The sequence below is a fragment of the Podarcis muralis genome, chromosome 5, assembly GCF_964188315.1.
Source record: "Podarcis muralis chromosome 5, rPodMur119.hap1.1, whole genome shotgun sequence".
Lineage (NCBI taxonomy): Eukaryota > Metazoa > Chordata > Lepidosauria > Squamata > Lacertidae > Podarcis > Podarcis muralis.
The window spans coordinates 87,144,614-87,216,702 of record NC_135659.1 but is presented as its reverse complement, the minus strand read 5'-3'; the positions used below and the strand labels follow the sequence as shown (position 1 = coordinate 87,216,702).

At 45.8% G+C, this 72,089-nt stretch overlaps 1 protein-coding gene across 3 annotated transcripts; it reads right to left on the bottom strand.

Annotated features, from left to right (window-relative positions):
- Window positions 1-38,562: 38,562 nt before the first annotated feature.
- On the bottom strand, window positions 38,563-71,734 carry RBM38 (RNA binding motif protein 38). Of its 3 annotated transcripts, none has more exons than XM_028735279.2 (4): window positions 71,064-71,734; window positions 66,428-66,551; window positions 63,380-63,434; window positions 38,563-40,089 (listed from the first exon to the last, which is right to left on the bottom strand). In XM_028735279.2, the coding sequence occupies exons 1-4, from the start codon at window positions 71,229-71,231 to the stop codon at window positions 39,783-39,785; spliced, it is 654 nt and encodes a 217-aa protein (XP_028591112.2). In that variant the 5' UTR covers window positions 71,232-71,734; the 3' UTR covers window positions 38,563-39,782. The 3 variants fall into 3 exon arrangements, with proteins under 3 accessions (XP_028591112.2, XP_077785434.1, XP_077785433.1); XM_077929308.1 differs by lacking the exon at window positions 71,064-71,734 and adding an exon at window positions 66,912-66,999; XM_077929307.1 differs by lacking the exon at window positions 71,064-71,734 and adding an exon at window positions 66,678-66,884.
- Window positions 71,735-72,089: the final 355 nt, after the last annotated feature.

The window sequence follows — 72,089 nt, the reverse complement described above, 5'->3', positions numbered from 1 at the left end:
GCTGCCTCTCCAGTTGTTTTATTCCAGGACTTCTCCAAGTAAAAAAAAAAAAATCTCCTGTGGCTTCTCCTTCCCCTTAAAGACCCCTGAAAACCTTGCTTTTTCCAGAGTCCCTTTCTTTAACTCTTTGCTTTCCTGACCATGTAGTTACCCTGCTCCTGATGTTTTGGTGGCAAGGCTGGCATAGGTAATCATTGGCACCCGAGATTTGCAATAGGAGCACAAAACGCAACAGAATCAGCTTCTCTCTGTCTGCCTACAAGGAAATGTATGCCGTGCTATTTTTCTAGAAAAAGAGGTGCCAGACCTTACCATTCACACCTCCCTCGTTCTCTTATAATGGCAATGGCGCCCACCTGAGAGGTGCCGGAATTGAGTTCCAGTGACTTGTGGCTGAAAAAAAGTCCTGACTATATGGATGCTTCACTCCCCCTCCCTTTTGGGGGTTACAGACACATCGATTGGGTGCCGGGTTCCCCTACTTACTCCAGGGGTGGTGAACCTCTGCCCCCTCCAGATGTTGGTAAACTACAATTCCTATAGTCTTTGGCCATTGGCCATGCTGGTTGGGGTGGATGGAAGTTGTAGTTCAGTAACATCTGGAGGGACAAAGGTTCCCCACCCCTGTATTAAAACCAGTCTATGGGTAATAATCAAGTAAGTTTTACTTAGAGTAGGCCTGTTGACATTAATGGACCTAGCATAGTCAATGTTCATTCATTCCAGTAGGTTTTCTGTTAATACCACACTAAGTCCATAGTGTGGACTTGGGCGCCATGATCACTGCAGATGGTGACAGCAGTTCGTTCATTCATTCCAGTAGGTTTTCTGTTAATACCACACTAAGTCCATAGTGTGGTCTTGGGCGCCATGATCACTGCAGATGGTGACAGCAGTCACGAAATTAAAAGACGCTGCTCCTTGGGAGAAAGGTAATGGCAAACCTAGACAACATCTTAAAAAGCAGAGACATCACCTTGCCAACAAAGGTCCGTATAGTTAAAGCCATGGTTTTCCCAAGTAGTGATGTATGGAATTGAGAGCTGGACCATCAAGAAGGCTGATCGCTGAAGAATTGATGCTTTTGAATTATGGTGCTGGAGGAGACTCTTGAGAGTCCCATGGACTGCAAGAAGATCAAACGCATCCATTCTTAAGGAAATTAGCCCTGAGTGCTCACTGGAAGGACAGATCGTGAAGCTGAGGCTCCAGTACTTTGGCCACCTCATGAGAAGAGAAGACTACATGGAAAAGACCCTGATGTTGGGAAAGATTGAGGGCACAAGGAGAAGGGGACGACAGAGGACGAGATGGCTGGACAGTGTTCTCAAAGTTACAAATATGAGTCTGACCAAACTGCGGGAGGCAGTGGAAGACAGAAGTGCCTGGCGTGCTCTGGTCCATGGGGTCACAAAGAGTCAGACACGACTAAACGACTAAACAACAACAAACAACAAAACCATTATCTGATAATGGAGCACCATGAACTCTGTAGCTTTAATAGCAGTTTGATGTGTGGACATTTATCTCCATCCCGTAAATTCTTCCTCCATTTCTATAAATCATTCTGCTCTTAAAGACACAAGGCCAGACCAGTCTGGTTATTGTCTGGTCAGCTGGAAACTTTGTTTCATGGAGGAGATGGCCACAGTCCTGGCAGTCAGTGAAGAAAAGGTACTATGAACTGGTGCTGGTTGAATCATAGAAATGTAGAGTTGGAAGGGACCCTGAGGGTCATCTAGCCCAACCCCAACCCCTGCAATGCAGTATTAGCTTGCTCAACGTGGGGCTCAACTCAATGACCCTGAGATTACAAGTCTCATCGTCTTCCAACTGAACACATTTCCCGTAAGAAGGAGCTGCAATGACTTAGTCACAGGGCAGGTCACCAGGAGGTCAGTTCCAAGTTTGATCCCATGTCTTGCTCAATGAAAACCAGAACAAATTGGTACATTTGTTAAGGCCATGCTTCAGCTGATTCCTTTTTTCCCTCCTTTCAATCTTGGGAAGAAGCCACTTCTTTTCAAAAAGCGTTGCAGTGACCTTATTAAAAACTAATACCTTTGCTCCTCCATGAATGCCTAAAATAGGTTTTCAGCCTAACATTTGTTAGCAGAGATATTTGGGCTTTGCTCTGTAACTTGAGCGGTGATGTAATAGTTCGTGACACTGGATTAGTCACGATACGGGGAAGGAGCCACCTGCCAAAATTCTGGGCGGTGAAGTTGGGGTGCGGGTGCGGATCCAGTAAAAGTCCAGGCAGTTCTTTTACTCCAGTTTCAATTGGTTCATTGGGAGCTAGATGTTGAAGGCGTGATTCAGCACTGTTTCCGCAATGCTGCAATAGTCCTGCGGCACATATTCAAGGGCATGGGCCAGGTGTGAGGAACCTTTGGCCCTCCAGGTGCAGGGGAAACTGGTGTGCAAATGATGTGCATGTAGGGCCCATAAAGTGGGGAGGAGGCAGTGAAGCACCCATAATTTGGTATCTCCATATAAGTAGACAGAGATAAGGTGGTTCTCTTGTGTTTTCTGCTTTGAGTACGATCTGGTTGCAGATTACCTAAATCAGCCTTTGGGCCCCTTCAGATATCCTTTTTATTATGCACTGATGAAGAGTTGCGTTCCTGGTCAGGGCCGGCCCACTCATGAGGCAAGGTGGGCGACTGCCTCAGGTGGCAAAATCCACAGGGCAGAAGATCCAACCTCCAAGGAATACATAACCCACGGCTGCTGCTGGAGAGATGGCAACAGAACACTCCTTAGAGGCTGGATCTGCCACCTCTGTACTAGGTGTTACTAGTCTCCTTCCACCCTTGTTCCCAATACAGTGGTACCTCGGGTTACATACGCTTCAGGTTACATACACTTCAGGTTACAGACTCCGCTAACCCAGAAATAGTACCTCGGGTTAAGAACTTTGCTTCAGGATGAGAACAGAAATCATGCGGCGGTGGCACAGCAGCAGTGGGTGGCCCCATTAGCTAAAGTGCTACTTCAGGTTAAGAACAGTTTAAGGTTAAGAACAGACCTCTGGAATTAAGTACAAATTAGGTGTGTAACCAGAGGTACCACTGTATAGATCTTCGCTCACCCTTTCTTCCCTGGCAAGGGCAGAGGCACTATTTTGTGGTTCACCTCAGGTGCCAAAATGTCTTGGTCTGGCCATGTTCATGATTATATCAGGCCAGTTATAATACTAATACTAATACTAATACTAATACTAATACTAATACTAATACTAATACTAATACTAATACTAATACTAATACTACTAATACTACTAATAATAATATATTTATACCCTGGCCATCTGGCTGGATTTCCGCAGCTGCTCTGGGCAGCTTCCAACAAAATATTAAAAATACAATAAAGCATCAGACATTAAAAACTTCCCTAAACAGGGCTGAAATCCTGATTTCAATACTATTTGTGCTTGCATGGGTTTCCTGGAAGATACGCAGCTTCATTGCCAGTCAGTGCATGCCCTCTACCAGTATCCTGCAATCTGCTCCATCACAAAAGCTCTGTTTATTTTGTTGTCTCATTTTGGTTGCCCCTCCAGAAAGCAATAATCCAATTACATTGAGGAATTAACATAGAATCACTAAGAAAGTGAATGCAGTGTGGACGGTCCAGTATAAATCCACCACTAACACACTATTGTTCCAGATTCAGGTAGATAGCCGTGTTGGTCTGACACAGTCGAAATAAATACCGTATTTTTCGCTCTATAAGACGCACCAGACTATAAGATGAACCTAGTTTCTGGAGGAAGAAAACAAGGAAAAAAATATTCTGAATCCCAGAAGCCAGAACAGCAAGAGGGATTGCTGTGCAGCGAAAGCAGCAATCCCTCTTGCTGTTCTGGTTTCTGGGATAGCTGCGCAGCCTGCATTCACTCCATAAGACGCACACACATTTCCCCTTACTTTTTAGGAGGGAAAAAGTGAGTCTTATAGAGCAAGAAATACGGTAAAAAAAATGTCCAGTAGCACCTTGGAGACCAACTAAGTATGTTCTGGGTATAAGCTTTCGTGTGCATGCATACTTCTTCAGATACACTGAAAAAGACGTCACCAGACCCATATATATAGTGGGAGGGTGGGGTGGGATTTTTCTCAGTAGGGTAGTAGGAGATGGGTGATTGATTTACCATACCCATTGAGTCAATCACCCATCTCCTACTACCCTACTGAGGAAAAATCCAACCCAACCCACCCTCCCACTATATATAAGGGTCTGGTGGCTTCTGTTTCAGTGTATCTGAAGAAGTGTGCAGGCACATGAAAGCTTATACCCAGAACATACTTAGCTGGTCTCTACGGTGCTACTTAAGGGATATAAGGGATATAAGGGATGCAGGTGGCGATAAGGGATGCGGGTGGTGCTGTGGGTTAAACCACAGAGCCTAGGACTTACTGATCAGAAGGTCGGCGGTTCGAATCCCCACGACGGGGTGAGCTCCCGTTGCTCGGTCCCTGCTCCTGCCAACCTAGCAGTTCAAAAGCACGTCAAAAGTGCAAGTAGATAAATAGGTACCGCTCCAGCGGGAAGGTAAACGGCGTTTCTGTGCGCTGCTCTGGTTCGCCAGAAGCGGCTTAGTCATGCTGGCCACATGACCAGCATGACAAGCTGTACGCCGGCTCCCTCGGCCAATAAAGCAAGATGAGCGCCGCAACCCCAGAGTCGGTTACGACTGGACCTAATGGTCAGGGGTCCCTTTACCTTTAAGGTGCTACTGGACAATTTTTTTATTTATTTACACTATTGTTCCATCAGTGACATATTGCAGGATACAACTGCATCTCCCCAATAAAAAACACAACCCCAGTCTGGAGGGGTGCTCCCCAACCCAGCTCTGATGATCAGGGTTTATGGGTGTTATAGCCCCAAAACATCTGGAAGGCACCAGATTGAGGTAAGCTAACCCAGGGCCTTAGAAATTCTTGGCTTGCATTTTCCTCAACAGCTCTGTTTCGCTTGTGATTGTGCAACAACAGCCTCCTGAAACCCAGTATGCAAATAGCTCTCTTAACGTCTCCTCTGGTCCTGGTAACAAATGGCCGGGAGAAGCAAGCAACCGCCTGCCCACCTGGTCACAGGGAACAAAGCAGGCGAGGGGCAGGAAAATAAATAGCAACCAACCCTGTAGGCTTTGTGGTGGATTTGCCAAGGAACAAGCGGGCTGGGGAAGACAATGCAAATAGCACCTGCCGTGAACGCTGGGCGAACAAAGACAGCCAGGGATTGTTTGCACAGCTACCAACATCCAGGCAGGGCGGCCAGAAAAGGCGGGATGGCTGTAGACAGAGAGCACCAGGCCCTGCAGTTCTGCTGTCTGGTGCCAAGGCCAGGATTGGGGTCTAGGGGCACATTCATGCTCGCATCTGGCCTCCCGCCCCCCACCCCCGTCTACCATGGTAACATCAGCTGCAGCTCCCACATTAAAATGTGCCACATCCGTATCTCCTCCTGTTTTCCTCTCTGCTGTCTTTATTCTGAGGAGGAAATGCATGGTTATGCCTTGCTTACGCAATGGGGAACCTCAGGCTCTAGGGCAAAAAGCAGCCTTCCTATCTAGTGATTTTCACCAGGCCACACACATTCTTGAACTACAACTCCCACCAACCCTGATTCGCAACCCCTGTGAAGTTCCGCTAGGGAAACTTCTCCGGTAGAGCAGGTTTCGCTGCAACTTTCCCTTTCAGGTGGCCCCAATCCACCTCTCCAGGATCTATTACCAAGAGGTCCGGAAGGTGGCAACATGAGAAAGGGCCTTTTCTACAGTGGCTCCCCTGTTTGCGGAATGCTCTCCCCAGGGACGTTCGCTTGGCGCCTTCATTATACACCTGTAGGCACCAGGCAAAAACCTTCCTCTTTAACCAGGCCACTGGCTGATTGACATCCAATGCCCTTTTGAAATGTGTTTGGGAGGGATTATTGGGCTCTTCTTGCTTTTATTATGTATTTTGTGTTTTTGTATTGTGATTTTATGCTGTTTTATGTGCTTAATACAGTATTAGAACTCAAGCACACTTCTTCCTAATAAGCAAGACTGGAAACAAAATGGAGCACTCATGAGTTTGCATTGTAACTGTCAGAGACTGCCTCCAGGTCCCAGCTCACAGAAGACCAACGCTAGCCAGCAGAACTGTGCAAAAGTCTTTATTGAAGTTTAGTTCCCATTTTCAAGCCCTAGCGTGCGTCTCTACGTCTAGACCCTAGACCAGCGAAGCCTCGTCTGAGTCTCCGCCCCCTGTACACCAGTTTAAGACTCTAGCCTTACTCCACCTTCTTCGTTTCTCCTTCCGCCTCTGGGTCCTACTACCCCCCGGGGTGCCTTCCTTCCTGGACGCCTCGGATGCGGACCCCTCGGACTCCTCCCCCTCTCTTCGGCGGGCTTTGGGACCCGGCTCCCTCTCCGGGCTGCTCATTGCACCACCCTCTTGTACATTTGAACTTGGCGCGCGCGCGCTGCCCCTGACCTTCCTTTTGACCGTTTCCTCGCTCTCTGATGCAGGCGTGGCTAACCCTGACTCATGTCCTTCCGCTGACGGAAAGCTGCCTGCTGCCGATGCCTGGGACTCCTCCCCCCTACTGCTCTCCGGTGGGGAAGCTGGTCCCGATTTCCAGCTGCTGCTCTCTGAGTCCCCTCTGGCCCCTCCTTCCTGAGGTGTTCCCTCTGGCAACCCCCTAGCTCTGACCACGGGAGCCCCTTTCTGTGAATCCTCTGATTCGCTGGAGAGACTTAGAGACCTCGGACGGCTATCATCGCTGACCTCTCCCTCGGATTCCTCTCCCTCAGTCTCTAATTCCTCCCTTTCCTGTCCCTCTGTTCCTGAACCCCTGACAGTAACGTTTTTTTCTACAACAAAATTATACAATAAGGTACACTTTCTTTCTTTTTTGCTGTTCTGCTGTTACGTTGTGGAAAAATTAATATGTTAAAAGGTGTGAGAGGCTGAGCGCACGCCATACTTTTAAAGCTCATGAAAAGAATCCTGCAAATTGCAGTTTGTTAAGCGTGCTGGGAATTGTTTTTCTGTTGGGGGGGGGGTTAAACTACAGTTCCCAAGAATCTTTACACTGAATGAATGTGCCTTAAATGCACACTGCGTATACAGGCTGCGTTAGTGCCAGGCGCAAACCCCACCCCCCAATCCCAGCAGCCTCTATGTGGTGGTGACAACCAAAATCTTTGAACTGGACTTAAAACTGGGCATTTGGAAATACGCAACACTTTGCAAGAGCTGGCCCCATCCAAGTGCAGTTAAAACTGCTGCAGCTACTCGCCCTACACTAGAGGCAACCGTTTCCAGCTGGCCGCTGATAAATTGCTCAATTCCCATTAAAGAAATGTTGACTCTGCTTCTGGGTAAATATGCTGATTGTTTCTTGACTATAAATGTCAAACGAATAGCAAACATGAAAGGGGAGGAGGGGGGAAAACACTCAACTGAGGCGGGTTATTGTAGGGGAGGCAAGCTGAGGCATGCCCACAATAGAGAGGGCTGGTGCCCCATTTGTCTCCACAAACAGTGGAGAAATAAACGTGCCAGTTTCGTTGGGAAATGAACCAGCGGCGTAGATAACAAACACTTAAAAGCTCCCCCCAAACCCATGGTGACATTCAGGGTGATGGATGTCTGGCATGAGATCGGGAAACTGCCGGCTGATTTAACATTGGTCAGAATCGGTTCTTGTGCAGAAGGAGTTGTTTGTTGTACATTCCAACATCTGGAAATGCAGAAGGCGTAAGATACCATTGTAGGACAGGGATGAGGAGAACCTGTGGCCCTCCAGATGTTGCTGGCCAAAGGTCAGGGCAAACGGGAGTTGGAGAGCTCCAAGATGTCCATTTCCTGTTGCTGGCCCTGGCTGTGGTCCAAAACATCTGGAAAGGTTGAGGAAGGCTGCCTTGGAAAGCACAGACTACTCTGTCTTGGGGCAGAGGCAACATTAAAACCATAACTAAATCATTAACAAAATTGGTGTGTCTATAGATACATATGGTATTCCCACTCCTAGACAGCATCTTAAAAAGCAGAGACATCACCTTGCCAACAAAGGTCCGTATAGTTAAAGCTATGGATTTCCCAGTAGTGATGCATGGAAGTGAGAGCTGGACCATAAAGAAGGCTGATCGCCGAAGAATTGATGCTTTTGAATTATGGTGCTGGAGGAGACTCTTGAGAGTCCCATGGACTGCAAGAAGATCAAACCTATCCATTCTTAAGGAAATCAGCCCTGAGTGCTCACTGGAAGGACAGATCGTGAAGCTGAGGCTCCAGTACTTTGGCCACCTCATGAGAAGAGAAGACTACATGGAAAAGACCCTGATGTTGGGAAAGATTGAGGGCACAAGGAGAAGGGGACGACAGAGGACGAGATGGCTGGACAGTGTTCTCAAAGTTACAAATATGAGTCTGACCAAACTGCGGGAGGCAGTGGAAGACAGAAGTGCCTGGCGTGCTCTGGTCCATGGGGTCACAAAGAGTCAGACACGACTAAACGACTAAACAACAACAAACAACAAAACCATTATCTGATAATGGAGCACCATGAACTCTGTAGCTTTAATAGCAGTTTGATGTGTGGACATTTATCTCCATCCCGTAAATTCTTCCTCCATTTCTATAAATCATTCTGCTCTTAAAGACACAAGGCCAGACCAGTCTGGTTATTGTCTGGTCAGCTGGAAACTTTGTTTCATGGAGGAGATGGCCACAGTCCTGGCAGTCAGTGAAGGGGACGACAGAGGACGAGATGGTTGGACAGTGTTCTTGAAGCTACCAGCATGAGTTTGACCAAACTGCGGGAGGCAGTAGAAGACAGGAGTGCCTGGCGTGCTCTGGTCCATGGGGTCACGAAGAGTCGGACACGACTAAACAACTAAACAACATTCCCACTCCCCCATTTTTCCTCCATTTGCCTCTGCCTTTTCTCTTTCTGTTTTGCTGCTCCCTTCCACCTCTTGATCAGTTGGTTTTAGAAAACAGCCAGGGGGATTGTCCTTCACCAAAGGACATCCATCCAGCTGTTTGGCTCTGCATGCAAAACAGGGAGCTGCTGCTACTGCTGCTGCTGCTAAACAAGCTGGCAACAGTGCAGAAACTCACAAGGCACTGGCCATTATGGCTACACAAACTCCCTAGGGCCAAGCCGTCAAAGCAAGGATCTAAATATAGAGAGGGAAATATTTATTTCTTCCGTCAGTTGAAAAGAAGCGATGCCTGTTATGAAAAGCGGCTGGATCTTCTTCTCTGTTCGGTGGGGCAACGTCGTAAAATAATTGTCAGGAGACTTTGGTTCCTTCGGGAGTCGTCTCAGCCTCTGCTTGAGCTACAGACTGTTATGTGAGGCTGGTTTCTCTTCAGGGCTGCCTCTAAGTTTTCTGGGTCCCAGGAAGTCTTTTGGTCCTCTTACTGCCATTGTAGGGGCCTGTACTTTTTTAAAATTTCAAAATAAGGTTCTTTGTACAATATTAGAAACGCCCTGGACTCCAATGGCCAGTTTTTGAGGCTGGCATAAAATTAAAACCATAAAAGCCAAGTTATTGGAGTGAACAGATGTTCACTGAAATCTCCCAGTTTCTGGATTAAGCTCTTGCTGATGCTGGAAGAGAAGACACCCACCTTGCCTGAAGGAGCAAGTGTGTCTCTCCCCCCATCTTTTGGTACCAGAAAACCTGCCAGCTGCTGTCCAGAACCTTTCATCTCCCCTCCCCACACTCCCACAAGCAGCATTTACCGTATTTTTTGCTCTATAAGATTCACTTTTTCCCTCCTAAAAAGTAAGGGGAAATGCGTGTGCGTCTTATGGAGCGAATGCAGGCTGCGCAGCTATCCCAGAAGCCAGAACAGCAAGAGGGATTGCTGCTTTCACTGCGCAGCGATCCCTCTTGCTGTTCTGGCTTCTGAGATTCAGAATATTTTTTTTCTTGTTTTCCTCCTCCAAAAACTAGGTGCGTCTTGTGGTCTGGTGCGTCTTATAGAGCGAAAAATACGGTAATAGCTGAATGCACTCTGCTGTGTTAGGCCACATGCACAAACCATAAAAGCATCGTGCAATCCCAGGAGCCTCTGCACCGACCTTTGAGGCCTGCGGAGAACGGGAATTTGAGCAAGGAGTTTTCGGAGGGAGTGATTGTAGTGGAGTTTGGTGGGGTTTTGAAGTGGTTTTTCGAGGGTTTGCAGGAGTTTAGAGGGTGTTTGCAGGCTTTTCCAATGGTGTTCCCAATATACTCAATTTGACTTAAATGTGCAGTGCCTTGGAACATAACCCTCACGTAAACAGGGAGTTGCCTGTATTTGAAAGCAAAAATACTCTTCCTACAAGCTTGGCCCGATCCTGGAGGCTGCTGCTGGTGGCAAGTAACATGCAGTTTCAAAACTTCCTCTTCCCCTTTATGTAGCTTCAGAATCTGTACCAAAAATATATATTTAAAAAGAGCAGGGCTGGGAGGAAGGGAGAGACCCCAATATAAATTGTTTAAACTTTCTGAAAATGATCGTCTTTCTCCCTCTCTGGCAGGCGTCCATGTAACTAGGGACAGGCGGCGTTTCAAAATAGAACAATTAAACCAAGAATGCTTTGGAGGCTGAAGCGCTCTATTATTTTCCACAGCAAGAGCCCCAGAGAATGACCCCGGGGCTGTGACTGCACCACCCGTCCTGCAGGAGAATGTACAATACTAAGTATTCTTCACAAGCCAGTTTGGCCATGTAAGTGATGTGCTCACCAGTGCCTCCTCCTTGCTCATGGGCAGTGAGTGGACAAATCTGAAGACATTTGTAGATACTACAGAAATGGCAAGGAGAAGATGCTCCTCGGATGTCAGGGACTGACTGGGTGCTGAGGAGCGCTGGCTGGAGACTGGTGAGAAGGCACTAGGAGAAGGGTAGTTAGGCGACTGGCTTAGAAGAAGGGATCAGGTACCTGAGGGAGCCTGTCACAATCAGCCAGGAGACGAGAACCAGAGGCGGGAGAAGCTGCAAGATTAGAGAGTGAAGAGCAGGTGCAGGGAGGAGAAAGAGAGAGCTTAGGTTGGTGTAGAGTCAAGGACTTCCACATATCCTCCTCCTGCCCCGCTGTCTCCCCGGGAGGACTGAAGCAGGAGGAGCAGAGGTTACATGCAGGTGGAGTCTCCATCTGCTTATGTGTAGCTCAGCTAGGCAGTGGCGTAGCAAAGTGAGGTGGTACCCGGTGCGGAAAATTTCTTATCCCCCCCCCACATCACATTGAAATCTAGTTGGACTCCCAAGAGACTGCGATCTACTCACAGTATAAAAAGACTGCCTGTGATCTACCCATTAGGGTTGGTCAAAGTTGTTGAGCTTTTTTGGGATTCCAGGGTTTGGTCCAGAGTTCCTTCCACCCTCTGCTTCTTTGCTCACCTGCCTCCTCCATGTCCTCTCCCTGAATGCCTGCATGCCTCCTCCAGCACCCTGGGCGCACAGGGATGTCAAAACAAAGGAGGAAGGAAGGGGGGAATCCGTACCCCAGACAGATTACGGTAGGTGGGAGTGTCGGGCGGTGTGCCGAATGTCACCTTGCTCGGAGATGACACCTGGGGTGCACCGCCCCCACCTTCCTCTGCCCCTGTGGATAGGGGAGGTACATAAGCCGGGGTGGGGAGTGGGTCCTCTCTGTTGTGGCAACTGCCTCATTGGCTGCACACCTAGGAGCAGCTGAGAGACATGGGACTGATGAACATGCCTTTTCCTAACTTGTAAGTGCACAATCGCTGAAGAAATGATGCTTTTGAATTATGGTGCTGGAGGAGACTCTTGAGAGTCCCATGGACTGCAAAAAGATCAAACCTATCCATTCTTAAGGAAATCAGCCCTGAGTGCTCACTGGAAGGACAGATCCTGAAGCTGCGGCTCCAATACTTTGGCCACCTCATGAGAAGAGAAGACTCCCTGGAAAAACCCTGATGTTGGGAAAGATTGAGGACACGACTAAACGACTAAACAACAACAACAAGTACACAATGAAGAGTTTATTCCTCACTCTGTACATTCCTTGCCTGACAGCGCTGTGACCCCACATTCCACATAGACCTGGGCAGTATCTCAGGGGTACAGTGCCCGCTTTGCACGCAGAAAGGTCCCAAGGTTTAATCCCCAACAACCCCAGGAATATTCTCTCCCCAAAAACTCTGTAGAGCTGTTGTCAGACAGTGTAGAAAATACTGAGCTAGATGGATCAAGGGCCTGACTCTGTATAAGCGTCCTATGTTCCTAAACTAACCTGGTCAGCAAGTGGAATCTCACTTCGACATTGACAGTGGGCCCAGACCCTCCACTTTGGCAGAGGACTGCAAGCGGACTAGTTTAGAGGTCTCGGGGGAAATGGGAGCTTCCCAGCTCCTCAGTTCTGAGCCACCTGAGGCAGCTACTTCACTCTGCCCTGCGGGAGGGCCAGCCCTGCAATTCAGCATCAGGCGTGATGTTGAAGCAGAAACAGCTGCCACATGGAGTGGCTTGAAGTGCTCCCCAATCCACTTAGGGTTTATCTATGCAGTGCATATGCATATTGGCAATCTCCCAATTCTCTGAAGGCCAGAAGTTCTGTCTGGTGAGACATGGCTCAAGGTCACAGCACTCGGGCGCAATGAAAACATAGTTGCTCATCTGCGGCGCTTACTGGGGACAAGTCCTCTTGTAACAATTACAAAAAGAGAAAGCCATGAATATGCATAAATAGATAATGAAAACCGGGAGACATAAGACAAAGCTGGGCTGGAACAGCACAGCTCTTCACAACGCAAAAGTTGCCATCTACACAGAATGATGGAGGAATATACAAGAAATTGCACACGGTTTGCAGGAACGTATATTCAGCCAACAAGCAAAGCAGCCACCATCCAGGAGGAGCACAGAGAAATGTTAGTGGCTTTTGCCCCCTTGTTTTGGGGTGCTTTGGGTGCCCCCAAACACCTATGAAATCCTTCCCCACCCAATTCAGCCCAAAGTTCTCTTTGGGGAAATTTGGACCAGCGCTAAATTTGTGCACACCAACTGCTGTAAAGGGAAGGAACTAAAAACATGTCAGATATTAAAAAGGAAACTGATCACAGACCATTCTTAATAATAATAATAATAATAATAATAATAATAATAATAATAATAATAATTTATTATTTATACCCCGCCCATCTGGCTGAGTTTCATTGGCTATTACTATGCTGCTCAGCATGTAAGAAGGCATAAGGAGGACGATAAAAAATAAATGTGTTCTTGGGTTCTTCAGTGGCCCATCCCTGGCTGGCTGATCCCTGTGGCTGTGTTGTGAACTGGTTGGCCACTGTCAGAACAGGTTGCTGGACTAGATGGGCCGCTGGCCTGATCCTGCGCAGTTCTTCTTACAATCTTACGTTGTGAGACAACTAAGCAGCCTTGGTGATTTTTGAAAGAGGTCCGTCCATGTGCAGAGTGCATGCTGAGGTGGAAAATGTGAAGCTTCACCCTTTGGCTTGCTGTGTGGTAGGAAGCGCTTTCAGAGAAAAGGAGAGCAAGGGTAGAAAGAGGAAGAGGTTCCCGATGCCATAAATCTAAACTCGGAAGCAAAGCCAAAGGAATGAATAAAAGCTGTTTTCCTCCCTTTATCCACATTTGGCCATTTGACTCTAAAAACAAGATGCTTATCTGTCAAAGGGGAAGTAGAGGTTAGTGCATTAAAAAGAGGCTTAAATGGGAAGAAGCAAACCCTTGTGCGTCACGAGTTTTTCTGTAACCTGAAAATAATGACAGGTTTGTTATCCTCCCGTATTCATACAGGCAAACTTTGGCTTCCAAACCAGTTTCGGGTATAAGTGACTCCATGTAAATCAACCATAGAATCACAGAATCGTAGAGCTGGGAGAGACCCAAGGGTCATCTAGTCCAACCCCCTGCAATGCAGGAATCTCAACACATGGTGCCCCATCCAATTTGAAACCATAATGGACCCTGCTTAGCTTTGCAAACGCGCCTAGCAGTTTTATTGCTGAACCACTAAGAATTGCAGAGGAGGAATGACTGCTGGGAGGAGCACAGAGAGAAAGAATGCCATGGTACAACTGGACTGCTTCATCTGCTGCGCATGCAATAAAACATCTCTCTCTCTCTCTCTCTCTCTCTCTCTCTCTCTCTCTCTCTCTCTCTCGTATCAGCCTCTACAGCAGGGGTCAGCAACCTTTTTCAGCCATGGGGTGGTCCACCATCCCTCAGACTATGTGGTGGGCCAGACTATATTTTGAGGGGGGGAACTAAACGAATTCCTATGCCCCACAAATAACCCAGAGATGCATTTTAAATAAAAGGACACATTCTACTCATGTAAAAACATGCTGATTCCCGGACCGTACACGGGCCAGATTGGGTAGGCAAATGGGCCGCATCCGGCCCCCGGGCCTTAGGTTGCCTACCCCTGCTCTACTGCCACTTCAGGCGCTGCAACCTTCCAACAGTTTCACTTCACTCCTAAAGGCGCACTGCTTCCCGAGACAGACGAATGCCAGCCCAACTAAGAATGGCACTCAGAAAGTTGGCCTGGAAATATTTTAACATAAAGAAACAAGCATGGCTACCAAGGCACCAATGATGGTAGTGAAATCCCAGGAAAGTGCATGGTTGGCATAGTTGATATAATTGTTCCAACTGCATTGGGTTGGTCTAGATGACCCATTGGGTCCCTTCAAACTCCACAGGTCTGTGATTTTGTGGTGCAGTTCCAGGTGCCAACCAAAGCCACTGAGATGTCCAACGCAACCAAGTTCACCCTCCTCCTATTCGCTGCTTTTGGTGAAAGCTAGTCTGCCAGGGCACCTGAGGTTGGCTGCTTCTGAGGCCCAGAGCTGAGGCCCAGCTGAAATGGTTCCGGAAAACACATCAGCCTCCAGAAATAGCAGGGCTCGCTCAAGCACCTCATGCTCCATCAATTTTGCTCAGAGATGAAGAACCTGGTACGCTCATCTGCCATCAAATCAAAGCAAACAGCTCCATGCTGAGGAAAACCCTGCCACATACAGCAGGTGCAGACAATAGAGAAGCGCCATTTGCCAGGGCTTTGCCAGCACCGTTTCCAGACTGCCTTTCAGCTTCTCATTCCCTTTGCAGATAACAAATTTGTAACCTTGCCCAAGTCCATCTTTATCCTTTTCCCCCAGGCTCCTGCAACCCAGTCCTGGCTTACTATCAGCACAGGAAAGAGAAAAAACCAGGAGTTTGTCGCTGTTTCTTTTAATTTCTCGTTTTAGCCCCCTCACAAGTACAGTGGTACCTCGGGTTAAGAACTTAATTCGTTCCGGAGGTCCGTTCTTAACCTGAAACTGTTCTTAACCTGAGGTACCACTTTAGCTAATGGGATGTCCCGCTGCTGCCGTGCCGCTGGCGCACGATTTCTGTTCTCATCCTAAGGTAAAGTTCATAATACGAGGTACTATTTCTGGGTTAGCAGAGTCTGTAACCTGAAGTGTCTGTAACCCGAGGTACCACTGTATGCGCAATAACAGAAAGCATAAAGTTAGACTGACTTTTCTCTCCTTTTTTATCATCAAAAAGAAAATAAATGAGATGTCTTTTCTGAACAACTGGCTGCAGTGGGTTTGCAATGGGTGACAGAAACAGAAAGCTTTTCTGCAATATCACTGGCCTCCCAGTACTGATACTGATTGATGCCCACTCCAACCCGGTGCCATCCCTGGTCTGGACAAAACGGGGCAGTGGTGTGGTTTGTACAACACAATAAGCTAGAAAATGGCTTACCATGAGCACATAAATATTTTGGCCCCTGCGGAGGAGATTGCAATCGCTTTGCTTCATGTGGGTCTCTCCTCCTTTACCACATCTTGTAATCACAGGACAAAACTTAGTTGTTATGCCGACCAAAGAACCCAGTGCCCACAATCTCCTCCTTGGGAGCCAGCATATCCATTCTGTTGCAGCCAGGAATTTGCAAAAGACGTCAGAAAAAATGGCTATGTTTGGTAAATGGTAACTGTTAGAGAATATTGGAGTTTTATTGCATATCTATAAAATAGTGCTTTGGGAGTTTGCTAGTATGCAAACTTTCTTAATCTGGGCTGCATACCTAGGAATAAAGCCCATTGATTACAACTGATTTTTTAAAAAAGGAGTCAGACTTCTGAGTAAGCATGCAGAAACTTGCACTGTTTATTTCAGCTGATTATTCAGCTCAAAATTATTTAATAGGTGGGCAGCCCTGGAAACAAAGACCTTTTAAAAAAGAAAGTTGCCAGACTGCTCTTGAGGCAGAACAGTGTATATGGGCGTTAACTTCCGGCAGGCTCCTGAGTTATATCAAAATGTGCACACCTCTAGTGCTGGTTTTTTTTATCCTAGGGATTTTATCTGCTTCCCCAAAATACAGCTCAAAGCACCATGCATACCTGCAGAACAGGTTAGACCATTGATCATGGGTTGACACGCCACCATAAGGTATGTACAGCCAACATGGAGAGCCTCTCTGGACAACAACAGCTCATCACAGACTCAGGCCATTCTGCGGTTTCAGAATGCAGCTCCCATCAGAGATTGAGTGTGACAGGCAAGGACTAGGCTGTAACTATTTATCTATGTCCCCAGGGAAGCTCTCCTAGCCCCATCAATTTTTTTAGAATTGGGAACTTTGCAAGAAGAACTTCACTAGCTTTGATCTCTGCCATTGGATTACATTGGGGGTTCTTGCCTTTCTGCTGATTGCTTCTATATTTTTTGCTGCTGCTTTTTAAAATAAAAAAAAATCTTTGTTTATTTGTTTTACAGTGATGTTCTGACAGTTGCAATTTTGTTGTTTTGATTATTATGGACTGGATGCAGAGGAAGTGAGTTATACCGTATTTTTCGCTCTATAGGACGCACCAGACCATAGGACGCACCTTGTTTTAGAGGGGGAGAACAAGAAAAAAAAAAAATCTCCCCCTTTCTGCTCAGCGCCCCTTCAGCGAAGCAGCAGGAGAAACAGAGCCCCTTCCATTTCTCCTCCGCTTTGCTGAAGGGGCGCTGCACAGCTCTCCCTCCCTGCTGAAGCCAGGAGAGTCTTGCTTTCCTGGCTTCAGCAAAAGGAACCCGAAGCCTTCGCAGTGCAGCACGAGTTCCCGCTGCGCTCTGGAGGCTTCATGCGGCTATCTCTGAAGCCTGGAGAGCAAGAGGGATCGGTGCGCACCGACTCCTCTCGCTCTCCAGGCTTCAGTGAAAGCAACGCGAAGCCTCTGGAGCGTGGAGGGAGCGCTCCCTCTGTGCTTCGGATGCTTTGCGTTGCTATCGCTGAAGCCAAGGAGCCTGTATTCACTCCATAGGACGCACACACATTTCCCTTTAATTTTTGAAGGGGAAAAGGTGCATCCTATAGAGCGAAAAATACGGTAATTCCAGCGGGACTAAAAAGCACAAGTAAATTCCTTTGCATCCACCCCCACCACCCCCTGCAAAATTATTATTCTTAGTCACTGTGGTTCCCTTTGAACAAAAGCAGGATATGAGAATATCAAAATAAAGAAATAAAACAAATAAAATTATCAAGTTGGGAGGGACCATGCAGATCATCTAGTCCAACCCCTTGCAATGCGGGACTCTTTTGCCCAACATGAGGCTTGAACCCAAGACCCTGGATTTAGGCGCCTCATGCTTTACTGACTGCATAGCAGGGAAGAGAGTCATTTGACTGTCTGCACTCCAGTCTGAAGTGGTACAGTCCAGTAGTACAGTGGTACAATGTGTGATGGGCACTTTGTCCCTAGAGCCTCACCAGCAGTTTTGCAATTCATTTATTTATAAAAGCATTTATGTACCAAATCAGAGTGGCGTACAGCAACTCAAAGGACATTTAAGAGGAATACAGAGCAATCATGCAAATGACTGGCTGCTCAAGGGACGTTTTAGACAACTGCCGAGGCCTCTCGGGATTAAAAGAGTCTTCAAGAAAAGATTGAAATTCAGAAGCATGCATGCCTGCTGAATCTCAGCTGGAAGAGTGCTCCACAGAACAGGACTGGAAACAGTAAATGCCTGACTCCCAGTGGAGGCAGGTTGTGCTTCTGTAACATGGGGAATGCCATTTCCTAGGTCACTTCTGGACAATCTGTTCATTGAGCATTCATTCTGTTCAGTGCCTGATTTATGTATAAGCAAAACAAGCTATAACTTAGGGCCCCCAAAATTATGAGTCTTTGTAAATTGTGTTTCTAAGGGAACTTTTCTTATTGCCAAATGCCAATGTGTTTGCATTCTTAAGTTTGTTATGAATAAAAAATCATTCTAAGTTACAGCTTAATAATTATTTCACTATTAATATACTTCTTCTTAATTGTATTTCACTATTAATATACTTCTTAATTGTATTTCAGTTCAACAATTACGTTGATAAAATACATATTTTGTTATGTGCAAATGGCTTTAGATACCTATTAGATCCATAAATTACCATACAGCATATGTTCAACACAAAAAACAGCGACAATTTGTTGTTGACAAAGGATAGCTGGTCATATAAAGGGTCCCATTACCTTCAGCATCTTAGGGCCTCATCAAACCTAAATCTGACCCTGATTCTATTGCAGAGAGCCTAGCAAATGCTTCAAGCAAATGCATTTCTCAGTCACTTTCCTTATCACAAAGTGCCCCATCTTTTGTGGAAGCTTTAACTGTGGAACCTGAATTCACATGTATGTGACTGAACCCCACCCAAAAGCAGCGACAGTCTGGAAGCACCCCTAGCCTCTAAAACCGGCTGGCTGTGCACAGCTTAAGGGAAACCTAACAGACATGCCTTAAGCATGTCTACACAAAAGTAAATCCATTTGTGTTCAATAAGACTTAATTCTAGGGAAGTATTCTTAATGGTTTGGGGGCCTGGAAGATAGCCATGGGGCCAATTCCAAACCTGTGATCCTTTACCTGTGAGGTTAGACTCTAGAAAGGAAAACCTGCTGAACCAGCCGAGCCAATTCTTTTGTTAAGGTTTAGCTAGTCAGTAAAGTACCGTCGCTTACATGTCCAAAGAGGTTGCTCTGTTGCCATAGAGACGAATGGGTGGGCCTTCTCCAACATCATCTGGCTGGATGCCACTGTCATCCTAGGATGGCCAATGAGGGCTGTATGTGAGAGAGGCGGGGGGGAGTGGGGGAAAGTGTGTGCTTTGGCTGAAGCTGGAAGCTGGAAGCTGGAGACACAGAGACTTCCCTTGCTCTGTACTGGACCTCAAACTGTGGCTTTGGTGTTTCCACGGAGGGAAGATCTACTGTAGTGTTGATGCTCTGAGTCCCTCCATCCTATGCTCAGATTGTATAAAACCACATATCCTAAATACACCACAGTCTCCATTGACCTTCAATCCAAGGAAACAAACCCTGGGTAAGCACTGGAACCCCTGTAGTCTCTCACTGCTCAGGGACTGGGTAAGGTTACCAGACGTCCCCATTTCCCGGGGACAGTCCCCGGATGTACAAATCAGTCCCCATACAAAATCCATTGAAGTTGAAAAGTGTCCCCGGATTCATTGAAAAAAATCTGGTAACCTTAGGATTGGGGTGCTCACAACAGGAAGTATCCTGTAAACACTATGCCATAGAATGAAATCACATTAACCCCCTCACACACCTCCCTCCCTCTCTTTCCCCTCAACTACATGATGTCTATGACAATAGTGTCTCCTACTGAAGATAAACAAACTGTGAAATAGTCTCTATGAATTGAAAATGGAGGTGCTATATGTACTTTTCCTTGTTTATTTGCTTTGTAACACAAGGAATTTTTAAAATAAAAATTAATTTATTTTTTAAAAAAACAAACACAGTACAGTGGTGCCTCGCAAGACGAAATTAATTCGTTCCGTGAGTTTTGTCGTCTTGCGATTTTTTTCGTCTTGCGAAGCACGTGTCGGAAAAGTTTTGGAAAACCTTCAAAAATCACCAAAGTTTTTAAAAACCTCAAAAAAGGCTACCACACCGCGTGCTATGAGTTGCTCCTCGAAGTCAAGTCACAACTGTATTAACGGTGTTAAGAAAAAGGAAACAAACTTGCAAGACGTTTCCGTCTTGCGAAGCAAGCCCATAGGGAAAATCGTCTTGCGAAGCAGCTCAAAAAACAATAAACCCTTTTGTCTTGCGAGTTTTCCGTCTTGCGAGGCATTCGTCTTGCGAGGTACCACTGTATTTTTTTAAAAAACAAACACAGTAAGTGTATTATACATAATTGCAGCCTGTATAGCTTTGGGTAGTGATCTCTGTGCTATTTACAGCTGAGTGCAAACGGAAACATTCAAGTACAGCTTTCAGTACAGAAAGATAGGGACTTTGGGAAATTCCATATCCCCTTGCATTGAATATTCTTTTAAACACCCCCACCCACCCCACTTTGCTTGGAGTCATGCCACCTTGGGCCACCATTGTCTATCATGGATATCAAGTGATCAATACTTCCAAGGCTGATGTACAGTTATTGCAGTGGAGCATGGTGTCCTTTTTATTACATTGGCCTTGCAGCTTAGTCACCTGAGACAAGAAACGCTGTTTCGCAAGAAGCGAAAGGAATAAAAATAGCAGGGCTCAGGAAAGGGCTGCCTGTGATAAAATGCTATCTCTAAATAAAGGTGGTGGTGGGGACATTGTAGGAAGTGATAGGACTTAAGTTGCTCTTCTTCACCCCGGGACCATTTTAAAATACCATGTATCTTACAACTTTTCTCTTGGTTGTCCTTGCAGCAACAACAACAACACAGTTAATGGAGAGTAAGTGATTGACTGCAAAAGCTCAGGGCAAATGAAACAACCTGGGCATAACTCACGGGAAAGCAAAGACTACACAACCCTCTTTGAGCAGAAGGAATGGCTCCCATTCTCAAAGTTGCCATTGGCACATTGTTATGATGTTCCTGTGAGTTGGGGTACTGTTCCCTGTTTTACAGAATGGATGTGAAGATTGATAGACAGGCAGAACTTGAGGGGTGGGTGGGTGGGTGTTTTCAAAAAAGGAATGAGAGATTTTGGTCAATTCTCTGACTTAGGTCAAAGACTAACAGGCCCCAATATCGCGGAGGAGGACATCTAGATATCCAGGCAAAGCTCCCTGGTTAAGTATTCTCTCAAATAACAGCGTATGGCGTTGGCAAAGCTCAGCAAATCCATCCCAGGTCTTTGAGATGTGGGAAGATAGGGCCATTTCATACATTGTGTGGGAGTGAAGAACCTTTGGCCCTTGATCATGTGCGGAGAACCTGTGGCCTTCCAGATGTTGTTGGACTACAACTCCCATCTTCCCTCACTGTTGGCCATGCTACCTGGGGCTGATGCAAGCTGGAGTCCAGCAATCTATGGCATGCCACAGGCTCCCTACTCCTGAAATAGAGGAGAACCTGGCTTTGCTACTTAAGTTGCGTTCTCAACAAAGAGCTAAAGGCACTCCTGGGAAGTTCATGTATGTGTCTGCAGATACACTAGTCACATTAATAATAGTAATAACAAAACAAAAAAATTCCTTCCAGTAGCACCTTAAAGACCAACTAAGTTAGTTCTTGGTATGAGCTTTCGTGTGCATGCACACTTCTTCAGATACTGCATGCACACGAAAGCTCATACCAAGAACTAACTTAGTTGGTCTTTAAGGTGCTACTGGAAGGAATTTTTTTGTTTTGACTATGGCAGACCAACACGGCTACCTATCTGTAATAGTAATAACAATAATAATGTTTTTATTTATACCCCATTCCATATATAAAAGCATAACAAGACGTCAAACATTAAAAACTTCCCAATACAGGGCTGCCTTCAGTTGTCTTCTAAAACCTGTGTAGTTCTTTATCTCCTTGATATCTGATGGGAGGGTATTCCACAGGGAGGGTGCCACTGCTGAGAAGGCCCTCTGCCTGGTTCCCTGAAACTTCACTTCTCACAGTTAGGGAACCACCAGAAGACCCTCAGAGCTGGACTTCAAAGGGCTGAAAATTCAGAGAGTTGGTGCAGCATAGCATCTAGGAGACTGAACTGCAAATCAGAAAGTCCCCAGTTCATCTCTCTCTCTTTGCCATGAATACACTAGGTCAGTCATCCCCAAACTCGGCCCTCCAGATGTTTTGGGACTACAATTTCCATCATACCTGACCACTGGTCCTGTTAGCTAGGTATGATGGGAGTTGTAGTCCCAAAACATCTGGAGGCACTGTCACTCAGTTCTGTCTGCAGTATAGCAGGTAAGTATATACTGACTTACCTCCAGATGTTGTTGGACTCCATCAGCTCCAGGTGGCCTGGCCAGTGATCAGTGATTCCTCCCCACAACCGCCTTATGGGATTACAACTAGTTAATATGCGTGAAGCACTTTGAATGCTTGAAAGCGCTACACATTTATAATTAATATCCATTATTATTATTCATGCTTTACATTTTTAGGTGCACACCTAAAACATCGCAAGTGTATCCCACAGTTAAGTGGGCACAGAAAAACAAGGCCCTAGTTATGAACTACAGCTGTCTGAAAGCAAAATTGCCTGTGAGACAAATTGACTGCTTCAACTTCACTGGCAACAGAAAGGTTAAAAATTGTGTTGCCTGCCTACAAGGAAGCTGGCTGTGGCCTTTCAGAGAAGAGAGGCTGGATTCTTTCCTTCTGCATTCTTCTCAGTTGGCATCCAGCATCTGCTGCTTAACTGATGTGACGGGACAAATCTTGCACAATTCACCCTAGCAAACGGAAAACACGGTTGCTAAGAGAGTGTCAATATGGGCATACATAAAACAGAGGAAAGCAGGAGTGGTTTTTGCCTTTTGTAAAAACATTTTTCTTTTATTTTCTTTGAACGCCGTTTCTTTCAGTCTTTGTTTTCGCTTCCCTCGCTGCACCCTCTGGGACCGGCTTGCTCTCTTTGCCAAATGCTTTTGTTCTGCTCCTGTGAAAGTAGCCAAATGGCATTAGGCAGTAGCCCAGAGTCCTAGTTTCCTTTTTGCAGGTGCCAGTTCTGGTAGACCTTGGAGTGCTGGGACCAAAACATTCCCCTGCAGACATTAGTCTGGAGGCCTGGCGAGTTCAGGATGCAAAATCCTAAGCCCACTTCCTTGGGGGCAGGTCCACCAGGAGCTGTAGCTCAGGAGTAGAGAATCTGCTTTGCATGCAGAAGGTCCTGGGTTCAAATCCCCACCATCCCCAGGTATGGCATGGGGATGTCCTTTACCTGAAACCTTGGAAAGCCACTGTTAGTCAGTGTAGACCAGCGGTTCCTAAATTTTTTGAGTCACAGGTCGTGAAGAACTATCATTGCCCTTATGCCAAAGGCATGTACTGTACAGTGGTACCTCAGGTTACATATGCTTCAGGTTACATACTCTTCAGGTTACAGACTCCACTAACCCAGAAATAGTACCTCAGGTTAAGAACTTTGCTTCAGGTTGAGAACAGAAATCATGCTCCAGTGGTGCAGTAGCAGCGGGAGGCCCCATTAGCTAAAGTCGTGCTTCAGGTTAAGAACAGTTTCAGGTTAAGTACAGACCTCCGGAACGAATTAAGTACTTAACCCGAGGTACCACTGTATTTATTTTTCTTTCCAATCTCTTTGCGAAGCAGTTTGGGAACCACTGGTATAGACAGTGCTGTGCTAGATGGACCAGTAATCTCACCTGGATATTTAGAAGCTTGCTACGTTGCATAAACTCCAATATTTGGGAGAATAAAAGAGATACAAAGATACGTTGCTGCCAGGAGTGGAGACCAAATGGCATTCTCCCCACCGCCACTGCCCCTTTCCTAGGACCAACACCTTACCAGGTCCTCTAAAATTTGAGGCGCGCCTTTGCGAGACCCTTCCTCTGTCAGGGGCTCGTGGGTGGGCTTACCTGGAGACAATGGCAGGTGGCAGTGGGCAGCAGTAGTAGAAGCAACAGTGCTCCAAGCAGCACTGGGTGGCTGGATGTAGCTGCCATTTTTATTTCCCACAATGCCCTAGAATCATGCTACCTCTCAGCAAAAATTAAATGGCAGTTAGCGGCAGCCTGGTGAAAAGATGGTGTGAGCTAGGAAGGTGTTAAGCTGTACGCCCTGCTGTACTTTCCCTCAAAGGGTCGTGGCTCTCCACTTTTAAAAGATTCCCTATCAGACATAGCCAGTATTCAGCCAGTGTGGTGTAGTGGTTAAGAGCGGTAGACTCGTAATCTGATGAACCGAGTTCGTGTAGTGATAAAGCGGGATATCAAATCCAAACTCTTCTTCTTCTTCAGCCCTCGTAAACAGCGTCTGGGCGGAAATCACTGAAATGTCTGGAACGTATTTCAGCCCATGTCGAAAGTGTAGATTTTGGCAGATTTCATTAAAAATAGCTCAAAAACTCTCTCTCTCTCTCTCTCTCTCTCTCTCTCTGATTTTACAGTTAAAGCTCAACAACTTTTGTGTCTGGATTTTCACTTTTTGAAATATGGCAACCCTACCTTACCAACAGGACTCGGGTGACGCTGTGGTCAAAACCACTGAGCCTAGGGTGCAAGTAGATAAATAGGTACCGCTCCTGCAGGAAGGTAAACGCCATTTCCATGCACTGCTCTGGTTCGCCAGAAGTGGCTTAGTCTTGCTGGCCACATGACCCAGAAGCTGTCTGTGGACAAACGCCGGCTCCCTCAACCTATAGAGCGAGATGAGCGCCGCAACCCCAGAGTCATCCGTGACTGGACCTAATGGTCAGGGGTACCTTTACCTTTTTTACCTTACCAACACAATAGGTACCGCATGCAACTGAGAATGTGTCTGCTCAGAAACAAGGCCCACTTCGTCTTACTCCCAGGTAAGTGTTGTCAGCCACTTGGCACAGAGAAGAGTTTCTGAGGTGCTGCACTAATTTGTACACTGGGAAATTTCCTAGAATTTTCCTAGGTCCAAGAACTGGAAGGAGTTTCAAACCTGTATTTGCTTTGAGCACTTAAAGGAAGAAGGAAGATTCCGCAAGCACCATGATGGCCTACATTTGATTCAACAGTGGCTGGAGATGGACTGAAATGTGTCCCATTAAAACGTGCCAAACTTTTATCCATCGGTAATTTGAGCTGCTAGGAAAGGTCAGCGTAAACGAAGACAACATTCTTCTCAGAGTCAAGACACCCTTGCTTGACAGCTAAGGTCTGCTCCGTAGTCTCTGCCTTGCCAGGGAATTGTTGCCATCTTTAGTAGCCTGGAAAATTTTTAAGGACCAAGGTGCTATTCTTAGACTTATCTCACTAGGGTTGCAAACAAGCCCTGCTACACATCCATTTTATCAACCCCCCTTGAGAAGTAATGGAGGAAAGTGCCATTAAGATTGCACCATGGCTATTGCCTTTTTATCTCTGGCAGATAGCAAGCTGCTATCTGCACAACCACAACCACTATAAGTTGCCAAGCCTTTTTTGGAAGTGAACACGCGAAGCTGTCTTATACTAAATTGGTCCATGGATGCACCTAGCTCAGGGCTGTCTACATTGACAGAAGCTTTCCGGGGGGTTAGATTAGCGCAGCCTTGTGTACTACTTTGGAGAGGACAGTTCTCTATTTGAAGGGCTTTCAGAAAGTAGTCCTCTCTTTGAAGGAAAGATGTGAATTTCAGACGAAGTCCAGTTCAAGAATCCTAAGAGAAAAAAAGGTGCTTTAAAGGTGCACAATGGTTAGCACCTGCACACAGGGGTGCCAACTTGAATTAAATATATGGGGGGGGGGGGGAGTCAGGTAAGCCCCGCCCCGAAAAAAATGATTACAAGATGCACACAAGACGTGGGCAGCCACATTCAGCCAGTGGGCAGAGAGATAGGCAAAGGCTCTTGCAGGGTTTTTTTTCCTGAGCCAAGGACTTGGTGGTGAGGTGACCAGGGAATCTTAAACCAGAGAGGTTTTGAAAAACCCAAAAGCTTCACATGAGGAAACAAGGCAAAATATTTATTATTTATTTTCCACCTTCCACACACATGCTTCAAGGTGTTGTGTGAAATAAAATAAAAACAGCTAAGAAACAGTTAAAAGCAGCTCAGAAAACATCGGTGGATAAATTTAAAGACAATATCAAGCAGACTCCCATGTCAGAGACCTATTTATCCACCTGGAAAAGGTTTTTGGAACAAACATGTCTTCAAGTGCTGATACAATAGTCATCACGTGTTGTATCTCCATGGGCATCGTGTTCCACAGAACAGGAGCAGAGACCCTCCAAGGGTCTCTATTTTTCAGGGACATCCCTAATTTGATCCCGGTGTTTTCTTGGGGGGGGGTGGGGGTTATTGGGTTGTTGTTGTTGTTGTTATTTTGATTATGTATTTTGTGGTTTTATATTTTGATTTCATTCTGCGAATTGCCCTGAGACCTCTGGGTGTAGGGCGGTATATAAATTCTAATAATAATAATAATAATAATAATAATAATAATAATAATAATAATAGATTCAAATGCACCCCTAAAACCTTTCATTAGTGGCGGACAAAGGGACATTGGCTCCCCTAGCAGTTGGTTCCTATGTCTGGACTGAGCAAGCACACAACTCGTCTACTCACAGTCTTCCCCACTAGGGTGAGATGTATTTCTATTTAGATCACAGCAATTGTTTCTAAATCTGCACCTTTACATTTAAAGTAGCATGCGTAAATTCTATGCAGACATGTCCACTTTCGCCCTCTTTAAAGTATGCATATCCTTTTTTGGGAATGGGTGCATAGGTGTGGCCACAGTTGTCCAGACAGGGTTCTGTCTCATCCTTACCTGGAGATAGAACCTGTGACCTTCTGCATGCAAAGCAGACGTCATACTACTGAGCGTTCAACACGCCGTCTGCCTTTTCCTCCACTGGTGGAGACAGGCGGAAGAAACCACCAGCTGCTATTCCTGCACCTACCTGTTGGGTAGGGTCATGCAAGAGCAGCGCTTGCTCAGCTGCATTCAGATAATAGAACTGGGACATGCAGATTCCTGAGAGGTGGCAAAAGGAGAGGAACCATTCATTTCAGCTAGAACCAGAGAAATCAAAGCTCTTTCTATGCAGCGTATAAGTAGGTGTTCCAGGAATTTCCTGGTTATGCTACAAGCCTGGAGGATGGCGTAAGCCTTTTGTATTGTATTTGACACAATACACAATGGCACATTTTCATCTTGGGCGAAAAAGCAGCCGGAGGGTATCCTAGCAGGTAAAAATAAGTACAGGGCAAAGGACTGGGCAGAAGTGCACACAAATGCACAGTTGCTTTTAATGAGTTAAAGAAGACGATGTAGAGAGATCCTATCATATATCACTTGTAGCACCTAACAGCTTGGGCCTCAGATTCCCTGATGCTACAGCTGACATGGACCCCCAAAACATCCCCAGCCCCATAGAACCCTGGCTTGACTGAGCAAAGGGCAGGGAAACTAGGTAAAGGTAAAGGTACCCCTGCCCGTTCGGGCCAGTCTTGCCAGACTCTAGGGTTGTGCGCTCATCTCACTCTATAGGCCGGGAGCCAGCGCTGTCCGCAGACACTTCCGGGTCACGTGGCCAGCGTGACAAGCTGCATCTGGCGAGCCAGAGCCGCACACGGAACGCCGTTTACCTTCCCGCTGGTAAGCGGTCCCTATTTATCTACTTGCACCCGAAGGTGCTTTCGAACTGCTAGGTTGGCAGGCCCTGGGACCGAACGACGGGAGGGCACCCCGCCGCGGGGATTCGAACCGCTGACCTTTCGATCGGCAAGTCCTAGGCGCTGAGGCTTTAACCCACAGCACTACCCGTGTCCCCATAGAACCCTGGCTTGACTGAGCAAAGGGCAAGGAAACAAAGCGCAGGGCAATTCTTTAGTTGCAAAGAAGTTGCTGGGTTTGGGCGGGGGCGGGGACAAAACACAAATCCCTTTAGAAGAAGAAGAGTTTGGATTTGATATCCCGCTTTATCACTACCCGAAGGAGTCTCAAAGCGGCTAACATTCTCCTTTCCCTTCCTCCCCCACAACAAACACTCTGTGAGGTGAGTGGGGCTGAGAGACTTCAGAGAAGTGTGACCAGCCCAAGGTCACCCAGCAGCTGCATGTGGAGGAGCGGGGAAGCGAACCCGGTTCCCCAGATTACGAGACTACCGCTCTTAACCACTACACCACACTGGCTCTTTAGGAAAAAAAGAAAAAAGACAAAGACAAAAATTGCAGTGAACCTCCAGTTTTAATTCGGAAAAAGCAGCATATCAAAAGTTTGGGAAATATTACACTGTGTTCTAGCCCTACGTAGCACCAGAGCCCATGCTTATTATCACTGCCACCCTGTCAGCTCCTGGTTTCTGAGATTAGGAAGCTGCTTCTTATCATTCTGGCAACTTGAGAGCTGCAGCCTGGCATCCTCCGTTCAGTAAAAGCGACAGAGGAGCATGGAAGAAAAGCAGCTGTGATCTTTTTAAGGCCGGGGTCAATTTTTTTCACTGCCCCTATTTTGCTATTTTGGCTAAGGGAGCTGGGCATGTTTAGCCTGGAGAAGAGGAGGTTAAGGGATGATATGATAGCCATGTTCAAATATATAAAAGGATGTCTTATAGAGGAGGGAGAAAGGTTGTTTTCTGCTGCTCCAGAGAAGCGGACACGGAGCAATGGATCCAAACTACAAGAAAGAAGATTCCACCTAAACATTAGGAAGAACTTCCTGACAGTAAGAGCTGTTCGACAGTGGAATTTGCTGCCAAGGAGTGTGGTGGAGTCTCCTTCTTTGGAGGTCTTTAAGCAGAGGCTTGACAACCATATGTCAGGAGTGCTCTGATGGTGTTTCCTGCTTGGCAGGGGGTTGGACTCGATGGCCCTTGTGGTCTATTCCAACTCTATGGTTCTATGATTCTATGCTCTCTGCAGAAATGGCCCCTTTCTATTGCTGGTTGCACTAAGCCAGTTTAGATGTTTTTATTTCTTATTTTGTCTATTGAAAGAATTCTTATCCCACTACAGTGGTACCTCGGGTTAAGTACTTAATTCGTTCCGGAGCTCCGTTCTTAACCTGAAACTGTTCTTAGCCTGAAGCACCACTTTAGCTAATGGGGCCTCCTGCTGCCACCGGAGCACAATTTCTGTTCTTATCCTGAAGCAAAGTTCTTAACCTGAAGCACTATTTCTGGGTTAGCGGAGTCTGTAACCTGAAGCGTATGTAACCTGAAGCGTATGTAACCCGAGGTACCACTGTATTCAGTCAACCAAAAGGCTGGGGGGTGGGGTGGGGAATGTCAGTGCCAAGACACTTCTTGTTCTCAGGTTTACAATCTAAAAGACAGAGCACAAAAGGAAAAGGGATCCGGAGGGAGGAGGGGAAAAGCAAACTTGGGCACTTAAAAACTTTCAGAGGTCTTGTAATGACCAACTGGAATGCAAATATTTCAAATATTTCAAGGAGGCAAATGTTGCGGCTCCTTCTGCTGAGTGGGTGGAGAGGCCCACTACTCTCTCTCTTCTATAGGCTGATGTCATGGCTGCTGCTGATTAATGCAGAAGTTTGCTCCCTAGCTAACCGGGAAGGAGGGGGGCTGGGTGCCAGGGAGGTGGGCATGGTGCAAACGCACCAGGAGCAGTACCCGATCGGTGCCACCGGCGTGTCTCTGCTGTGCTGACTTCCCTGCTACTTTGCCCCTCTCAATAAGCAAAAATGAACCGCCTTACCAGGAAGCCAGTGCAAGCAGCTCTGTCGCAACAGAGGTGCCACATCTGGATTAATGGAGAAAGTGCAGATCTTTATCATCGTATTAAAGTCCCAATAGCAACAAGTGGTGAATCTGAACACTCAGAAGAGCCCACCGTGACACTGGTGCATTTTTGGCATCTCAACTTTTTGCTTGAGGTCTCTGTCTTATAATATGACAGACCTGATTTCTGCATAGACAGAGTCAGAAATAAATATATATGCACGCCAATTTCCAATAGCAGGAAAAAAATGCTATCAGAAATGCTAAAGATGCCATAGAACATGAATAATATCATGGGTTGTGGACTATAGGAAACTGAAATATGAATCTTCTAAGTGCATATAAGATTGGTTCATTGCTTGTAAATGTTATACTGAATTTTTTAAAGTTATCGATAGGAGACTACCTTGAAAATGGCATTTATTCTAGCGGAAACGTGGTACAGAAATGTTGCTTTCTCATAATCATTACTGTTTTTAAAAAGGACCCCTGTACTTGAATGATAATTTTATACATACATACTTTATAAAAAGGATCCTTTAAAAATTATTTCATTGCAACCAATGCTCACATTTGTGGGTTTTATTCCCTTAATTTATTAAACAAAGGGAGCCATCTACTCTTGTTGCAGCATTTGATCAGGCGCAGCTCAATACATCCAGCTGAGCACTGAGGGGTGAGATAAGAGCAGAAAGCATTCTATCGCAGGGAACAGAAACTTTTCCAGGAAAATGATCTGGTTGTGCACACATGATTCCTCCCCCTTCCTTCACAACGAGACAGTCATTTAGGCATCAGTTGATTTTGTTATGCAAACTATTTCAGTAGCTAGGGTTGAGTTGTTGTTTTTTTAATGCAGTAGTGGGAGCTTTGCAGCAAGCAAATCACACAAAGAGAGAGAGACAGAGCGATGACTTTGTTAGCATTTTCTGTTTACTAATGCAATGAATGTTAGTATAAGCTTTTCAAACCAAAGAGAAAGTATGTACGAGAATGTGCCTATTGGATTAGTGTCTCACCCTGCCTCAAAAATTGCCCAGAGAGAAATACGTTGTCTCATTCCCTCCCCCCACCCCCACCCCCTGCCACCAACCCTAAGAGGTAGATTCGTCTGTAAGAGAGTGGCTGGCTCAAGGTTATCCAGTAAGCTTTGTGGCTAAGCAGGGATTTGAACCCTGATCTCCCTTGTTTACGCACTCTAACCCAGTGACAGCTAAAATGCATAGCTGTCAACTTACAGATTTGAAAATAAGGGACCAGCAGCCTTGAAAATAAGGGATCAGCAGCCAAAATAAGGGATTTTTGGAGCACAGGTATGCTCAACTTCTGAGCCCCTCTGAGCCAAAGGCAGAAAGCCCAGCCAGCAGCCAAACAAAGCCTCAAGTGGTGGTTCCCACAGCGCAGCAACCTGGCAAAGGGGATGCAGCAAGGAAAACCACCGCCACCTCTCTGCTGGGAAGCATTGAGCAAAGGCGGGTCTCCAGGCAACGCAGCCAATTTGATCGGAACAAGGCATGCAAGCTCCACCCCCCCAGTCATTCTTAGACTCCTTATTGGGTGAGCAACGCAGCCAAGCAACACAGTTGGAGCTTCCCTCCTCCCTGGCCGACAGACAGGGAGGGAGAGGAGCTGCTTCCTTTGAAACCCGGGAAATTTAAGGGACATCATCAATAAGGGACAGCAGCGGGATACGGCGCTGGGATAAGGGAGTTTCCCGCCAAATAAGAGACGGTTGACAGCTATGCTAAGATGTTGCTACAACTCTCATCAGCCTCAGCAATCGTAGTCAGGGATTACGGGAGCTGTGTCAGGAAGGTTTTGGGCGCCACATGGCAGGACAGAGTCTCAAACAAAGATGCGCTTTCCCAAGCCCACATTTGCCACATGTTCACACTCCTGACTCAGCAACTTCTATGCTGGCTTGGTCACGTCGACAAAATGGGAGATGGCAGGACCCCCAAGGACGTGCTCTATGGGGATCTGGCTTCAGGCCCCCGGCCAATTGGCAGACCAACACTGTGTCACAAAGATGTCTGCAAATGAAACACGAAGGCTGGCAACATCAAGCCTGCCATGAGGGAATCCCTCGCAGATGACCGCAGAGCCTGGAAACAGTCAGGTTGTGTATCCACAGCAGGGACCAGAGGAGGAATGACTGCTTGGAGGAGTGCAGACAGAAGAAACGCCATGGTGCACCTGTAGCAGCAAAACTGGACACCTTCATCTGCTCCAGTGGCAATGAAACAGGTCTCTCCCATATCGGTCTCTACAGCCACAGCAGGCGCTGTAACTCTCCAACAGTTTGACTTCAACCTTGAAGGTGCACTCTTCCATTGTCTCCCAAGAGAGACGGATGCCACCCATAGGAGCTGTAGTCAAATAATATCTGCAGAATACATTGGATCAGTGTTTCCCAACCTTGTGCCTCCAGCTGTTTTTGGACTACAATTCCCATCATCCCTTGCCACTGGTCTTGCTAGTCAGGGATGATGGGAGTTGTAGTTCAAAAACAGCTGGAGGCACAAGGTTGGGAAACACTGCATTGGATAACCCTGTTCCAGGGTGGATCTACACACAGGGAGGAAACCACTATAAATAAATCAGAAATTAAATTGTTATAACAAAAGAAAAATCGCAAATAATTTTTAATGCTCTCCAGCACCATCTGGTGTTGCATATTTATAACGCATTCAAAACACTGTTTTTTGACTAATGTAGCTGAGTCCCCAAACTAGCTCACAACAAACCGTGCATCAGCACATGACTGGTGATTATTGGCTTGTGGTAACTTGGAGGTGGACTTTTCCACTGGTGGCCGCAGGGCTGTGAAGTGATCTCCCTGCTGCAATACAGCTGGCCCCATCAGTATTAGTATTGACAAACTACTACCACTGGTGGAGGAAGGGGGGTGCGGTGGGTGCGGCCAGCCCCATGGGTGCACAATACGTGCACCGCTCCAGGTGACAGAGCAGCTATCTCCGCCTCTGGCTACTACTATTGTCTATTTTCCATTTTCCTCTTTCAGTTCTGGGAAGTTATAAGGATCAGCATGGAATCAACACCACAGGAAACTATCAAGGCAACTTACCTCTGCAACAGAAAATAATTAATGTCTATTTCAATCAAGCCTATTGGAAGTACATGGGGTTGTTGGTAATTGGGTGGGGAAATTAGATTACAAGAGCCAAAGCAGAGGATGCAAATAGAAAAGGCCTTGTCATCTTCCATCGCCATGAAGTCTCTGAATCGTTTATATGGATTGTTGGCTGCACTTCAGGGTTACGGTAGTTCTCAGATATGAGAAACAATTATATTAGAAATAAGTTGCAAAAGAGTTTCGGACTATAACCCTACCCTCACTTCTCCCCGCCCCCTTTTAAACAAACTTTATTAAATCTGATATAGGCTTAGATACATAAATACGATAATTACATAAAACAGCAAAATGCATAATACAATCAATGAATTGTTTTTCTTGCCACATGTGGCTATTAAAGGTGTAGGGAGCCAGGGAAGCCAACAGGATTTCCTGGGTCTGTTACACTGTGTGTGGATGTGGGCCTGCAATCTATTTGACAAGAACTGCTGTTTATGTACATATATTAACTTAACCTAGCCAACTTCATACGCCTGTTGCAAATATAAAAGGGGGAGCGAAGGAAAAATATACTCAAATCCCAGATGGGAATATGGACATTCCATCCTATGGCTGCTTATCAGCAGTGATCAAGTGATTTAATGTCCTTAGCAAAGGAGCTGCCTGCTGAGGGCTGAAACATTCGCACTGCCTCCCACTTTTATGCTCTAACTTTCTTCAGAAATGCTTGGTTGACATAAAAAGAAGAAGAAGCATACACAAACTCTCTGTCCAGCAGGAAATACTGAAGCCACTTCAAGTGTTTGAGCTAGATAAACTCCGTTGAGGGCACCGTGTCCCTTCCCCTCGCCATCTCTTCCTTCGCCTTGCAGCTTATCAGCCATAGCAAATGTTTTAATGACTCGCTCGGTGGCAGCAAACTGTGTCACTGGATAACCTCTCTGACCTCAGACACAGAATACATTAGAAAACAAGTGTTGAACAGGAGAGGCAATCTTCCCCAGACCGATTCTTTGGATCCAAATGCTGTTGGTGGAAAAGAGAGGATATATTGATATTCCATGTTTGATCCTTGATTGAACACCTTCCCTAACAGTTAAAGAACTGAGCTTTTCTTTAGTCTTTTTGGTTTTTTAAAAAGTGGGCTGCATAGCTGAGTTTCCAAGAATTAGTGGGTGGGACAGAAAAGCACTCAACATGGGTACAGGGTGGCAGTGGGATTCACATAACTGATTGACGGTAGGTTAAGGACAGACAAAAGGAAATGCTTCTGTAGACAATTAGGAATATGGGACTTTGATAATGGGCTGGAAAAAGACACGTCTCCCGAGACAGACAGATACCAACAAAAACTGTGTCGGTGTGTTTTATGGGCGAATGTTTATACAGTATATGTTAAAGAGATCGCAGATTATTACTTTTTCAGTATTATGTTGCTGTGATATTATATGGCATTGTGGTGCTATTTTCGTAGTTGGGTTTAGATATTTAAGCGCAGATTTGTTTGTGGACAATGTGGCTTAGAAATAAAATGGCAATGGCAACGATATAAGCTGGAATCCAACAGCATCTGGAAGGAATGGGTTATCCAGAAAGATGGCAGGACCAGCAGTTTACAGGCCAACCTTTTGCTAGCTTCACTCATTTTTTGTGTGTGCTCCAGACTGGAACATCTTGATGAAGGGAGAGAGATTGACTGATCCAAGCACCTACTTTTAAAGGCTCCAGCGTGGGAAGCCTACCAAGAGTTTGCCATCTTAAGGCAGTGTTGGAGATGCAGTCTCCATGCAGCTGTTGGAAAGAAGTGACTTGGAGCAACGCTGACAAACTGCTTCTGAGTGACACAAGCTGCTCTCTCTTGCCAAGGCGAGGCAGGCTTCAGATTGCTGGGCCTGCTTCTACTCAGGATGCCCTTTTATTGCCCGATAAGCATTCGCGCTGCCTCATTCCTTTCATTCTAACGCCAGCTTACCCGTTTGTCGTGAATGAGCTCTTGACAATTCCATCCATCAAGAGGTCCCGGGCACAGCACATTGAGAAACGTTCCCCTTGACTGCTCTAGGGTAGTGAAACTCCCTTTCCTCAAGTACTCACCGAAGCCCAACAAAGCAATCAAAATACTTTTTTTTTTTTTAAAAAAAAAAGTGGATTGGTATTTAAGAGATGGGGTTAAGTATACAGACACTTTTCTATTAATACTGTTATAGATGGGGGGGGAACCCCCTAAGCCCTAGAAAGTAATAAATGGTAGGATTTTGATTACAGTGGTACCTCTGCTTAAGAACTTAATTCGTTCCAGAGGTCCGTTCTTAACCTGAAACTGTTCTTAACCTGAGGTACCACTTTAGCTAATGGGGCCTCCCACTGCTGCCACCGCACGATTTCTGTTCTCATCCTGAAGCAAAGTTCTTAACCAGAGGTACTATTTCTGGGTTAGCGGAGTCTGTAACCTGAAGAGTCTGTAACCTGAAGCGTCTGTAACCTGAAGCGTCTGTAACCTGAGGTACCACTGTATGTGGGATGTGAAGGGAGAAATACAAGCTGTGGAGAAATTCCAACCTGGCCAAGCTAGGGCCATTAAGAAACGATACAAGGCCATTGAGAGCCATTGGAAATACAGTGGTACCTTGGGTTAAGAACTTAATTCGTTCTGGAGATCCATTCTTAACCTGAAACTGTTCTTAGCCTGAGGTACTTTAGCTTATGGGGCCTCCCGCTGCCACGCAATTTCTGTTCTCATCCTGAAGCAAAGTTCTGAATCCGAGGTACTATTTCTGGGTTAGCGGAGTCTGTAACCTGAAGTATCTATAACCTGAGGTACCACTGTACAAGAGAACTGTCCTCCCCCCTTGTCCTGGGATGTGAACAGAGACCCGGGGTGTGTGTGGAAGGTTGCCAGGGTAACTGGGTGTGAGGTGACATGGAGAGTTTTGAGCAAGGGTTTCTGGGTAGAAGAAAGGAAGAGAAAAAAGACTGGGATCCATCTTGGGCAGGCTGGCTGCAGGCTGGCTGAGAGAGAGGCCTTGGGCTGCACTGCTGTGGGGAACAAGCCCCTCTTGAAATGACCATGCTGTAGGATGTGGACTCCTTCCAGATGTTGCTGAACTACAACTTCTATCAGTCCCAGCTCCCATGACTGATGACCGAGGATGCTGGGAGCTGTAGTTCAGCAACACCTGCAGGGCCAAAGGTTCCCCAAGCCTGATGTAAAGAGATTTAACACCCACCCACCATACCAAGTCCAGAATCTGAAACTACTGAAGTGAACCCATTGGCACCTCTCGCAAATTAGGAAACAGACCCAGGACTTCAAATGCCCCACAAGAGACACAATCATGCATCCTTCGAGGCAGAGTAATTTTGCCATTATCTCAGCATTTGGGCACTGGGATGTGTGTGTACTCAGGGCAAAGCCCATGCCCAGTTTTAGGTCAGATGAAACAGTGCGACTTGGCTTGGGAAGGCAAGGATTTAACCAGACAAAAAGAAACCAGTCATGTCATTAAAAGCCTATTGAGAATGATGGATTAGTGGAAATCCTGTGTGATGAGCCGTTGCTTGAAATAAATAGCTCCGGTTCGGTTGCTTGCCTGTCGTGGATAAAATGAAAAGAGGCGAAATGATAAAGACTGCAAAATGGAGGTGGTTAAAACGCCATCCTCCAGCAGAACTACCTGCTTTATGGAAGGTGAGGGCCCCTTCAACCTTTGATGCCCCTGTCATGTGCACTTGAAGAAAAAGATGGCAGTGTAACATGGTGACGTTGGGTTGGTGTTTCCCCATGTCTACAAGAAACACCCAACGAAGCAGAACAAGGTATAGGAAAATGCTAACATAATGCCTCCACATCACACGTTTGCTCCCAGCTACACATTACGAGGGAGATGCAGGGAAATTGCAATCACATGCCTGTCACTTGCAGTATAGACCTCAGAAAAACACTATCCTCTGTCCACCATTTTTATATCCAAGTATAATCCTCAAAAATTAAACAACGGTGAGGGTTGAAAGACAGAAGAGGACTCCACCAACCAGGAAAGAGCACAGCAATCTGGCCCAGCAAAGGTCCATGTAAACCAGCATCCTGTTTCTGAATGGCCTCAGGAAGCCCACTAAACAGGCCATGAAAGACAGACGCTCACCCACATCCCTTGGCCTCTAGCCAACGGGACACTTGGAAATTCCATCAGCTCTCACGTTCTTAATAGCCAATGGTAGACCTCTCTTTTAAAAAACAGATAATGACTATCAAAAAGCATTATGTTGCGAATACATATACTTGTTTTAGCAAATGGTTATGAACTTAAAACTACCTTAGCTTTTTTATAATATTCCCAGGAGAGGGTACCCTACGTGCTGCATTTTGTACTTTTATTATTCCAGCACAGGATATATAATCTCCATCTCGCAACGAATCGATTACCTCGTAACCTTCCTCCTCTCACTCTGACAATATTATTATTTATTTATTTCATTAAAAAGTTATAGTTCACTAGATTGTTTTTTTTTAAAAAAACAACAACAACCCAACAACCTCAAAGCTGTTGACAAAAAGGTAAGTTTACAGCCCGTATCCCATATTTTCAGGAACCAGTTAATCCAAAGGAGGAGTGTTGACCTTTTTCCATTTAAAACGTAAGGCTAAACATGCAGCTGTCGATATATGAATCCTTGTCCCAGTATTCTGATAATAGATTATAGCATGGCAAAGCGGTTACTATAATACAGCAACATTACTTCAGCGTCCAATAGTAGTGTATGACGTCTTATATTTTCAGTTTCGTTTACGACAGAAATCTAATGCATTATTTTACATTCTCACATCTGACGAAGTGGGCTCTAGTTCATGAAAGCTTATGCCATAATACATTTGTTCGTCTTTTTAAAAAGTGCCGCAAGACTCTCTGTTGTTTTTATTTTAGGCCATGACCAAAAGGTGTGCAACACATCTGCCCTAGGAAAGATTACAGCTCCAACAAGCCCTGAATACATTTTATTAAGCAGAAGTGGGGCTAGATACTATCGGAACAAGTTTTTGCAAAAAAAAAAACCCACCTTTTCTGAAGTTCATACCAAGAACCTGATATGGTTCCATGCTTCCAAACCCAACACCATGTATCAAATGACAACTAATTAATTAAACTGCATTCCCACTTCTGTTGATTTCTAGATGTAACCCACTCGCCAGCTAAGTTATATAATTTATTTAAAATCCTCTTAGCTTGCAAGTTAAAGGTAAAGGGACCCCTGACCATTAGGTCCAGTCGTGGCCGACTCTGGGGTTGCGGAGCTCATCTCGCTTTATTGGCCGAGGGAGCTGGCGTACAGCTTCCGGGTCATGTGGCCAGCATGACTAAGCCGCTTCTGGCGAACCAGAGCAGTGCACGGAAACGCCGTTTACCTTCCCTCCAGAGTGGTACCTATTTATCTACTTGCACTTTGACGTGCTTTCGAACTGCTAGGTTGGCAGGAGCAGGGACCGAGCAACGGAAGCTCACCCCGTCACGGGGATTCGAACCGCCAACCTTCTAATCAGCAAGCACTAGGTTCCGTGGTTTAACCCACAGCGCCACCCGCTTCCCTAATAGCTTGCAAGTTAGGTGTCACTAATTCAAAGTTTGTACTGAATCTGAGTGCACGGTATTCTGTCAGTAACCTGCTAACCATGGGTGCCTTTCCTCAGAGCAGATGACTTGGACTTCACTGATTGGCATGCCCTTGGAGGCTTTCCTTCTCCCAGGGCCCTTGCAAATAACAGGCCACAGCAGCCCATTGTCTACCAACCTGGGCCAACTTTGCCACAGCCCACATCCCCATCTGCTACAGGGCTTCAAGAGACAATGCGACGTCGTTTTAAAAATCAAAATAGTTTATTGCTCTTCTTTTGTAAAAATGCACTTAACTTACACTGTGTCCTTTGCTTAAATCAGCAGTTTGTACCATTGGGTATAAAAAATGTCACGTTTTAAACCCTTTCTTTGTTCAAGTGTGAAACACCTTTTAAAAACTCTGATCCATTCCTGACATTCTCCTAAGCACTGACGGGCCCATGCTTAGCTTTTTATATAAATACTGTAAAATTTCTCTAGGCTTTGCAGCATTATAAACAAAAGATCTATCAAAGTAGACAATATGTTCAGTATTCTTTTTTTCTTCTTCCTTTTTTTGCTTTAAAAAATATACCTAAAACTTTTGAGATAATCTTAAAAGAGTAACTATTACAAGAAGAAGAAGAGAGAAAATTACAGTGCGTTGACTAAAGGAATATTCCAACGTCCTTCGAGCCAATATTCCCTTTTTTTTGCATGTTGAAAGTGATTTAGCGTTACTTAGGAACGTTTTTTTCTTCACCTACATACAATAATTTAGTTGAGAATTAAACAAGGCAGATATTACTATTCTTCCACCTGCACTTCACAGCTCCCGTGAATAATAATAATAAAAAAAGATCACAATAAATATTAAAATAGGTTCTTTCTTTCTTTCTTTCCTCCGTAAGGCATCTTGAATATTACAAAGTTTTTAAGATGAGCCAAAAAGAAAAAGGTTGCTTTTTTTTTTCATTACTGTATTCTCCGGGTACCTTCTGTGGCAAGAGCAAATGGCCAGCCTGCAGAGTTCAATAGAGTTAAGTAGTGCATAAAAGCAGGACTAGGGAGTGAGAAAATGATGGCCGGTGGAAGCAGACTGATTTAAGTGTGCGCAGACCTGCGGTTTTCCTCTTTAAGTCGCTTACAGTCCACCTCTGCAACAATTATTTGTCTTCATTAAAAGAGAGAGAGCTTAACGAAAGTTTGTTTGTTATGAATGTCTTTTCTTTTTTCCTTTTCCTTTGCAAAGCTTGCCTGTAACACTATAAATAGCTTAGGTATTGATATGCATTCTTCCTAAAAAAGTCTTTTAAGAAACTCCCGATTTATTTATTTTTGAACTGCTTTCCTCTTTCGTCTCACGGGTTCCGACCCCAATCCCCACCCACTAAAGAAAAAAAAATATATTTCCACTCCATCATGGGAAGAAAGAAATAGTCCTTCTCCAAAAGGATGGAGGTGATGCTGCCGTCATCATCTACTGCATACGGTCGGGTTGCAGCTGTGTGGCTGGATACTGCATGAAGGCGGTGGAAGCGGCTACTGCAGGATTGGAGGCGGTGAGAGGTGGTTGGACAGCCCCTGTGTAGCCATATCCCATGTAGCCCGCAGCGGGAGAGGCAGCGTACGGATACTGGTCGTAGGCAGCGGTGGCGGTGAATTGCGAGTAGGCCTGGGTCGCCGTTGCGTAGTCTATGTAGGGAGATGTCATCGACTGTACGGGAGTCGGGATGACCACGCTGGGCTGGACGATGGCTTGAGGGTAAATGAAGTGGTGGGCGAGCCTGTGAGGTTAAAGACAGACAGAAGACACAGTCAAGATTCTTCACACAGGAGAGCAGCGAATAGTTGGGAGCAGGAGAGCCAAACCATCACTGGGCTACGAAAACCAGAAAGCAGGTAGAGAGAAGGACCAGTGAAATAAAAAGCAAAGCAAAAAAATTGGGAAGGTTTAAACCAGCAGACAGACAACAGAGGCCCATGGGTTGGTTTAGGCTTCCAACCAGCTTCTTCCAAGACAACGCCATACCATTCCGTCTCGTCTCCAAAACAGCCAGTCAACATTCAGTGCCCACTGAGCATGCTCAAGCCTCATCAGACTGTTTTGGGAGTAGAGTTTTGTTTTTCTAATCTTGATCTGTTTTGACCACATCAGGATCCACACTCAGAAAGTTAATGATTAGTCTGTACACACAATAGCATGCAATAATTCATCTAGTCCAGCACTGCATTGTAACCACCAGCCAGCTAGATGGCTCCTGGAAGTTCACAAAATGGTGATGAATAGCGACAGCCACCTCCAGTGGCACCTAGCACTTTTGACAGAGGTCACCTCAGCTGCAGAGGTTTATTCACTCTGTTGTGGGGAATGGGCTTAGGCTACCTTCCCACTTAACTCTCTCAGAACAGTTTACAGCCAGGAAAGAAGTACTCCTGCTCACTTGGTGCATTCTTACCTACTGAGGTGACAAATGAAAAGGCTGAAGTTTATTCCAGCAGCTAAGTACTTCCTCTTCCATGGAAGCAGACAAGAATAGCCTACTCACTACTAACATATCGGCCATACTGACTGCATTCTGCAGTTTGAGAGGACAGACGTGAACACTCCCCTCCCTCCAAAGCTGGGCTTCCAATTCAACCTCGAGTACCCAGATACTGTTGGCCTCCAACTCCCATCATCCACAGCCAGCTTAGCCAAAAGTCAGGGTTGAGGGGAGCTGTAACCCAACATCATCTGTGGAAGGAAGGAAAGCACTTATGTGGACTATGGAACATCTAACACCATCTCCCTTGGCTGAATTGAGAAGCCAACACATTTTCACATACACCCTTCCTAATTTCCATACCACATTTAGTTGCTCCAAAGTCCTGTGTTTCTCACTCCTAATATGCACCATCCCTTTTCTTTTCTTTTTTCAGGTGTCCTCAGTTTTTGAATAGGCAAGCTATGATCTTATCAGCTTCTGTGGTCTGCGCTTGCCATCTGCACACGTCACAACACCTAAGTCAGGAAAATCGTCTTCTGCAATGGCTGGTAAGCTGAGCAAAACCAGCCGCCGAGCTGCAATCGACTGCCTTTTGGTCAACCTGCAGCACCAGGAGGGTTAACACAAGTCACTCCTCTGCCACCTACTTCTCATAGACCATCTTTGGGCATTCAATCCCCCTCCCCATGTTATTAGAATCATCTGAGGGCAAAGCAGGGATGTCCTGGCCCTGCCTTCCTTCTGCCATGTGAAGGGATGAGTTGGACATGGAGATGGAGCCAGCCAGCAGGCGAGAAGCCAGCCAAACACTCCTGCTTGCACGATTCTAACGATATTGGGAAATACCTAGATATTCTAGAAGCTGCCACTATGCTTGTCTATTGTCTCCTGGTTATCTAGAAGTCCAAGAGCAGCATGCAAAGCAGTTGCCAAGTGCTTATTTGTACTGTTTATTATTTATAAACCGTTACCTTCTAATTACTTATTTCTTGTATCCCAACTTTCTTCCAAGAAGCTCAGGGTGGCTTCTTCCCCTCTCTACAGTAACCTCTCAACAACCCCATGAGGTAGGCTAAGCTAAAACTTGAAGACTGGCCCAAGGACACCCAGTGAGATTCATGGCAGAGAGGGGATATGAATTCTGGGAACACCCAGCATTCAAAATTCGCAAGAGTCCTGGCGCATTTTGCACCTGCATATCGGCCACTTGTGACCGATGCCGGAATGCCTGGGTGCCGGAATGGTGCCTAATGTCTCCACCAGGTGCATATACCTGAGGGATCATTGGATCTTGACTGTTTTCACACACTAGCAACACATCCTGTAGAAGTCTATCTGTTATATTTTATCTGCACCATCAGAATGAGTATCTGGAACTAAAATGCTTTTTCTGTGCAGCCAGAGCAGGAGCAGTCACCATTAAGTTCTCAAAGTTCTTAACCTAGCTCAGGCATCCCCAAACTCGGCCCTCCAGATGTTTTGGGACTAAAACTCTCACCGTCCCTAGCTAACAGGACCAGTGGTCAGGGATGATGGGAACTGTAGTCCCAAAACACCTGGAGGACCAGGTTTGGGCGTGCCTGACCTAGCGCAAAGGAGTCATCTGAACTAGCCAGATATTTAACTGAGAATAAATCACAGTCAGTCCATCATTTGAAAAATAAGACTTTAGAGCCGTCTTACCCCCAAATGGCAACTAGACATTATGTTTTGGCAACTGCAACCTTGATTTTGAGAGCCTTTTGGCACCTAGGTTCTGACACTTGAAGTATCAACGTAAGATTTACCAGTGGGATTCCAAGTGTGAGCCACAGTCACCCACGTCTGTGGGAAGGTACTCACTGTCTATGCTCATGGTTCCCAACGTGGGGCACACGCCCCACAGGGGGACAATTTGTTTTTTAAGGGGGGCAATTCGAGAATGAGTTATTAACAGTGAATGGCCTTTTAGGCTTCCTCCATGTGAATAGGAGTTCACTTTTTGAATAATAAGAATTATATGTCATGGGGGGCGGGCATCAGGATTTTAGAGATGCTTAGGTGGGGCCAAAAAATGTTGGGAACCAACTGGTCTATGCCAAGTGCCATTTTTCTTCCTTAATAATTCTACTGCATATCAGCTCTTTTAAAACCAAGCACAGTACGGATGGGTGTCATAAAAATGTCTGGAGTTGTGGTTAAAAGACCAAGCGCAAGAACAAGAAGCTTCTTTAATTTACAGTCCACTTTTTTGCCACATACGTTTTGTGATACATTTCATTATACTGTATATCATAAAAAGCTTAGCAACAAGGCATTTCTGTTCTGGCAGGCTTTCCCAGTTGGATAAATGGGCCTTTGCCATAAGTGCCTGCTCTATATGGTGTGATTCAGGGCATTCAATTCCGGCACCTTTCAGGTTGGCACCACTGCCATTATAAGAGAATGAGGGAGGTGTTCATGGCAAGTTCTGGCACCTCTTTTTCTAGAAAAATCGCACTGATTTCATTTATGTTCCAAGTGTGTGTGTGTGTGTGTGTGTGTGTGTGTGTGTGTGTGTGTAACAGCTTTTAATTGATTGTACTGCACTCTTGGGTTTGTACTGCAAGAAGATCAAACACATCCATTCTTAAGGAAATTAGCCCTGAGTGCTCACTGGAAGGACAGATCGTGAAGCTGAGGCTCCAATATTTTGGCCACCTCATGAGAAGAGAAGACTCCCTGGAAAAGACCCTGATGTTGGGAAAGATGGAGGGCACAAGGAGAAGGGGACGACAGAGGACGAGATGGCTGGACAGTGTTCTCAAAGCTACAAGCATGAGTCTGACCAAACTGCAGGAGGCAGTGGAAGACAGGAGTGCCTGGCGTGCTCTGGTCTATGGGGTCACGAAGAGTCGGACACGACTAAACAACAACATTGCACATCACCTTCAGACGTAGTCAATAATCAATCAATCAATCAATCAATCAATCAATCAATAATCCTTTCAGCACTCCCACTCAGACTGCAGAGCATGTCTAGCTTTTGCTTAGTCAGGGCTTTTCACAAGAAGCCAGTGATCTGCTGAAGTTGGGCTTAACGATATACAATATCTTTATTTAATAAAATTCGTTTAAAGAACTCAACGCTGTAGCTTCTGGTCAAGATTTTCACAAAACAAGGGCTATTGTCAAAACAGAGTCTTCTGTCCACCTCAGCCATGCCTGTGAGGCAATTTCATTAAGGCTCTCCTCATCACTGCATCTCCAAGGTACTGGCCGGTTGCTTCTAGCTATAATTAGAGTAAAGGCCTTTTCAGGTTTTGTTTAACATTCCAGCCTGTTGTCACTGACTCCATGTTTAAACCTGTATTGCCACAATAGCGAAGGCTCCTCTCTTTTTCTGGCAGCGATTATGAGGCGTTTGTTGTAAAAACACAAGGCGCTTGCACTCTTTACTCTTTCCCCCTTCCTCTCCCACACCCTATTCAGATTTCCTCGAAGTTGCCATGCAAACAAACTCCCCCATTTCCTTAACAGGCTGAGACTTGTGCTGGTTTCGGCAGAAAATAAACTTATCTGGGACCCTGGATGAAAGAAAGAAAATATCTGCTGACACGAGTTAACTGCTTTGCACTCCCATTTGTACTCCTCCTTCAAGGAAGGAAATTTCCCCCCAAAAAAATTCTTTAGAGAAAGAAGAAGAAGATTGCCACTAAAAACATTTTGCTGGAGTTGGAAACGTGCTCTGTTTGATGCAAGTAGTCCTGGGGAGCAGCTCCCCCTTCTCAAATCAAGTAAATCAATAAAAAATACTTAAATCCAACATAAATCCTGGCTACGCCCATGGCTTATGGTCTTATTTTTGATGGCCTAAGCCTTCCACAATGACTTAGTCAGGGTTGAACATTTGGTTCAATTCATTGGTTAGTCTAATCTTCTAAAAGAGTTTCCAGTCCATTAAAAAAAGGTGTCCCTGATTAAACTGGGCCGCAGAAGTTATGTACAGTGGTACTTTGGGTTAAGTACTTAATTCGTTCCGGAGGTCCATTCTTAACCTGAAACTGTTCTTAACCTGAAGCACCACTTTAGCTAATGGGGCCTCCCGCTGCCGCCACACCACCAGAGCCCGATTTCTGTTATCATCCTGAAGCAAAGTTCTTAACCTGAGGTATTATTTCTGGGTTAGCGGAGTCTGTAACCTGAAGCGTATGTAACTTGAAGCGTATGTAACCTGAGGTACCACTGTATTAATGTAATTTCTATGCTGCTCTGCTACCGAAGTTCCCTGGACAGCATGATAATCATCATCAATACACAATCCGAACCATAAGGAGGTATTATGTACACTACAAAATGCACCACAACGTACATTAATCAATAAAATTAAAAACAGGCCTTTAAAACCTTTAGAAAGCCAAAGCATCAAAATATGTTAAAGTCTTTGCCCAACCCTATCTAAATTAGCACCAGGTGAGCTTCTCTGGAAAGCAGCGTTCGAAATTAGCCATGCACCAGGCGCATTTTGCAGCTGGCTATCGGCCACTTGCGACCAACTGAAGATGCGCAGGCGCCAGGATAGCACCTGATTGGGAGGTGCATGCCTGGGGATCCTTAGATCTGGACTGTTTTCACACACTAGCAATACATCCCATAGGCACCCACAGGATCTGACTTGGCAGTGGTACTCGAACGAGGACTACCAATGATGACCTCAGAGTCGGAAATAAATATGGTTCTTAGAAAAGCCATGGGTAGCAGGCCCCACCATGGAAGAAACATTTCCCCTTTTCTCTCAGACAGGGAAACGTCTCTTCCTAGATGGGACCTGTTGCAACAGATGCAGTATCTAAAAACATAAAAAAACAAAGAAAGCAGGCTTATTTCTTTGAAAAGTAGTGTTGCTACTGTAAATATATTAAAAACACATATGGATTAACCAGCAAACACTTTCTTAAACTGGGTAACTGTTCTTCCACCAAGACATACTGTGCTCCACAAGCCATATCGTTCCCGATACTTACCATAACGTTATTTAGACTATTGTATTTTAATATTCTGTTGGAAGCCACCCAGAGTGGCTGGGGAAACCCAGCTGGATGGGCAGGGTATAAATAAATTATTATTATTATTATTATTATTATTATTATTATTATTATTATTATGAACATGAGGCCACTTTAACCCATGTCCTGAGGTGGAATTTAATTATAGCCTGTCATCGTCTGACAGGCATTTAAATAATTTCCAGCACCGAAACAACCACATCCTTTTTCTTGCTAGGTATCCCAGTATATATTGTTCCGCATAATTACATTTTTCGCAGGAAAAAACCTAGGACTGTTGCAAATTCAATTGAATAAATCCTGTGTTGATGACATGATTTATTTACTCTTGGGGCGGGGGGGGGTGTCTTTAGGTTTGGGGCTTCGGTTTTCCTACAGCCAGAATTTACCAAGAAACTGAGGCAATTGCAACGAAAGGGTCAACTTTCTCAACTTTATAGAGTTTATGCCCACCCACCCATACACACACCCTTTACAGACCATAATGCTTTGCATGCACAAACACAGCTTGTGCATGCAACAGCACCTCATGCTGGGATGGCGAAGACAACTCCTTAAGCAACCAACCTCCCCACTCAAGTTGAAGGGACTTGAAAAGAAAAGTGAGGGCTGGCTTGGAAGCCTGGCAGTGAGTGAGGAATGCCTTACTGCTGTAATTAATTAATTAATTAATTAATACCCCATCTTTTTCCCTGACAGGACTCAAGGCAGCATTTACATACAAGCAAGCACCCTGTTTACATGCATTCAATATATGCATTGAGCTGAACCTGGAAGTGACCCAGAAACATCATAAAGACAGGGCCTTGGCTGGGTTTTTTCCAATGGGTTTCAATTACAGTGGTACCTCGGGTTAAGTACTTAATTTGTTCCAGAGGTCCTTTCTTAACCTGAAACTGTTCTTAACCTGAAGCACCACTTTAGCTAATGGGGCCTCCTGCTGCCGCTGCGCCACCGGACCACGATTTCTGTTCTCATCCTGAAGCAAAGTTCTTAACCCGAGGTAATATTTCTGGGTTAGTGGAGTCTGTAACCTGAAGCGTATGTAACCGGAAGCGTATGTAACCCGAGGTACCACTGTATATGCAATATCACAGACACTCATGGTGCCTCGGATTGCAACCCCCGTGTGAACGGGGTGGGAGGTTGCCTGTATAAAAATGAGAACCCCTAAAAACATAGAAAAAGAAAACCCCAATACTTACTCAGATAACCCATTTATAGAAAGATCTTACAACTCTCTTAAGAACGCTCCAATCTTAAAATGCAAAAATTATTTTTAGGTGCTGTAGCTGCAGATGGAGGGGTTGGGGGGGGGAGAGAATATCTATCCCCTCTCTCTTTTTTTGTATATAATTCTTATTAAATTTTCTGTTTTACAATTTAAAATACTCATTTTTACATCCTTAAGATATTAATGACTTCCCTTCTTCTCTTTCCATGGTTCATTTTACTTTATTTATTACTTTATTTATTACTTTATTTATTACTTTTATTTTAGCATAAATTCCTGCATATTTTACATAAAATATACCATTCAATATTTCATTACTGCATCCATCAAAACTTATTTACACTGTTGAATGCTGCCAGCTTTTTCAGCTGTACACAATTATTTCCCATATATTCAATAAATGTTTTCCAATCTTCTCTAAGACAATTTATCCAGTCTCTTTAATAATAATAATAATAATAATAATAATAATAATAATAATAATAATAATATTCCAAATTATTATAATAAAACCATGCCATAAAGTATCCCTTCCTTCTTCTGGCAAGACTTCTTAGAAATTCACAATGTAAATAAAAAAAAATGATTTGGTCCTAAGATGTGTTTACTGAAAACCTTGAAAGGACAAAAGATAAAGATTTATGAAAAACAGCAGTAACAGCAACGGATATATTATTAAACACATTAATAGTAATAAAACATCAGGTAGGTTAAGTTTTGATTATCAACTAAAGGAAGCACACACAAAATACAATGGGATGAAGTTATCTCCTGGCTGCGTTTCTGCATATAAAAGTTTTTCTTTTTCTAAAACTGAAAGAAGATTTTAAAGACTGCTGTATTTATTTAGAAGGGGGAAGAGAAAGAGGGATAAAGATTTAACAACTCAAGTCAAAAATATTTGCTGTTCCGTTTAAACTGTAAGGGAATCCAAAACAAGGCCCGAATAATTTTATCTTAATGCCAGAAGGAAACTTCATCGGAAATGTGATTATAAAAATATCAATCAAGTGATCCTCAAGCCGTCATCACACATCAAATTCACCCTGTGAATGGCAATTCATGAGCTGCTTCATGGCATTACTGATTAATCACTGGCTGAAACCACAAACACTTGGAAAACACGGCAAAGAGAACTTGGTCAAACCTAAAATTAGAACCACTGACGTTTCTTGCAGAGAGTTGTGTCGGGTGTCGCTTGGTACCTTGGGCCCAAGACAGGCGGAGAAAGGATCGCGGTCAGGATCGAGGTGCTATCCTAGCTACGTGGCACGACGCCACAACCAACATTAACGAGACACAAGGCAAAACACAGAAAAGGTTATATGCAGATCTATGGGAGGCAAAAGGACAAATGTATAAAAGCAAGCAGACTGCATCTAGTGTCAACACGAGAGCGGTTAATGTTACAGCCACTTCAACCCGTGCCTAAAAATGACCCTGCTGAATGAGGCGAAAATGCAATTGCGTACTCTCTTTTTAAGACTCTAGGCTCTTCCAGCTAAAGATGGCTATTTAAAAACTCCTTTGGCTGACAATTTCCTAGATTTCCAAAGCATTTTGTTTAATTACTGCTAACCCTAGGTATTGTTTACTGTTGTGACTATTATGCTAATATAGTATTTTTATTACCTTTTTTTTTTACTTTCCCCTGATTTGTCAGCTGCCATGGATTCCTTTTTTCGGGGGGAAAGGCAGGACATTAACTTTTCAAAATAAATATATAAGCATGAATAGATACAGGCTGGCTCCAGCACGCCTCCTAAATGGACCAGAAGGTGCCTATTTAAATTCCTAACAGCTTCAAGTAGGCCTGAGAGGGGGACTCCCTGCCTGAAATCTTGGACAGACTATTTAGGTGAACACCACGTGACAGTTAACGTGGTAAGAATTTACTTCTACAACACCTGTTTGTTGCCCAGGTGACGGAGCAGCTTTTAAATAAATCACGGGACCAAGTGCATTACAGCAAACTTCAGCAGATCCAGTTAAGGACCTGGAGTTTATTGGAGACTATTGCAATAGGACAGAGCTCAACTTAATGAAGTTGTTCTAGCTGAACGGCCGCTTAAGGTCTGCTGCCACGAGGGTTTTATAGGCACAGCACACAATGAGCCATAAAACATCTGAACATTCTTAAAGCATAAACACCCTTCTACCTACATTAAGAAAGGTTACAGGTTATGAGAAGCAAAACATTCATTGGCTCCATACCGGCAACTTCAACCCCACAATCACCTTGGGGTGCCCCTAACTGCTCAGGCTATTTGGGTCTCAAATGTCCTACTTTGTCACTGTTTCCTTAGCGATCAGCCCATTGACTGGGTTGTTGACATTGCTGTCCCTATCTGTTCCTTGGAACCTATCAAGGAGACGCTGGATTTCACCCTGGTGCTAACTCAAAGCAGGCAACGCAAAGCATCCCAGGTGACAATTTGTGCCACTTTCGGGGTCAGAAAGGGAAGGAATGCAGTGCAGGAGTCATCAAATGCAGGCACACAAATTCAAGCCTAATACAATTAGTATTGGAACATTTTAAAAATTATATATACAGTGGCACTTCGGTTGTTGAACATAATCTGTTCTGGAAGACCGTTCGACTTCCGAAACGTTCGACAACCGAGGTGCAAACGGCAGTCTGCAAAATCAATGAGGAAAATTGAAAAAAATGCAGCGGAAACCGTTCGACTTCTGAGACGCATTCAAAAATGGAAGCATTTACTTCCAGGTTTTCGGCATTTGGGTTCTGAAACATTCGGCTTCCGAGACGCTCAAAAACCGAGGTACCAGTGTGTGTGTGTCACACACACACACACACACACACACACACACACACACACACACACCCTGGGTGTCTAATTCTTTCATCAGTTATGACACCTGCATGCACTTACAGTCAATCCCACCTCAAGCAACGAGCTATTCAAAGTATGTCCACAAATGACATTATCTAAGTGTACTTTACACAGGTGGCCATGAAACTTCCAAGTACACAAGAATGCCTCCCAAAGACAGAGGTAAAACTGAACATAAACATGACACAAATATTTATATATATTTCTCCCTGCTATGAACCACAAAGAATCAATACCACTCGCACTTATCCTCAGTGGGCATGCATGGACAAGGCAAGATGGCCGTTCTGTATCACAGGAAGCTGTGTGTGTATATAGGATAACATAACTTTGAAAAGACGTCTAAAGGTAGCCTGTTTGGTACAATCACTCTTTCTTCTGTTCACCCAATCCTGTGTGCTCCAGTGACCCAAGCTGGCTAGTACAGACCATCAAACCAGCTAGTCCGAATGGACACGTCCCACTGTGCAAGGAAACTCAAAGCTTGTGTGTCAAATGCAACCCCTGTAGACTTCTCCATCAGACCTAGGTTTTCCCTAGGCTCCAAGGTCTCATTCGGCAGTTGGAGGATGGATGGCGGCTAACAGATTGAGGTTGAATTCTGACAAGACAGAAGTACTGTTCCTGGGGGAGAGAGGGCAGGAGGCAGGCAGGTGTGGAGGACTCCCTGGTCCTGAATGGGGTAATTGTGCCCCTGAAGGACCAGGTATGCAGCCTGGGAGCCATTTTGGACTCGCAGCTGTCCATGGAGGCGCAGGTCAATTCTGTGTCCAGGGCAGCTGTTTACCAGCTCCATCTGGTATGCAGGCTGAGACCCTACCTGCCCGTGGACTGTCTTGCCAGAGTGGTGCATGCTCTGGTTATCTCCTGCTTGAACTACTGCAATGCGCTCTACGTGGGGCTACCTTTGAAGGTGACCCGGAAACTACAACTAATCCAGAATGCGGCAGCTAGCCTGGTGACTGGGAGCGGCCACCAAGACCACATAACACCGGTCCTGAAAGACCTACAATGGCTCCCAGTATGTTTCCGGGCACAATTCAAAGTGTTGGTGCTGACCTTTAAAGCCCTAAATGGCCTTGGTCCAGTATACCTGAAGGAGCATCTCCACCCCCATCGTTCAGCCCGGACACTGAGGTCCAGCTCCGAGGGCCTTCTGGTGGTTCCCTCACTGTGAGAAGTGAAGTTACAGGGAATCACCAGAAGGCCTTCTTGGTAGTGGTACCCGCCCTGTGGAATGCCCTCCCATCAGATGTCAAAGAAATAAACAACTATTGGACTTTTAGAAGACATCTGAAGGCAGCCCTGTTTAGGGAAGCTTTTAATATTTGATGAATCGTTGTATTTTAATATTCTGGTGGAAGCTGCCCAGAGTGGCTGGGGAAACCCAGACAGATGGGCGGGGTGTAAATATAACAACAACAACAACAACAACAACAACAAAAACAATCAACAACAACAACAATAATCCTCACCAGCCCCACTTTGCACCCTCTCTAGAAATGCATATACCACTTTCTCAAATTAAACACCTGCAAGCAGTTTACAGCAAAGGTAGTAGAATAGGCTGTGGTGTGTGCCTGGTTGTGGGATTTGTGTGTGGTGCCCACAACAGTTTACCCGCTTTGCTTTGGGGGGGGGAGGCTGCCCTAAGCACTAGAACTCCCCCACCAGCGCCAACAGCAACATAGATTATTAGGGTACATGTAATACACGCAACTTTTATTTCTTCATTTTTTAACAATAGCTTCTTAACAACAGCAGGAACCTGTAAAAGAGGTGTAATGAAAAGTAGGAAGACAATCAACCCCCTATCTTAGCTGGAAGAAGAAGAACAAAGAGAGACCTTTTGCAACTCAAGCTAAGCAGATCCAGAGCCTTGTTGCTAGATCTGATCTGGCCACTGCCACAACCAGCAACCCCACAAAGCTGGAAGAAACAAAAATATTTATGGGCAAGCACACAAAAACAGGTTGTCAGGCAAGAGAGCTGAAGATACAATCTCCCTGTGTGGTGGGTGGGTGGGGGAGGGAATTTACATGAGGACAACAGAGAAATCTTTTCAGCCTCTGCATCTGCCAAGCTGTAGAAAGAAAGAAAATTACTCATAGTCTCTTTCACACAAAACAAGTAAAAGGCATTAGATTAGAAGGAAAACCTGCCTTTGCTTCTTCAGATTGGAAGAACTAGGCATGCTTAGCTATGAATCTGTTGACTAAGCCAATCCGTCAAGTTCCAATGCCCCATGTCCGGGATTCCAATGACGGAAAACATTTTGTGTCCGGATTTTTACTTCTTGAAATATGGCAACCCTAATATAGCAGAGGGATGCGGGTGGCGCTGTGGTCTGAACCACTGAGCCTAGGGCTTGCCGGTTGGAAGGGCGGCGGTTCGAATCCCATGACTGGACTTAACTGTCAGGGGTCCTTTACCTTTTTTAATATAACAGAATTGAGTAGGTGGCATTTAAACAAAGAAAGGGGTTTCAAATATAGTCCTGGGGTTTTCTACGAGATCATCAGGGTTCCTCTAGTGAAAAAAATCAAATTGCGGCAAAAGAACTCAATAATGAAACCTGCCCTGAAAGATAGCTTGCCCACAACTGCTCTTCCATTGCAATCCAGAATTGCAAGAGTTTAAAGTGAGCTCTAGGAGACACCTGGAAGGTCCAAGGTAGATGGGACAGGTGTGGGGATTATCGGACTGGTGTTTCTGTCCAAGATCATAATGTTCCTTTTACGCTGCATTACCTGTTGCATTATGGAACTCTGGCTTTTTGATCAACATGCATCCATGTCATGCTAAATTCTAAACAGCAGGAAAGAACCATATGCCAGGATACAACCCCCCCCCCAAAAAAAAAATTCATCACATTTAATTACACTGCAAAACTCCTGTGATTTTCTGAGTTAACAAAGTTGCAAATGGTTGTCCCATTTCCCCCCCCCCCCCCCCGGAAACACAGAAATTAGTGCTGAACTTCCACTAGAGTCCCCTGGTTTTCAGAAGCTACTCTTAATGCTACGTGAAAGATCACACAGGGAAAACCCTCAAAATATCAGGTGGAGAAAATGGAATAAGGCGCTGTCTGAATGCAGGCATTTTCACATACTTTGGTGGGTTGTGTTTCACAAAAGGCAAGCGGGGGGGGGGATGGGGGTCTGGGGCAGATTGGAGTCGTGATGCCAGGGGGCAGGGAGATGGGGCTGTTTCAATTCTTTGCCATTGCAGCAGCTAAATCTGTTAACTATTGTTTTCCACAAAAACAACAGTACTGCAGGGAGGGAGGAAAGAGAAATGAAGATTTAGGTTTTCTTTCACTTTTCATATCAGCAGGGCTGAACTAAATAACTCTGATCACAAGGTTTACCACCAGCACAACGCAACTTCCCCTCTCTCTTACCATTCCCAAATCTGCCCCAGAGGGTTGAGGGAACCCCCAGAACAGATTTGGGGGGTACATAGGAGAAAGGGTTGCATTGCCCAAGGAGAAATCCTTAAAACATACAGTATCTCTGCAAGTTTCTAAAGCTACCGTATTTTTTGCTCTATAAGACTCACTTTTTCCCTCCTAAAAAGTAAGGGGAAATGTGTGTGCGTCTAATGGAGCGAATGCAGGCTGCGCAGCTATCCCAGAAGCCAGAACAGCAAGAGGGATTGCTGCTTTCACTGCGCAGCGATCCCTCTTGCTGTTCTGGCTTCTGAGATTCAGAATATTTTTTTTCTTGTTTTCCTCCTCCAAAAACTAGGTGCGTCTTGTGGTCTGGTGCGTCTTATAGAGCGAAAAATACGGTACCTTCTTTTGTCATTTTAAGGCAAGGGGGAAACAGTAACACCAACCTGAAACCCAGATGAATCCTCTCTGGAGGCAACTCCACATTGCTAGAGAGGGACTATTGCTCATCCGTATCGTACTGCTTTACTTGTGTTAACTTCCCATGTTAGATCACCAGCTAAATGGGCCTTTGGAAACAGGACTGGGGAAGGCCTCTGCCCAAGATGCTAAAGAACTTCTTCCTAGAGAGAACAGGTCTAAACTGAAGCAGCTCACTAGGTGGTATGGAGCTGCTACACTAATTTCCCAGGAGGCAAGTCCCGTTTGCTTTCCAGGAGGAAGAGGCAGCTGAGAGGTCAGCCCAGTGCAAACTCACCAGCAGAGCCAATGCAGGACTCCTGCCAGTGCATTAGCACTGCATCAACCTCCCCTGTTCTTCTTCCTCCTAATAAGCAACAGCAATCCACCTGCCGCAGAGTTTGCGTAGTGGCTCTTTCCTGCCCAGTCAGCGGCTTCTGGGTCTAAATGGGCCACCAGTTCCAATTCAATAGGACACAGCTTCATGAGTTTCTTTCCAAACTACTGTAACACTTAAGTACAAACCAGGAACCCCTGCACGTCTGCAAAGCATATGGACAGTCACCCCATATGAAACAAGTGTCCACCCTACGCACAACACACCCAACAGGGGATGACCAAAAGTACTGGGCAAGGTAATCCATCAGAACCTTGCAATTCCCCAGGACACAGATTGCTCCAGTCCTTAAATCCAGTATCTGCTAAATACATATAAAATTGAGGATAGACATACATCCTGTCCTACCAAGTCCTGACCTCCTCTTAAAAGTTATGTGAAACAGCTTGAAGCTCACGCTGTTCAGATTGTCAATGACGGAGTTTCTTCCTAGCTAGGAACCTGGCTGCTGCTTTCCCCTTCTTTTCTATCAAACAGGAGCTACACTGCAGCTTGCAAATTACTGCAAATGCATCCATGGAAACAAGAATGCTGTACAGGAACATTTACGCTACAATATAGGTTCCAATTGGAGTCCTTACTTTACATAGTGCTCAGGATAATGAAGCGGCCGGCCTTAAATCGCCTGAAACTCATTTTCATAGGATTCTGTAGCTATTAATGGCCCATGGTTCCTCTTCACCACTGCAAGCATCCTTCAGAAGGATATGTTTTGCAGTGAAGAAGAACTGCTGTGATAGAACAAACAATATCCCTTTTAAGTTATCCTGGCCTCCTTCCTCTGACCTCCATGTATGAATCAGGTTCCTTCCATCTTATGCTGAGCTAAGCCAACAGATAGTCACCTAATGACCTTTTTATTTTCTTTGCTTTATGGAGAAGCAGCTTAAATTACCAGTAAGTTAGTCCCTTTCACCTTACTTGCAGCTCTTTCCTGCAATGCCCTGAATATTGCAGCTGAACTCTGAATTTGGCCCAGAAACTAAATGCCTGCATGACTGAAAGAAAGAAAAAACCCCAGAATGCAGCAGCAAGACTTAATTCAGGTTTGTTTTCTTCAACCGGCTCCCTGCCCTCTCCACCACGTGAGATTGTCATACAAGGAGGATTCCTCACCAAGCCTGAATTGTACCAGCTCCAATGGCCAAGGCTGGTGCTGATCAAGCAAAATGCTAAAAACCACAAGCGTTAACACGTCAGGGAGCCACAAAAGTTAGAAACCGAGTTCTGTTTGTTTGATTTAAGCTAGGAATCGAAGGAAGATGAACTGTGCTTAGATTTCCTCCCTCGACACTGGGAGCCTGGCTAAGGCACAGAAATGTCAAGGACGAGGTATACCATCTTGGCTGTGAGTCCGGGAAGACCTGTTCCCTGCCTTATAGGCATTTTTCATAGAATCAGAGAGTTGGAAGGGACCCAGGGGTCATCTAGTCTGACCCGCTGCAATGCAGGAATCTCAGCTAAAGCATCCATAACAGATGGCCATCCAACTTCTGCTTAAAAACCTCCAGGAAGGAGAGTCCACCTTCTGAGGGAGTCTGTTCCACTGTCAAACAGTTCTTACCGCCAGAAAGCTTTCTCTCATGTTTAGATGGAATCTCCTTTCTTGTAACTTGAAGCCACTGGTTCGAGTCCTACCCTTCTAGCTATTCTGGGAAAACAGGGCCCTGATTGACTCCAGCTACAAAAGCTGAGGCTGCTGAAAAGACTCTTAGGCTGCGGTATTGTTTTGGGGGGGGGGGGTTCGGAGGGGGGGGGTTGTTGCTGTTATTGATATTAATTTTTGCATCTTTATTTAAGATCTTAATATGATTTATGGTTCACTTATTGTTCATGACAACTTTCGCTACGTTTGCAATTGTTCACTGTATTTCTTTACACCTCTATCGGTATCCTAAAGGAGCCTGCAGCATCCTTGTAATCCTCTCAACAGCCCTATGGCTAAGGCTACAAGAGAGTGAAACGCTCTTGGTGAGGTTGCCTGGTAGCCTTCTGCAACCTGGTGCCCTCCAGATGTTTTGGATTATGAGCCCACCAACCCAGATTGGAATGGTTCCCTGAAACACTGGGAGGGCACCAGATCTGAGGAGGATTTTTTTGTAGCCAGACACTCTCTATAGAACATGTTGTCTCCAGTTGCGAATTTAAACTCTGGTTTCTCAATCTGAGCTCAAAAGTCCTACCTACAAGAGCACTCTAACTCCCAGCCAAACGTCTCCATATGCAGGAATTTTGAGGGGAGATGTATCCGTGTTACATTTGGTACTAATATATAGAGACTCAGAGTACAAGCTGAACCCATACCACGCTGGTTGCGAAGAGCCAATACGTGCCGAAATCTGTACTTTCCACCACAAAAAAGCTATAGAAAGGAATCTGTTCCCGCTCCATGAAGTTCCTCCTTCCAGGAGAAGCTTTGCTCAGAGTACGAGGGAAGAGGAATCAGGACACTGTTACAGGCCTTATGGTGTGATGGGTAGCCAAGTGAACCTCTACTGAGGGGTAGTAACTCAACTGCTTAGGGAAGCTTTTAATGTTTAATAGACTATTGAATTTTAATATTCTGATGGAAGCCGCCCAGAGTGTCTGGGGAACGCAGCCAGATGGGTAGGGTATAAATAAATAATAATAATAATAATAATAATAATAATAATATATTATTTATTATTATTATTATTATTATTATTATTATTATTATTATTATTATTAACTGACTGGTCCAGATGTTTACTACAGATTCTGATGTGGTAATGGAGGGAAATACCCAAGCATCCTAAATCACACCTGACATGCAGCATGTACATGTGGACAACTGTATTATATGTGTATCATATGATTCTTCCCCCTCAAAGGGGTGAGGCAGGAAGAGTCGCATGGTTCAGTTCCCCACATACATGGGCGCCTACCTACAGTGTTAGAAATTAGCCAGGCACTGGCATGGGTCCAGTTGCAACTACATGGAGATTTCTGGGTGCCATGTTGGCGACTAACAGTTTAGAAACTTCTGCCTTAGTCCACAGTTAATACTATTTCCATTTCCACTGTGTGTGTTTCTCTTTGCATATTGGGACAAGTGAATTGTTTTAAGGGCAAGCTACGGTCAAGCTATGTAGCCGAGATCGTAGAATCATAGAATCGTAGCACTGTAAGGGACCTCGGGGGGTCATCCAGTCCAACCCCCTGGTGAATAGACATTCCGTTGTTTAAGGTGCCATTTGGCGCCTAGCTTATATACAGTGGTACCTCAGGTTACGTACTTAATTCGTTCTGGAGGTCTGTTCTTAACCTGAAACTGTTCTTAACCTGAAGCACCACTTTAGCTAATGGGGCCTCCTGCTGCTGCCGCGCTGTTGGAGCATGACTTCTGTTCTCATCCTGAAGCAAAGTTCTTAACCCGAGGTACTATTTCTGGGTTAGCGGAGTCTGTAACCTGAAGCGTATGTAACCCGAGGTACCACTGTGCCTAAGTTCATAACACTGTCTACATAAGACCCACCCACTCAAATAATATCAGGCAAGAATTCGAAACAGACCAGCATCTATCCCATGTCCAGGAAGCACTCTGTAGGTAACAGCACCCATTTAGGAACTCTCCCTGTTAGCATTAAACCACACCAACAACCAGACCTCTCAACAGCTTGAAATTACAGCATGAACAATTCTTTAAAAGATTCGGCAGCTCTACGTGTCTCATTGTAAGACACTCTAGGAGAAAAGACACTCTGTTGTTCCATTTGCTTGAGCTTTCCAGACAACCCTCCCATCCTCAAGCTCTTCTCTACACTCAAGTAGACTGGAATACAAGCAGCTGCCTTAATACCTGGTATGCCTTAATACATCCTAGTATGTCCCACGGAGGAACTTACGATCTTCAAACAAAAACATCTTGGAGGTCCCGGGCCACAGAGAGGTTAGGCTGGCCTCAACCAGAGCCAGGGCTTTTTGGGCTGTGGCTCCGATCTGGTGGAGCGCTCTGTCACAAGAGACTAGGGCCCTGCGGGACTTGACATCTTTCCGCAGGGCCTGTAAGGCAGAGCTGTTCCACCAGGCATTTGGCCAGGGCACAGCCTGACTCCCTCCTCTGGCAATCTTCACAGAACTCTAGCCCAATGGTTGCCATCAATTTGATTTGAATTAATTTTATAATTAAATGATTTTTGAATGTTGTATTATTTTATTGTTGTTAGCCGCCCTGAGCCCGGCTTTGGCTGGGGAGGGTGGGATATAAATAAAAAATTTATTATTATTATTATTACTAAGTCCAACTATTTGTCTACTATTTGTATTCCACTGCTATTCCAACTGGCAGCGGCACTCTAGGGTTTCAGAGAGAGGAAGTCAGGCTACGTTGGAGTCCTTTTAACCGGAGGTGGCAGAATTTGAACCTGGGACCTTTCTGATTGCAAAGCAGGTGCCTTGCCACACAGCTAGGCCCTTTCCCCAACTATTCTTTTTTTTTTTTTTTTTTGCAATCTCTTTTCCTGACTACAGGCAGAGAGCGAGAGAAATTTCACATCTGCTGCACTTCAAAGAGAGAACTTCTAGTTCTCATGAGACCTGCAATAAAAATTTCAACACTGCTAACTGCAGGGTCTGTTGTCTGTGGTTACCGCAACAACATTTCCCTCAACCACCCCCCAGGAACGTCTCCCGAAGTAATAAATGAATTGCCACGAGCATTTCTGCCAGGGAAGGAGAGAAATCCAGCGAGTTGCTCTGGTCAAAACCTTTCCCATGAAGCCCTAAAACCAGTCTTCGTACACACCATGCATTTAAAGCACACCCACCCGCTCAGAATCCTTGGAACTGCAATCTCCCCCTCAGATCTATGATTCCAAGAACTTTCAACCAAGTACAGCTCTCAGGATTATTATTATTTAATGTACGAGGTGGAATTTAGTGTCACACTATTACAAACATTCCATCTGCGCAAGCGATGCAGTTCAACAGAAAGAACAATCCCCAGCTTTCCTCCCCCGGCTGTATGCTGTTCTGGGTGTCCCCCCCAAACTCCTCCTTGAGCTATGTTGGGGGTCAAAAGGGGAGAAGGGGGGAAGCCCCATTCCGCAAGGGGAAGTCCTTACGCAGGGCTTCTGCACTTCTGCCCATGGTGTGTACACGGCCCAATAACTTTACATGTTGGATAAGGTAAAGGTAAAGGGACCCCTGACCATTAGGTCCAGTCGTGGCCGACTCTGGGGTTGCGACACTCATCTCACTTTATTGGCTGAGGGAGCCGGCGTACAGCTTCCGGGTCATGTGGCCAGCATGACTAAGCCGCTTCTGGCGAACCAGAGCAGCGCACGGAAACGCCGTTTACCTTCCCGCCAGTGCGGTACCTATTTATCTACTTGCACTGTGACGTGCTTTTGAACTGCTAGGTTGGCAGGAGCAGGGACTGAGCAACGGGAACTCACCCCGTGGCGGGGATTCGAACCACCAACCATCTGATCGGCAAGTTCTAGGCTCTGTGGTTTAACCCACAGTGCCACCCATGTCCCTCTTATTACGCAGCACCACCTGCGTCCCTGACATGTTGGATACTGAGCCACAAAAGAGATTTAAGCCCTACTATTTCAGTTGCACTGGATCCTGTCTGTCCGTCCCCCATCGCCTCCACACACAATGATGTCGGAGGATGTAACACTCCAGGGCACAGCTTGTAACAGTTTGAATCACTCCTAGAAAATATCAGGGGCCACAAACACTGCCACTTTAGTTCTTCCTTCCAAAGGCGTCTGAAGCCTTGGGTGCTCAAGGAATGCTGGATCCAGCACTGAAACTTTCTTTGCCTATTGTTCCAGCAGGACAATAATAGAGGCAGCTGCCAAACATGTGTTGCCCAGGAGAACTCCCAACGCTCTGCTTAGGAGCAAGGCTACAGTGCTAACCAAGATCACTTGGGCAAACGTCTCTCCCTCTTGCCAGCCTGCCTCTCCCGCGATTGAATCACTGCTGGAGCAGAATGCAGCAAAATTCTTGTTTAGTGATGCTTACAAACAAGATATAGGCATGCATATCTCTCTCTCTGCTTCCCTGCCTCTCTTGGCCTCCCAGTTCCCGTCTCTTGGCAACCAACAAATAATTTCTGACATTCATTGCCATATATACACTGCATGCAACCCCAGTGGTTTCTCGGCTGACAAAACCCGATGCCCAAGAACTGGAACGCTGACTGCTTAGACTGCAAGGCACACATGCATGAAGAGTCCCATATTCCATAGTGCATGAAGACAAAGCACACAAGAGTTGGAAAAAGCTTTCACCCACACACCAGCTTTCCCACATACATAGCTGAAGCTAAATGTGCACAGATATCCCCACATTTTGCACAGATACGAGGAATCTGGTCCATCTAGTCTAGCCTTCTGTTTCCAAGTGGAGGCATCCAGAAGCTCACAAGGTAGGCATAAAGACAACAACCATCCCATGTCTGTGCCTAGCATAAGGCATTCCAAGGTATACTGCTCCTGTATGTGGAGGTCTGATTGAACTGTCAGGATGAATGTAGACTGTAGACCTCTTCACTTATATGCACTGAGTACACAGACATGTGCAATGATGGCAAGGGTCAGTTTCTAGCCTCCTGGTTTGATAAGTCAATTAGAAGATTAAGACTACTTTGACGTACGTTTCCTCCTCTTATTACGCTAGGTATAGGTAAAGGGACCCCTGACCATTAGGTCCAGTTGTGACCAACTCTGGGGTTGCGGCATTCATCTCGCTTTATTGGCCGAGGGAGCCGGCGTACAGCTTCCGGGTCATGTGGCTAGCATGACTAAGCTGTTTCTGGCGAACCACGGAAACGCCGTTTACCTTCCCACCGGAGTGGTACCTATTTATCTACTTGCACTTTGACGTGTTTTCGAACTGCTAGGTTGGCAGGAGCAGGGACCGAGAAACGGGAACTCACCCGTTCACGGGGATTCGAACCGCCAACCTTCTGATCGGCAAGTTCTAGGCTCTGTGGTTTAACCCACAGCGCCACCCATGTCCCTCTTATTACGCTACCCATTCTATAATTCATTCTGGCTATACCCTCCATTGCTGCCCCATGTTTTTGGACCACAACCTACGTCATCCCCAGCTAACACGACCACTGGTCAGAGAAAAGAGATTGCAGCTCACTAACTTCTGGGGAGCTATGGTTGAGTCCGAGTTCTCTGAACTGGCACAGAGCCATTTCTCTTTTCCACAGAGCACCTAGCAAACAGTGGGAAATTCCTCCTTAGTTTAGTGCAGATTTACATGACTGCAAAATTCAGTATTCGGAGAGTGCGGTGGGGAAGCTGCACAGAGTCTACTTCTCAGATCAGTTCTGCGAATGCACATCTAGGCCATCTGCAGGTGACTGCAGTCGGGAAATGCTTCAGCTCAGAAAACGCCACGCTGAATTCAACAAGGTTCATGCTATCACCATCCTCAACGGGGAGAACAACCCCCTCCCCGAACCGAGCCTTAAAGAAAAAGTAGAAACCCACACACAATTCTTTTTCCCCTGAGCTATTAAGAACAAGAGCAAATATTCCTTATTTGAAAGCAGCACCCTACACTTGTGCACCCAAAATGGGCATTTGAATGTGAAAAAAGCAATTTGTTTCAACAACACACACAGAGGTGGTGAAGTCGTTATTGTGACAACACAACCTCTCACACCAATAAATCTGTAACATCAATGCAGTTGGCAAAACCCAGAGCTGGAAGGCTTCCTTGTGGGGGTGGGGAGGTTTGAAAAAAAAGCATCAGATTTGCAGAGGACAGGGGGAAAAAGATTAAATATTAATTATTCTTGGCAAAGAAAAAAAGGCAATGCGTTGTCCCATAAAACCAGAAGCCTTCCCAAGGTCACACACACACACACACACACACACAGCACCCAACATGCACTTTCTGAAAAACACAGTGCTGAAAAAAGAAAAAAAGGAATGGCATCAATCATTAAACAGTTAAATGAAGGTAGTATGACAGTTGCTATTGTTCTCTAGCAGCACACTTGTCTTTTCCAGAGCAGCTGCCAGATCCTATTAGATGCATAAAAAGAGGATGTTCTGGACCGGGGAGGAATGGGATATGCTATTGAAAACAGCAGACAATGGCTTGCTTCTGTAGGCTCCTCAAGCCCCGTATAACATCTGTCCAGAATCAATTTCTGACCTAATGTTCCTTTCATTGACTATTAAGACTTTGCAGCTTGTCTTCTGGGCCAGGACTGTTACACAGAGCACAAAGCAATGAGGCAACTACATGCAGCAAATTCAAATTAACGCTATGCAAAAAATAAAAACCCACCAAAAAAAAAAGACCTTGCTTAGGTTGTACGAAGTTTATCCAGCATGAGGACATTCACAAACTCAGAAATGCCATGCTCCTGCACAGCCCCCATTCATTTCAGCAGAGCCTGTGCAGGAGAACTTCCCAGTGCAATGTATCCCATGGGGGAATTAAAGATTGGAGAAACGTACTATGGAACAGCTTCCGACTCTTCGGGTAGGACAAAGGGACTGAAGAAATGGGATACAGTGGTACCTTGGTACTCGAACGGCTTGGCTCCTGAACAAATCGGCTCCTGAACGCCGCAAACCCGGAAGTAAGTGTTCCGGTTTGTGAATGTTTTTTGGAAGCTCCTGCAGCCAATCAGAAGCCACGGCTTGATTTTATAACAGTTTTGGGTGTCGAACGGGCTTTTGGAATGGATTAAGTTCAAGAACCAAGGTACCACTGTATTCTCAAGAGTTTTGTGTACCCATCAGTAGAGCAGGTAACATGATTATGGCCATGGTCCGCAGAAGGATGCTGTAGTCGTATCTTCCTCTGTCACCCTCCAGCGTACAAACTCACTTCAGAAGATCAAGCAAAGGGAGACGGCTTGAGGGTCACGGGTGCTGCGCACATACCTCCCTTCTCCTGAACAACTCTGGGGCACCCTGAGAGGTGGAGCGGGGAGGTGAAATTTAAGGGAGAAGAAAGGCTCTGCTGAGTCCCTTCATGTGCAACCCAAGGAAAGAGGGCCGTTTCCAAAGATTATAATTTGCTGATGGCGAATGCAACGCCCATGAAAATAAACCAAAAGGGGTGATTCAAACACAAAGATTAAGAAAGTTTGCCTTAGCTTTCCAGGAGATTTTGCCGCAACATAGGAGTTTACTTCCCTTCTTCAAGACGATTTGCTAGTATTACCTTTAAGTCGCTAATGAAATTTGTAAGAAGCAACAGAATTCCACTTACCCATAAGGTCTCTGGATGAGAGCTGGATGTAGCTGCTGCACCCCTAAGGTGAAACCTAGAAAAATGTTTGCAAAACGCAGTATTAGGTCCGGCTGTGCAACGTTAACGTGTATTCAGAAGTGCAGCTTGTGCCTAGGCCTGCTTACTCAGAGCTAAGTGCCGCTGTCTGCAGTGGGATTTACAGTTTTGCTTCATGCATCGTAGCTATCTTAATCCTTACTCTTTAGTACAAACAATTTTTGTGTTAACTTTCTCTATGACAACATTATCTGATGAATTCCGGAGAGTAGTCTTGTGAAGTCTGTTGCAGCGAGCGGTTTTGTGGCACCTTTAAGGCTAACAAATACAGCATAAGCTTTTGTGGAGTGCTAGAAACATTATCCTGTCCTCAGGCATCTCTCTAACTCTGCTCTGAATTGTTACCAACAGTTGGCGACTTAACTTGAACTGGCCAATGTTTCTCCTGTACTGTATATTACCACATTTCAGAGTGCATATTTTAGCCCAGTGTTTCCCAACCTTTTTCTGACCATGGCCCCCTTCAGACATTGTTTCCTTCCTGTGGCTCCCTTGAATATCCTGGGGGGACCCCTGGTTGGGAAACACTGTTTTAGCCAACACTAGGTGAATAGAGAAGGAATTGGGCAGGATATATTATTTATTATTATTATTATTGCCTTAACATTAAAACTAGTTGTGCTTCCAGACCTCTCAACACTTCATCCACTCCCATGTGCAGCTACTTCATATAGCACAAGTCATAGTTTGCAGTTACATACAAACTAGCAAACTATGGTTTGCATGTCCCTCCAAACCATGATTGCAAACTATGGTTTGGGCATGTTTTGCAAGGCAAGTACAAACCAGTTTGCTGGTTTGGATTCTAACTGCAGACTACGTTTGTACTACACAGGAAGCAACTTACTGAATTGGAGCGGATGAGAGGAGAGAAGGAGAACAAGGTTTGTTCATGGCCTCATGTTATGTCAAACTATAGTTTGGTATTATTTTTGAACCAGATGACTGCAATGTATTCTATTAGCTGTTTTAATAAACTTCTAAAAATGTGTCGTGTCAACTTCCCACTCCCCCCACCGCCACCATCATGGGTTGTTTGTATAACTACACAAGCAAGTTCCCCACTATTTAATTTTCCCAGTTTTTAATATACTGTTAATATAATATACTCTTCTATCTCCCGCACTTTGCTACATTCTATTAATTCCAAGTCTCAAACTTGTCTCTTTTCTGGACAGCTAGTCTTCCACTTGACTCATGTTTGTGTTCAAAGCTCCACTTTAATTTATGAAAGCATCTACAATTTATTTTGACTTTCATTAACGGGGCCCCTCCTTACTTGGACCCATTGTCGTGTCCATCTGCCATCTTCTCTTTTTTGCTTCCTTAGAGGTAAAATGCTTCCATCTCCCTTTCACAGAATCCTTTTCCGAGTTCGTATAATTCTGCCTTCTCCCTAGACTGCTTCACCTGCCATATTGCTGTCAACCTGTCCCCTTGGTCTCAGACATTCGCCTCTGCTTCAATCTGTTCAATTCTCCAACACACACAAAGTTTACTGAAGTTGTGAACAGTTGGCTGCAGATTATATACAATCTCAAGCCAACTATACTAATGCTTGGGCAAAGTTCCCCAGCGTTCTTTTCCTTGCACAAATCCCCATCTTCCCCTTCTTTGCTTCCAGCACATTTATTCTCCAGTGCATGCTCAGAAACTCAAGATATATATACATTGTCATGTTTAAGATAATTTGTCTGGTTTTTTTTCTTTGAATCTGCAAGGCTCTCGGGTCACAACATCAAATGGCTATATTGCACGGCCTACAGTTTCTGGAGTTGACTAAAAACACAAATGAAGGAATCCAGAGCTTCAGCTGTAGTTGCCTGTCCTCAAAAGCATGCAGAACTTTCCAAAGGAGAGCAATAAGAAGAACAGAGGCATCTGTGATGGCTCAGGCAAGCCAGCAAGCTACAGAAAGACACCTATGATTTTTCTTGAACTATATTTTTTCAACAAAGAAAACCCCACACACCCCAACCTGTTTACTGTAAGCTTTGAGCTAAACACAGATGTTCTAAAGATTTGCCTTATAATGGCTCAATTTGGATGTCACAGAGGCCAATCACCTGGTCTGACAACCAGAGTACAGGGGTATCTTGGTTTGCATACGTCGTGGTTTGCATACTCTGCAAGTTTGAGCATACCATATGCTCCTTATATACCAATTTCACCCCCCACTTTCTTCTTTAGAAAGTGTGTCTCCACCCCCATTGTTCTACCTGGACACTGAGGTCCAGCACTGAGGGCCTTCTGGCGGTTCCCTCACTGCGAGAAGCCAAGTTACAGGGAAGCAGGCAGAGGGCCTTCTCGGTGGTGGCACCCGCCCTGTGGAACGCCCTCCCACCAGATGTCAAAGAGAACAACAACTACCAGACTTTTAGAAGACATCTGAAGGCAGCCCTGTTTAGGGAAGCTTTTAATGTTTGATGTATTACAGTATTTTAATATTTTGTTGGAAGCCACCCAGGGTGACTGGGGAAACCCAGCCAGATGGGCGGGGTATAAATAAAATAAAATAATAATAATAATAATAATAATAATAAGGCTCAGCCACAGTTTGCCAGATGTGGACATCATGGTAAACTAGGGTTAGAACAAACCAGGAAAGGGAAATGCATACACAAGAAGGAGGGGGGCCTGCACATGTCCCTGTTCCTTGGGAACTGGAGCATGCATAGTTGCATGGTTTCTCTGCTCCAGCTCCTGCAGCACTTGCCAAGAGATTGTCAGTGGTGTTGAAAACTCCATTCTTGGCAGCAGAAACAAATCACACAAAATAAGCTCAGCATGCAGAGTTTATTTGGATGGCGGAATGAGCTTCCTGGGTGCAGAAAACACACAGCTTTATTTTCATTGTCCTATTCAAACCCAGAAAGATATTGAGCCAATTTATAGAGAGAGAGAGAGAGAGAGAGAGAGAGAGAGAGAGAGAGAGAGAAGAGAGAGGGGAGTGGGGGCAGTTTGTCTCACCAGTTTGAATACTCCTTGGTTTTGCTCCCAGATAAGCAAGGTTGACGTTTGCTTTCCGGCCGTCAATGATGGGGTTGGGATCCTTGCAAGCCCTTTCGGCTGCAGATCTGTCAGCCATGGTCACCTGGAAAGAAGCAGGCAGACTGTGTTTGTAAGAGACCTGGAACAACACCAAGTGGGCGTTTTTCCTCCCCTCCTTTCTAGCAAGCACTTCCACACAACAAAGTTAAGAACGCTCCTTGAATCTCACTTGAAAAGCTGTTAAGAGGGGATAATCCGTTATGTAGCTCTGGAGAGAGGAAGCCTCATCATCTCCACCTATATCCCCCTTTGTTTCCTGTTTTGACATCACAAGTAAAAAAGACCAGGCTGGCTGAATATCAGGCAGCCAAGCAGAGGCGGAGGCAGGCGAAGACGCTGTTTTAAGATTCAAGATCCCTTGAACTCCGGTACACTCACGGAGGCAGCTTTATGGCTGAAGTACCTTGCAAGCACTGTAAAGTTTGCCCTTCAGAACGTGATTTACAATGGAAAAGCCAGCAGTAGATGGAAGCATCCCAAAGCAAAAGAGCACTCAAGGGAGAATGCTATAAACTGCAGGCAGATAAGTTCAGAGTAGCTACTATTTTTGTTTCCTCTTTTTTAAAAACAACAACACATTGCGCCCCCCTCTCCTTTTGGCACTGGAAGGGAATAATCAGGTGGTAGCTTTTCCTTTTCTTCTCACCACAAAGCAAACAGAAACCCAAGCAGCGCAGCCCCACCTAACCAGCAGCAAGAACAGCACAGAAATGAACAGCTTCCCCTTTTTGAAAGTGTGGAATTGCATTACTGAAGCTTGAGAAGGCAGGAGACACTCCTGTCTGTACACCGTTAACAAGTCTGTAGGGTTTATTTCAATGCACGACAAAACTGCTAAACGCAACGTTGTCTCCAGGGGAAACTGAACATGCCTCGTATATGTAGATCATGCAAATTCTATTTTAAAGGCTCCAGCTAAATGTGACATTCCTACGTAACTGGAAATAATTATCATGGTTGGGATGCAACACTAAACTATGGCTTAGTGTTCCATGAAAGAGCCTTGGGTTTGTCAGCTCCCCACACCAAACTCTTGAGTTCAGGTACCGAGATCCGAAGCTCTTTGCTTCCATTTTCAACGGCGATTTAACATTAGGCACGACCCCGTAAACTGTGGTTAGTCTTAACTGTGGTTTATTGCAACAAGTCAACTTCATAAACCATATCTGAATCTGGCTTGTTACCATAAACCATAGCTAAGATTGGCCACAGTTGTCTCGGCTTTGACATAATGCTAAGAATGCACCGCATAAAATCATTCCTGGGCTGCACAAGTTCGTTGACTTTTTATTCTAATGATAAAAATGCAAAGCAGCTGAGAGGCGGTAGTGAAAATGTCCTGCTGAGATGCATCCTCAAGATGCCCAACAATGAAGTGCAAGGTCAATTATTGGTTAGAGAAAGCCTCCTGTCGCTTCCAACAAGAATCCTCTTTAAGAAGAAATTTAAGAACCTGGGAAAGGAAACGGTAGAGATCCTAGGCGCAATCCTCAGCTTCTCTGGGTAAGATTACGAAAGCATCTGCCGAAGAGCTTGCGAGAACAGATGCCAGCCTGTGTAGAATGGGCAAGAGGGATCAACTAGGCAGCTTCCCATGTCCCTAATGCAAGACAATTTCTCAAAGCAGCCCATCAGATGCCTCTGGGAAGCTCACAAGCAGGACTGCAGGGCAAATGTACTCTCCACCACAAGCAGCATTCAGAGCCATCCCACCTCTGATCCTGGAGATAGCAGAGGTAAAAGGTAAAGGACCCCTGGACAGTTAAATCCAGTCAAAGGTGACTATGGGGTGCAGCGCTCATCTTGCTTTCAGGCCGAGGGAGCTGGCGTTTGTCCACAGACAGCTTTCCGGGTCATGTGGCCAGCATGATGAAACCGCTTCTGGCACAATGGGACACCGTGACGGAAGCCAGAGCGCACAGAAATGCCGTTTACCTTCCCGTCACAGTGGTACCTATTTATCTACTTGCACTGGTGTGCTTTAGAACTGCCAGGTGGGCAGAAGCTGGGACAGAGCAACAGGAGCTCACCCCATTGAGCGGATTCGAACCACCAATCTTCCAATCGGTAAGCCCAAGAGGCTCAATGGTTTAGGGACGTGGGCGGTGCTATGGAGTAGCATACAGCCAACATGACTGGTACTTCTCCATACCTCTATGAATTTGTCCAATCCCCTTTTAAAGCTATCCCTGCATTTTGAGGCAGCAGCAAGTTAAGGAACTTCTACTTAAGCGGCGCCTGCAACAAAACGTTGCAGCACAAAGTGCTCCTCATCAGTTCTGGTCAGCCATGCCTTTTTCCACACCCACCCACCCAATAGATGCTCAGTCCTTACTGAGATGTTCTAGAGAGGTTACTCCTCCCCCACCCACCCTGAAAATTGTGTGTGTGAATGCACATTTTAATTTTCTTTTCTGCACTTCTGCAAACCTCTGGATTCTCCGCAACTTGCCAACACCGTGTGTGTGTGTGTGTTTATGTTGGTGTTTTGGCTGTGTGAATATCCCTATTCGGAGAATTGAGTTCGCTATTCTCCTCTCCCAGCTCCTGCACTTAGCATGCAATCCCTTCAAAAGTCTGGAAGGCAAAGAGAAGATGCAATTTCCTCCATCTCCTCACCCAGCAACTGTCTTTGAAAAATTGTTGGAAGACATCCTTGGGAATGCAAAAAGGAGCCCATGTAATACTCCAAATCCACCAGAGCATGAACAGTGGGGGAGTATTTGGAAGAGGGGGAGGGGAATGTGACAGGGTAATATTCCCACCCCGATTTTTGTGAGCCGGGAACAACACAACAAGGATCAAAGGCAGTGGGGCGGGCAGCAGTACACTGGGATACAAAACCATTTTCCCCATGCACAGAGTTGAGTAGCCTTCATCTGACAGGGTGAGGGAAAAAGTACCAGGCTAAGTGTTGCCGTTCTATACCGCTTAGAGGTCATGAAGTCAGAAAGCAGCAGGAAGTAACGCAACCTGCAGGAACCTCTGCTCATGCAATAGCCCCTGCAACTGTTAAGCCTGATTCCTTTTCCAAGAGACACCCTCCACTTCCGGACCCGCACGGCACTTCTGACACTCTGCTGCAAATTCCCTACGGATCAGGACCACCGTAGAACCACTGGAACGGATTCCTTGATGGGATACAATTTCGGAGGTCACCCCATTCCCCACACCCAGTATGAAAGGATGAGGGAGACAACACAAGACACACACGCACGGAAGAGATGCCGTAAATACTACAGCAAAGAGTTTGTGCGACCCACAACCCCATTTCCCCAGAAGCACACTGAGCAGATAATCCAAGCAGAGTCTCCACCTCCCAGCTATATGTCTGCAAGGAGTCTCTTCTCCTTTACCAAATACGTTGTTTTTACTATGACAGTACTGTTAACAACGACATACCCCACAAGAGCACACAAACGCCAATTAAGCAGAACACTTCACGTCAATGCAAAGAGCTCTCCAGGCCCTTTGGGACCTAGTTTTCAGCTCTGCAGAGTAATCTTGAACTGGACACCCCAACTCCAAAGACCATTCTAGAAGCAACATCCTCTGAACCCAGCCAATCGCTTCCATCTCTTCCCCTAGGAGTGACTACCCACTTTCTGCTCCCTCCACCCACATAGCCCCCCAACTCTAAGCTACCAGACTCCCAAACCACCTTTGGAAGGTGTCCCTCTAGATGTGGCTCCTCCAGTTTCATAAGCCTGAAGAGGCAGTTGCAGGTCTGTGGGCTCCCACCCTAAGCTATCAAATTGCACCCCACCTCCTTAATTCCCCCCTCCCCGTATTTCCTTGCAAGTTTATATAACAAAGAGGCATCAAACTCAACATGCTCTAGAGTCTGGAAATGAAGCCTGATGAGGAATGGTTGAAGGAGCTGGATATGTTTAGCCTGAGACTAAGAGGAGATGCAGTAGCCATCTTCAAACATTGAAAGGGCTGTCACATAGGGAACAGGCTTGTTTTCTCCTGCTCTGGAGGAGGGTAGGACCCAAATCGATGGATTCAAGTTACAAGAAAGGAGATTCTAACTAAACATCAGGAAGAACTTTCTGACAAAGAGCTGTTTGACAGTGGAATGGAGGTTGTGGAATCTCCTTCCATGGAGGATTTCAAGCAGAGGGTGGGTGGCCATCTGCCATGCTTTAGTTGAGATTCCTCCACTGCAGGGGGCTGGACTAGATGACCCTCAGGGTCCCTTTCACCTCTACAATTCTATTTCTATCTCCTTCAATATAGACTGGTTATGGCTCAAAGGGATACCAAGTTCGAGAAAGAGAGAGCTAAAAATACTGTACTGTTTTCCCACGGCCCGTTTCCCATTTCGGCCCCTGAAATTTTAACCTTTCCACGCAGGGTTAAGGCAGAAAACGGAAGACTCCTATTGCAGGTGAGCGCCCCGACGTGTCGACTACTCCGAATTCATTGGCAAGACCTGCAAGAGGCGGGCTGGCGAGGTCCTTTGGCGAGGTGCCCCGACGCCAGGTGACGAGAACAGCCCCTCCCAGCCCTTCCCGAAAAGCGACCCCCCGGCCCCCAAATCTGCACTTACGAAGCCATATCCCCGGGATTTTCCGGTCTGCCGGTCCGTGATGACGACGGCTTCTTCGATGTCGCCGAACACCTCGAAGTACTTCCTCAGCGAGGAGTCCGTGGTGTGGTAGGGCAGCCCCCCGACGAAGATCTTCGTGAAGGTAGTGTCCTTCTGCACCGTGTGCATGGCGCCGGAGCAGCCCCGACGGCGATGGCCGCAGCTGCTAGTTGGAGAGGAGGAGGAGGAGAAGGGCGACGAGGACGAGGAGGGCGGCGGAGAGTGGGAGAGGCTGGAATAAGCATCCAAAAGGAGGAAAGGGCGAGACGAGGCGCGAGGAAAGACGTCCAGGGTGGAAGGAAGGAGGTGCCCTACTCTGCCTGGGTCACCGCGCGACCCAGCGAGTGGTCCACGGGCGAGGAGGAGCAGGAGGAGGAAGGAGAAGGAGACCGGGGGAGCCCGCTCCCCCGAGCAACAGCGACTCAGCCACCACAGGAGCAGCAGCAGCAGCTCCGCGCCCCATGCAGCAGCTCCAGCGGCAAAAGCAACCGCAGCATCGACGGCAGGGGGCAATGAGAGCGCTCCGCCTTTCCAAAGCGCTGCCAGCCCCCCGCCCCGTCGAGCAGCAGCAGCACGACCTCTCGCCTGGAGCCGCGGAGCGTGAAAGTGCTCCCCAGCGCTCGCGCGCCTTTGTACCCATCCTTCCCTCTCCGCCCCTTCCAAGGCCGGGCTCCAGCCACGCCTCCCCGCCGCCGGGTCGGGGGAAACGTTGAGCCTGGCCGGCCGCAGAGGCCCCTGGGCTTCGTAGTTCTTCGCCGCCGACGCCTCGTCCGTTGGGGCGGCGCAAAAACGAGGGCGGTGACGCGGAGTTTCGAGGCGCTTCGAAGCCTGATCGTGCAACCCGTGGGGTGCAATCGCGCGGAGCTCGTTGGCGAGGCTTACTTCTGAGTAGACGTGATTGCACGTTGTAGCAAGACCTGTCTCTCGGCAGAAGCGTCCGTGGACTACCGGAGCCGGAGCCTATTTCTGCTTAGATGAATGAAGTCC

Excerpts from the sequence above, each read along its gene's own strand:
- RBM38 (XM_028735279.2), bottom strand. The coding sequence starts at position 71,231 with ATGCACACGGTGCAGAAGGACACTACCTTCACGAAGATCTTCGTCGGG. Across the intron at positions 63,435-66,427 it reads ACCAAGGAGTATTCAAACTG|GTTTCACCTTAGGGGTGCAG; the intron begins GTGAGACAAACT and ends ACATTTTTCTAG. Across the intron at positions 40,090-63,379 it reads CTCATCCAGAGACCTTATGG|GCTCGCCCACCACTTCATTT; the intron begins GTAAGTGGAATT and ends TTAACCTCACAG.